The 72,089-nt window shown below is 37.5% G+C and overlaps 3 protein-coding genes across 3 annotated transcripts; 2 read left to right on the top strand and 1 right to left on the bottom strand.

Annotated features, from left to right (window-relative positions):
- Positions 1-40,939: 40,939 nt before the first annotated feature.
- LOC141595104 (uncharacterized) lies at positions 40,940-41,506 on the bottom strand. Its single transcript, XM_074415077.1, has one exon. It carries the CDS (start codon positions 41,504-41,506, stop codon positions 40,940-40,942), a length of 567 nt encoding a protein of 188 aa, XP_074271178.1.
- A 24,761-nt stretch (positions 41,507-66,267) lies between these two features.
- LOC141595103 (F-box/kelch-repeat protein At3g23880-like) lies at positions 66,268-68,033 on the top strand. The gene is made up of 2 exons (XM_074415075.1): positions 66,268-66,624; positions 67,593-68,033. The coding sequence occupies exons 1-2, from the start codon at positions 66,268-66,270 to the stop codon at positions 68,031-68,033; spliced, it is 798 nt and encodes a 265-aa protein (XP_074271176.1).
- A 2,929-nt stretch (positions 68,034-70,962) lies between these two features.
- LOC141595102 (uncharacterized) lies at positions 70,963-71,637 on the top strand. The gene has a single exon (XM_074415074.1). It carries the CDS (start codon positions 70,963-70,965, stop codon positions 71,635-71,637), a length of 675 nt encoding a protein of 224 aa, XP_074271175.1.
- Positions 71,638-72,089: the final 452 nt, after the last annotated feature.

The raw sequence follows: 72,089 nt of genomic DNA, 5'->3' as shown, positions 1-72,089 counted from the left end.
TTAATAAATTTTAAATGTCAAAATGGGAAATTCGCGGGTGTTACACTGCATCTTTGGGTTCAACTTGCGTTGACCCTGTCTGTAAGGCTTGTGGCCTTCCTCCAGCTCTATCCTGTGCATACAAATATCAGGCTGATGCCCTTAATATCATCCAAAGAGTAACCTAAAGCCTTCCTGTTTTTCTTAAGCACACACATTAAAGCAGAAAGTTGGTCATCATTAAGCTTAGCACTAACAATAGCTGGGTACTGCTCCGTATCATCTTGAAAAACATACTTAAGATTAGGAGGAAGTGGCTTACGCTCTGGTACCTTTACCTCTACAACATAGGCAGAATCAGCTTCAATGGTATAGCAAGTGTTTACCAAATTCTCGTTGGCCAGGCTTAAGAGCATCTCATCTTCTTCCTCTGTGAGCTCGTAGCTCTCCATTGAGGCTACCAAAGCATCTGGCTCCTCAGCATTCTCCGCTGTACTACCTGCACACTCATCTAAACGGGTTAGATCAGCTAAGGGATCCTTGGCTAAGGATTCCCTCCCATTACAATTAACAGCCCTGTCAACAATATCAATGGAATAACACGTATCATCATCAGCAGGTTCAGTAGCCTTACGAGCAAGACTGAACTCAATGGTGTCATCCCCTACCTCTAAGGTAATGATTCCGCATTTGACATCTATTACAGCTCCAGCTGTATGTAAAAATGGTCTACCTAAAATAATAGGTATCTGATTGTCTCTCGCAATGTCCAAAACAACGAAATCGACAGGAATAAAGAACTTACCCACTCGAACGGGTACATCCTCTAAAACTCCTAAAGGTCTCTGAGTCGATCTATTTGCCATCTGAAGGGTAATATCGGTCACCTTAAGTCTACCAATATTTAGCCTTTCGCAAATGGAATATGGCATGACACTGACACTGGCCCCTAAATCACAAAGGGCCTTTCCAATTTCGTGGTTACCTATAGTGCAGGGAATTGAAAAGCTACCCGGGTCCTTTAATTTAGGTGGTATATTAATTTGCGAAAGAACATTGAATTCTTCCACAAAAGCAACATTACCATCATCATGAAAATTTCTCTTACGATTCAAAATGTATTTCATAAATTTAGCGTAAGAGGGTACCTGGGTAATTAGATCAGTGAAAGGAATGGTTAACTCAAGATTCTTGACCATCTCCAAAAACTTACCAAACTTGCAACACTGGCCGTAGGATCAGTAACCTTCGGCTTCCGCAAGTTTAAAACCTCCGTCAAATCATCAATAAGTGTAGAATCATGCAGATTAGTTGACGGATTTGCGTCCTGCACTGGAGACCCAGTCGATCGACCATTGGCCTCGGTCGATCGACCAATCTGGCTGGGCATGAACAGTTTCTGGTCAGAAACTGCTTCGTCAAAAACTTCAGTCGGTCGACTGGTAGTGGTGGTCGATCGACCACTTGTGCTGGGCTCAATTAGTTTCTGATCAGAAACTTTTTCATCGACATCCGTCGATCGATCGATCATTGTTGTTGGTCGATCGGCCCTGTATCGCAATAAGGTTCGTTTCGCATTCAGAAATTAAATTTTGCTTTTCATCCTTTCCCGAATCTTCTCTTGGCTTATCAGGACCATCATAAGAAAGGCCACTTCGGAGATTAATGGCATTAATGGTTTCAATTGGCCTTTCACATTTGCTTGAAGAATTGGCGACTTACTTGAAGGAAATGTAGATTCATATACATGCTTAACATACTCATATATGTAAAATTAATTTGTCATAAAATTAAAGGTGGATTTTATGCATGCAAACTAAATAACAAAGAGAAAAGAAATCATATTCTTACATTGGATATTTCGATTTAATGGGCACAAGAGAGATCACCTTTCTCTCTTGTTCTTGAGCTTTCCAATAATGGATGAACATACAAAATCCCAAAGTAGAGATTCTCCAATTAGTAGCACCCAAGACAATCCCTTAATCCCACAAAAGAACATGTACTAGATGTTTATAATGTGGTTTACCTTAAATTTGATTACTAAAACTCATATACTACTACTAGTATTATTAGTAATTAATAAGAACAAATTAGATTCATAAAACTTGGTTTTATGAAGAACAAGAGAGAGGTTTTATGTTTTCTTAGAACATTAGAGAGTAATGAATTATTGAGAAAAAATCCTCTCTAATTGTCTATACAAAAACCGGTGGGTGGGAGGTCTTAGCCCCTTTAAATTTTGCTTTTTGTCTTCACAAGACAAACTAGTGTAAGACTTTGTCTATTGTCATGTCACTATCAAGTGTCATGGACAAATGAATAAGACAAATAGAAAAAGACAAACTTCTAAGCATGCTCACCCATATTTCGGTTTCTAAGTTGTAATATGGAGTCCATTTTATTTTTGTCAATTGTACAATTGTATGTCATGTGACATGTGACATGTCTTATGTCATGTTTTAATTTAAAATGCATATTTAACAAATTAAATATCATTTATAAATTAAATAAATCATATTTAACAAATTGACTAGTAATATAAAATTACTTTCTCATAAAATGGTCATTTAATTACTAGTTAGTATAATTCACAATATCTTGTAATTATAACTAACTTATCATTGTCATCTCGCATGTTTCGCAAACACCGATTAATATTAGTAATATAACTTCTTAAATTACTAAATAAAATCTTATTTAATCACATTATAATAAGATGTCATTTTTCTCTCTTATGATAATAATTTGTTCAATTTTAAGGAATTAATTAATCTGTATCGGCATACAACTAATTAACCTTTTCAATTAAGGGAGTCGTCCTTTAGGTGTGACCTCGGGATCAATCGATCACCACCGTCTCACGACAAGTAATGTCAAACTCTAGCCACCAATCATTACCGATATGTGTGGACCGATTGACTATATATATTATGTATCATCCCTTCCGTATTCTTGAAATGAGATTTAATAATGATATTTAAATCATGTGATCGCACTATTGTTGAGGACACATTTCCCAACAATCTCCCACTTGTCCTCGACAAGTGTGCGCCACCAATTCTCTTGTCCTATTACTATCTCCCACTCAATGCAAGGTGTCTTTCGGTCGTACTTGCAAGTGATCATATCGAGAGTGGTTTCCTCAACTGCGGAGAATAATCGATTGACCGGAATTTATCCACCATGGATACATTCCGAGCGTGGCCACGCATTTCCAGTTCATTACTCCTCGAGTGGCCCTGAGATATTGTTTTAACCCTGACAAGGGGGTGGACAATTCCTATCGCACTTATTCCCTTCGACTAGCCACAGCCATCATAACCCAAAATATGCCCATTTGACCCCATTTACGAAGGTCGTAGTAACACAAATCAAAGTTAATCTGAAACTGTGCCATCTTAGGCGAATAGTCTTTAGTCAAAGAATCGACTCATTAGAATACTATAGTAGCTCTCGCCACGACCAGGCTTTATAAATTTGCCAGAACTCTATAAGCGGTCACTGCCCGACAAAGTGTTACCAACAGTATGCCTATGTGATCGACTAGTCATCTCACATAACTCTATGGCACTTGAACTTGCCATCAATCGCATCACACTCTAGTCACTTCGAGACGTCACCTCATGTAAGTGACTATGGGCGAATACAATGCTAATCCGTGTTCACTTTAACGGGGTTCAATTGTCTCTACAACCCGTTTGGATGTAACAAAGTATAATAAAAGAGTTTTAAAGTAAAACTTGAACGACAAATGCGATTATCACATATGAATAGTCAATGCCTGATTACTATTTCATATTCTATAATCTAATTTGATCTTGTACGTAGTTTGTTCATTTCAACTCAATTGAAATGACATGACTCATCATGTTTAGCCTTTGAGAAGGCTTTGGTTAGTAGGTTTTATCAACTTCTTGTACCTTACTCAACCTTACTACATACTCGTTTTCCTTTGTAATGTATACATTTGCATTACAAAACTTTCTGAGTACGTGTCGAGATCTAATCAAGACATAGGCCTTCTAGCCTTAGAATAGCTCCCACTGTTTTCACAGTGTGCGGGACTCATCATTCTTACACATCTCATGATTGCAAGTGTACTCAATTTCCGTTATAAATATCTCTCATTGTTCTTTATTGCCTAGAACGATTCTAGAAAATCTACTTCTTAATTATCATAGCCACAATGGTATCTTAACCATCCTAATGTGTTTTGATTATGGTTTTGTCGGAAACCATGCGCAATCTCAATTGTCAATTGTCACTTGTGTAACACCCTTACACAAAATTGCATCATAAACACTTTGCTTTACTTCCTTAATGCTTCTGCAAGCACTTAAGGGTAATCTTTATAGCTTACTTGGTAAAGATTACTTAAATTCGATTTTTGAAAATAATTCATCATACTCAAAGCATATGAAGTGTTATACATCATTTCTTTTTGATTGATTCGGCAGCGGAAGCAAAAGAAATCAATCAAATATGTTCAATTTAATTGAACTAGTCATGAATCTTATCAACATAAGACTTCTTACTGACGCTAATATCATGTGGATTTATCTTCATAAATCCGGATATTCAAGATGTATTATAATACTCCAAAAGTCTTAAATCATTCTCAATGATCAATATCTCATCCACATATCGGACTAATTAAAAATTCCGTAACTCCCACTAAACTCCATGTATAAACACAACTTCTCGACTTATCGAGAAATGTTTTATCACATGATCAAAATGTTGACTCCAACTCATTGATGTCCTACTTAAGATTCTCTCTTAAGTTTCACATTATCTTAGGATTGCAAGAATCTATAAAACTTATGACATGTATTGAATACATTCCTTCTATTGAAGAAGTGGGTTTTAGATTCACTTGCTGTATGCATATCCTCATAATGAAACACAATCCCTAAGAAGATCCAAATAGACTTAATCATTTCAATTAGTGCAAAACCTTTTGCAACTAATCTTGCATTGAAATATCTCTTTATTAGTGCAAGACCCTTTGTCACTAATCAAGCCCTTTCGTTTCGGATTTTCATGGCTCTAAGCCTTGTAATGAGTTGTGACTTAAACACTCTTATGTAAGTCATATGTTCATTACTTTCTAGAAGTAATCAACTTGAATCAAACAATTTCTTTTGTAAGTTATAAGCTCTTTACTTTCTTAAAAGTAGCATGAATTCATCATTTTTAACAAGTGACGAATTTAACCTCCTAGGTTTTAAAGAAACAACGTCTTACACAAAATTGCTCATGTAGCCAAGAAAGACCAGTTTCTTGCGACATAACATTCTTTGTGGCATTCTTTGTGGCTCTTGAATTAATTTCTCCCACTCTGTCTTCTAGAAATAAACTTGTATTTTAGTAAGACAGCTTCATGAGCCGCAAACCCGTCGTGCTCGTGATAATTGCAAGGGAAAAATGAGCATTTGTTTCTTGTGAAAACTTACAACCATGGTACCCTTACCATTTCATATCTCATATGATTCGATTTAGTGGAAAAATAATTTAGACAAAATGATAGAATCCCCAAAACGATCAAGTAACTTAAAGTAACTTAATTGAAGTCCAAACCATATCGAATAGCGTTTGAATTCATATCCAATCACACATTATTCCATAATGTGTGTTAAGAGAGATTAATTTGTGATACAATATCACATTTCCTTTGGCTTATATCAAGGTCTTCACTTTGATAATCCCATCACGACTAAATCGTGATTCCTTGAACTCTTGAACTTCTTCAAAGATTTCTCTATTTACCTTATTAAGTGAACACACTAGTGTCAACTTAAATCGTTGGTAAAAGAAAATGATCAACCTATTTTGGATAAATGATTTACAATCTCGATCTCCTTTTTCAACCAAAAGGTACGAGATATCTTGCTTTGAATACAAGATACGCATATACCATTAACAATCTAATGGTTTCAAGAGTACTCGATAACTCTTTGCGTTCATCATTTCAAAATTTAAGGTTTAATCTTGGGTTACCAATTTGAGTCTTACATCATCTACATGATATATTATTCTAGTTTTGGTTTAGAATATAATCACCTTGATAATGGGCTAGCCATACATCAAATCGTGGTGTATAGGGTCACAAAAGTGAAAACCTCTTTTGTATCTTAACAAGTTTATATTCTTATTTAGAGTTTATGTACTTAATAGTCACAATTAAGTACAACTCCAAATCCAAAAACTAGATTGAGTACACAATTACTCTATCTCTCGACATTATTGATGCTAGTCGTCATATTCTAATCATCTTTTGTGTAAAAAACAATGATGAAAACCTCCTTTGGTTTCTAATATTGACGAAGTTGTACTAGCAAAATTTATGTTTAATCAAATAAACATTTTAAAGAAGAAGGTCCCATTAGATGTCCCACAACTAACTTGTTGATTCTTCAATAATTTGGGGTAGTTTCCTTTCTCGTGTCCAACATTTTAAGACAATGGAAACTTTATCGGTCGGGATTGATAGGTTTAGTATCGTCATTCTCAACAACTTTACCTTTAACATTACCTTGTATCAATTCCATTATAATCTTTACTTCTTGAACCTCGTCCTCATCTTAACGGTTTAAGAGAATGCTCCCAGTCAATTCAATGAGTCTTTACTTAGAGAAGCAAAATTGAACTCATGAAGATTACTCTTCATTTGTTCGTTTTAGTCTTAAAACTTTCATTGAAGTGGTTGCGCTATTTTGGTCAATTACGAATTCTGACAAAACTAATTACCAAAATTATTTATCGCTTCAAGGTACTTAATTCATTTAAGTATATGAAAAACAATCCATTGTAAGTAGATGTGTTAGTCAAGAATCAAAAACCTGTTTGATAATGAATAACTTTAATCTATACTCTTTACAAGAGATCCTTAGCAATGGTTCATGTGAGGTTTTAGAAGCAAATTCATATTTGTCTTTAGTTACGAAGTTTTAAGGAGATTTGAATAAAAAATCGAAATGATATCGTATATGAATTGTGGTAAAGAAATAGAACAATAATAACGGAATAGTGGAAAAATTAACATTTATCGTTATAATAATAATACTTGTAAATAACAAGTAAAGCATTTACATAGTGACCTCTACCCAACTATGATAAATGATTCCAAGACCCAAATTCATATCGACTTAGGCACGGTATGGCCGATGAAACCCTTATCAATATAACTCGGTGGATTAACGCTTTAATCGATTCTACTTTTAGAACTCTTGGTCGATAAAATTACTCTAATATTTATCTATAGCCCGGAACACATGCAACTACGGTCGCGAATACTTCCGTTGAGCTCAATCCAAATTTCGAATAAATGTGTCCATGATCCAAATCCACATCAACTTGGGCACGGTATGGCCGATGAAACCCTCATCAACATGAATTCGGTGGATTGACATTTATCACCCACTTCCCCTACGTAACAAGGTTTGTACCCCGGTAGGGCCGAGTGCACTCCCTCACGAAATAGGTTTTCATGGTTTCTACTATTTGGTAAGGCTATGTCTCAATTGTTTATTTTAGCGAGAGGTCATGTCAATTTATTATCTATCACGTTTTAAGTGAACTAAAGCGGTGAACTACGATAATTCTAATTGACACGGTCGATAAACTCGATAAAAAGACAATGCATGTTTAGTTATGGCGATTTAGCGATGCATGTGACATAAAATAAAATGCAAGCATAAAGATAAATAAATCCTAGTATGGCCTTTCCTAAAATAGAAAAACTATTTAACTATTACATATTCGGAAACCAACTCCATTGGTCCCTTGAACTTCGGTTGTGGCACGCATCTCGAGGTAACACCGTCTTTATGTATCGCCATTCTTGAAGAAATCCGTCTTTGGGAACTCCGGAATGAATAAAATTACATAATAAATTACATAATTTCCTATTATACATTTGTAACTAAAATAAAATAAATCTATTAGATTACAAAACGCTGATACGAGATCACAATAAAAATTACAACCGAATCGATATTCCCATACATTTCGGGAAATACCAATTAAATCTAAGGCCATACTAAGTAAAATTACATAATTCAAAAATTACATAAATTAAAATTATGACAATCATAAAGAAAAATGCAGCATTATATTATGTATGAACATGCTTCATATTATGCTAAATCGCCTTTAATTAGCCAATATCGTATATTACTTGGTTTTTACGGGTTTGCGTGATTTCAACATTTTATAATCACAAAAATACATAAACTCACATTTATGCATAAGTTAATTACCCTAACCTCTTAGGACTCAAAGTTTAGTCTTCACTAATAATTTGACCATAATTAACCCATATTTTATAAAATTGTTCATAAATGGACCAAAAATTACAAAAATAAGCTATTAAACTTCAAATAAATCACAAAATTTCAAATAAATTCAAAATTTGAAATTTAAACTCATGAACATTCTGGAAAAGTTCCATGACACTCATAATGTTCAAAAACCTTAGGTTAAAAATTTCGAAAATTTACCGGAAAAACAATGTTGCGGTTTATCGATTTTTAATAAAATAATCATAAAAACATGGGAAAAAATTTTTTTATTAACTTTTCAATTTTAGATCTGAAAAAGATAATAAAATGCAACATTACACGTTTTTCCTAAGTCATAGATTATGTTTTATTAATTTTTCACTAATAATGTCACTATTTATGCTATTTTTCTTCAAAAATTCATAAATCATGAAAAAAGACTTCTTTATAGCCAATTATTTTACACACATCTTGTAAAAATGCATGTGACAACATATTAATTTTCTATGACCAGATTCGAAATTTAACTCATATTAACCTATTTTTCACTTAAATCCGAATTTAATAATGAAAAATTCATTTTTCGAGCATAACAAGTCCAAAAATTATGAAAATTTACAGGTTATCTCAAAATAATATATTTAACAACATATCCAAAAACCAAGTGAAAATTCGAAGAATAGCTAATTTTAGACCAAAAATGACATTTTTACTCATAAAATCACATTTAAATGCCATTATTGTAAAATATGAACAATAAAAATCCGTAAAATTAACCAAAATATCCTAAAACATTTTAGGACCAGAAATATTAACATGCATGGATGAATTTCGTGATATATCATAATAACACAAAATATACAAGTTTTATATGTTATTCTTTATAACTCGGAAAAAATTTAACCGATTTGCATGCAAAAACCGTGGCTCTGATACCAATTGAAGGAAATGTAGATTCATATACATGCTTAACATACTCATATATGTAAAATTAATTTGTCATAAAATTAAAGGTGGATTTTATGCATGCAAACTAAATAACAAAGAGAAAAGAAATCATATTCTTACATTGGATATTTCGATTTAATGGGCACAAGAGAGATCACCTTTCTCTCTTGTTCTTGAGCTTTCCAATAATGGATGAACATACAAAATCCCAAAGTAGAGATTCTCCAATTAGTAGCACCCAAGACAATCCCTTAATCCCACAAAAGAACATGTACTAGATGTTTATAATGTGGTTTACCTTAAATTTGATTACTAAAACTCATATACTACTACTAGTATTATTAGTAATTAATAAGAACAAATTAGATTCATAAAACTTGGTTTTATGAAGAACAAGAGAGAGGTTTTATGTTTTCTTAGAACATTAGAGAGTAATGAATTATTGAGGAAAAATCCTCTCTAATTGTCTATACAAAAACCGGTGGGTGGGAGGTCTTAGCCCCTTTAAATTTTGCTTTTTGTCTTCACAAGACAAACTAGTGTAAGACTTTGTCTATTGTCATGTCACTATCAAGTGTCATGGACAAATGAATAAGACAAATAGAAAAAGACAAACTTCTAAGCATGCTCACCCATATTTCGGTTTCTAAGTTGTAATATGGAGTCCATTTTATTTTTGTCAATTGTACAATTGTATGTCATGTGACATGTGACATGTCTTATGTCATGTTTTAATTTAAAATGCATATTTAACAAATTAAATATCATTTATAAATTAAATAAATCATATTTAACAAATTGACTAGTAATATAAAATTACTTTCTCATAAAATGGTCATTTAATTACTAGTTAGTATAATTCACAATATCTTGTAATTATAACTAACTTATCATTCTCATCTCGCATGTTTCGCAAACACCGATTAATATTAGTAATATAACTTCTTAAATTACTAAATAAAATCTTATTTAATCACATTATAATAAGATGTCATTTTTTCTCTCTTATGATAATAATTTGTTCAATTTTAAGAAATTAATTAATCTGTATCGGCATACAACTAATTAACCTTTTCAATTAAGGGAGTCGTCCTTTAGGTGTGACCTCGGGATCAATCGATCACCACCGTCTCACCAGTAATGTCAAACTCTAGCCAGCCAATCATTACCGATATGTGTGGACCAGTTGACTATATATATTATGTATCATCCCTTCCGTATTCTTGAAATGAGATTTAATAATGATATTTAAATCATGTGATCGCACTATTGTTGAGGACACATTTCCCAACATTACTTAGCCTCTAAATTCTCCAACTGCTTCACAAAATTCTTTGTAGATTCAATCCCAGCTGCTTCTATTTTCGTGACTTGAACCAAAAGAGCTCGGACCATTTCTCTCAATTCCTCGGTCTCATCTGAGTTATGAACAGGAATTTCAACTCTTTCCTTGGAAGCTTCAGAAGTCCCGAGCTTCTCGAGACGGGCTGTAATAGAAGCTATGAGTGTTGCAACGGCACTCATTTCATCACTTTGCTTTCGCGAGTTTCCACGCGAACTTCCAAACTCGGCTCTATGGACCACCATCTCCTCAATAGTGTTCCAACCTTTATTCTGACCGGTATTATTTTGGAACCTACCATTCGCAGCTGCGTCTAGAATAACCTTGTATTCATCATATAAGGAGTTGTAGAATAGGTTGCAAAGGTACCACTGCTGGAAACCGTGGTGAGGGACAGACCGAACCAAGCTCTTGAAACGTCCCCATGCTTCACAAAATTCCTTATCAGGTCCTTGCTGGAAATTTGTAATTTTGCTTCTCAAGGCATCAGTCTTTGCAAGTGGGAAGTATTTCTTGTAGAAGGCTAACGCTAGAGATGTCCAATCTGTAACTCCAGCTGCTACCCTATCAAGGTAGCGGTACCAATCTCGCGCAGAATCCTTCAAGGAGTACAAGAACATCATCCTCTTTACTTCATCGTGGGTCACCCCAGCCGGTATAGGTATGGAACAGCAGTAGTCTGTGAAAATTTCCATATGCTTCAAAGGATCCTCGTCCGGTAGACCAGCAAACTGATTTCGCTCCACTAAATCGATATAGGAGGAACGAAATTCGAATTTACCAGTAGTGGGGGGGGGGGGCAAAACGTATCCCTTTGGAACATGCTGCTCTTGTGGCTGAAGATTGTCATATATTGTAGTCATGTTCGCAAAACTGAGAGTACTCAAGTCTTCCTCTCAAAAACCTGTCTTCTAACTGTACAAAAGCAAAACTAGAAGCAAGAGTAAGCAACGGCCTCAAGGAACCAAAGTTCATTGAGACAAGAAAAATAAACTAAAAATAAAGCAAACAGAATTACACCGTCTCCCCGGCAACGACGCCAAAATTTGATACCGTCGTTTTGTATCAAAATTAAATTTATAAATTCCGAACTAAAACTATAGCTAGTGATAGTAAGGGTCGAACCACAGAGAGACTAGATCAATTCTATTTGCTATTTTCAGTCTATAAGAGTAACGATTAAATGGGGGTTTTGAATTTGGTTGATTCTAATGACTAATCGCTAAAATAAGAAATTTCTCAAACAAGATAAAAAGAAGATTAGGAACTTCGGTTCACCATGGCTAAGGTCAGGTCAAAAGGTAGCAAAGATCCTGTAATATGGTCTCAGGAAATATGAGCAAGCCTTTCGATCAATGCTCAAAATTAACCTTACGGTCTTCTATCCCCTAGAATTTCCCAAAGCTTTCGCTCAAAGGAAATTTCAAATCTAATGATAACCTAACCTACTAATCTTTCAATCTAGCAAGACAGGTTTATCAAAAAGAAACAAGATCGATATGGAAGAAAATCATACTAATAAAATTGACCCTATTTTACGCCATGGCTCACCTCGTTCCCAATCAATAAAATTAGCTATGCATGATTAAAACTAAAACAATTGCAAACTTAAAGACATACAATGAAATTAACATGATTGAAATTGAATTTAAGACAAAAGATTAAAACTGAATTGCTGAAAATAAATTAGTGACAACAAGAATTGAATTGACAAGAAAATAAAAGAAGGAGGAAATTATTAAAGCTTACTAATCGATTGATGAACAAAGTAATTGAAATTGGAATCCGTCGTCTCCAAACTAGATCTAAACTTGAGTTCTTGAAAAATAAAAAGCATAACCTAAATTATTGCTGCGTTCTACTGATAAACGATGCCAAAAAGTTAATTAAAATTGGGCTTTTAAAAGTCTAACACGTAAAATCAATCTCAGCCTCACGGCCTGGTCGATTGACTAAGGGGCATGGTCGATCGACCAGCCAATACAGTGCAGTAGCTTCTGCTGAAATTCCACGGTCGATCGACTGAAGAGGTTGGTCGATCGACCAACTGAGCTGTGCAGTAACTTCTTTCTCTCTTCAAATCAGCCTCTTCCTTCCAATGCACGCATCCCGAGGTGAACGAGTCCGAACTCCCTTCTTCCAAGCTTCCCTGAAGTTGCCTCCGGAGGACGATTTAAGCTTGATTTAGCTCACTTCCACTCATTCCTACAATAAATCATAGAAATTGAAAAATGAACTGTTTCGGGAGAAATAGTAGCTTTAAGCTAACGAATACGCATGGAAATACGTGTCAAAACTGCAAATAAAGTGTATAGAATATGCACGTATCAATTGTCATAAATCGTTCCGTGTACCAAACATGCGGCCCAATCATCACCGGGTGGCTTGCGGGAGGTGCAGAAATGAGGTATCTACAATAATATTTATATAGTGACCTCTACCCAACTATAATAAATGATTCCGAGATCCAAATCCATACTAGCTCGATTGTGGGACAACGGTCCCTCTACAACCTTTACTAATACAACTTGGTGGGTTAACCCTCTTAACCGATTCTACAATTAGAACTCTCGGTTGATGAATTTACGTTAAGTTCATATTTAGCCCGAACCTATTGCGGCTACGGTCGCAAAATACCTTCATTGAGATCAACCAAATTTTCGAAGTGTAATAACTATTTATTACCCCACTCACCCAACGTCAAAGCAAGCACCCCGGTATAATATTTCAATACCGTATTGTACCTATATGAAATTGAGATTCATAGGCTCCTACTATTTGGTAAGGCTAAGTCTCATTCTTTTAAAAGTAAAGGTCTTGTCAATTTATTATCTATCAATTTTAAGTGAGCTAAAAATCGAATTATCGATAATTATAATTGACACGGTCGAAGACTCGATATGATATGCATGTGTTGTTACGGCGATTTGGCAATGCATGCAACATATTAAAAGAAATGCAAAGCAAATAATAATTTCCTAGTATGGCCTTTCAAAAATAGAAAATCAAATAATTACATACTCGGTAACCAACTCCTTTGGTCCCTTGAACTTCATGTGACACGCCTCCCAAGGAAAATACCGTCTTGACCGGAACTCCTTTCCGAATGGCTCCGTCTTTAGTAAACTCCGGAATTACAAAATAATAATAAAAATACTTGGCTATTCCTGTTATACATTTGTAATAAAAATTTAAATCTATTAAATTACAAAACGGTGATGCGAAATCACATTAAAATTACAATCAAATCGATATTTCCTTTCATTACGGGTAATACCAATTAAAAACTAAGACCATACTAAGATAAAATTACATAATTTAAAATTATATAAATAAAATGTAAAATTCATCAATGGAAAATACAGCATTATTATATGATCTAACATGTCAAATTTATGTGCCAAATCGCCCTACTTAACCTTATATCGTATATAATCCGGTTTTATGGAAATGCGTGATAATAACTTATTAAAATCACAAATCAATACTTAAATCAAATTTAAGTCCAAGTTAATTATCCTAACTCTTTTAGGAGTCAAAAATTAGTCTTTACTCAATTTTTGACAATAATTCAACTTGGTTTTCTATTATTGCTTATTAAACTTCTTATAATCATAAACAATTATGAAATAATTCCCTACAAATCATAAAAATTTGGAAAAATTCGAAATCACATTTTTGTAAATACTGGAATATTACTAAGATTTCAAAAACTCAATAAAATGTTCCCACAAAATATTTATAATTTATTTCATTAATAAATCTTATAAATCACAACTTTTACCTTTTAATTCCGAATTAAACATAAAAATTATGAAAAAATCAAAATCAAAATTTTGAACATTCTTAAATAATTTCCAGAACCTGTAAATGGCAAAATTTCAACAAAAAAGTTCGAATTAATTTTTATGACTAATAAAGTTGCCCTTTTATCGATTTTATCACATAAAAATCAATAAACATATCAAATCAATCAAAATTTAACATGCAAATTTAGATCTGATGTTCATATCATATATACAACATTAGGGAAAATTTTCATTTCATAAAATTTATTTTACCTATTTTATTTTGCTAAAAATAGTCATTATTTATATAATTTTAACCATTAAAATTATAAATCATGCATAATAAATCACATTTATCTAAAATTTTACATACAATCTGTAAAATATACATGTGACATCATATTCAAACTTCATGGCATGTTTCAAAGTTTAACTATTTTTAGTCATTTAAGCTCCATTTATACCATTTTTATCACATAAAAATCATAAATCATGAAATATTAATCACATTAATACGAAATTTTACATACAATACATAAAATATTCATGTGAGGTCTTCATAAAAAATCACGTCCATTAGTGAAGTTTTATCTATTTTTAGTAAATAAAAGTTCATTTTACTCATAAAAATGTAATTATTTCACTAAAAATCATTAAAATAAGTAATAATCATCCATAAATCATCAATATGACCTAAAAAATATTTTAGAACCAGAATGTATAATTTGCAAAAAATTTTGTGGCTTTTATCCTTATAAATCACAAAATATTAGTTTTAATTAAGTTACATATAACTCGGAAAAACTAAACCGATTATGCCTGCAACACCAAAGCTCTTGATGCCAATTGTTAGGTTTATATACTCATATTAGACTCATCTAATAATTTTATAAATTACTTATAATTTATATTTATATGGATCTAGTTGCATGCATAACTAAATAATGAAATAAGGAAGAAAATTGAGTTTTCTTACATTGTATATGGTTCGAATTTTTGGGCACAAGTAAGGTCTCCTACCTTAACTTGTTCTTGAGCTCAATTAATTTGGGATGATCCTCCAATATCTTCAAGTCTGAAGCATAGAGACACTCCTCTTAGTGGCACCCAAGACTTCACCCAAATGATTCTTAATAATATTAACTAGATATTATTAAAAAATAAAAACCCTTAATATTATTTGTATTACTACTCTAGTAATGTAATAATAATATTGTGTAGTTGTGTGAGAATTTTAGAGAGAAGCAAGCATAAAAATGGAACAAAAAAATGAGCAACCAAGTGCCTCTCTTAGAGGACATTATGGCCGGCACATATGAGCACAAGAGGCTCATTTTTTGCTTATTTTAATTGCATTCTTGTAGGTGTAGAGTAGGCATGTCATACTAGGTGTAATCATGATGTTTAGAGCATCTTACAAATAGCTAGAAGACAAAACTTCGGAGTGTCACATTACTCCTATAAAACCGGTTATGGGAGGGACTTTAGAGTCCATTTTGGTTTTTGAAATTCGTCCCACAAATACTTATTAGTCTTATGTTTAATTATCTTACATAATTAAATGTTAATTTGATCATACAACAATTATGTGACAAATTAATAAACAATATACACTCAACTTATTGAGTGATATTTTACCATTATAGCAATGTATAATGGGTCCCATAATGCCCAATTTAATTAATTTACAACTTCTGTAAATATAATTAACGTATAACCTCTACCACAAAAAACCTCGATTAATTTAATGAATTAACGCATAATTATTAAATTAATTAAATCTTATTTAATCACATTACAATAAGATATAAAATTTTATTAGTCAATCCTCGCATAATTGAATAATGAACTTGTGTTGACTCGAGTTGTAAACTCAACCTCAACAAACTCACACAACTAAATATATATATATATATATATATATATATATATATATATATATATATCAGGGACTTGATCAACCGTATCAAATACATTTGATCAGAAATTATTTGGGTTCCATCCTATTGGTGTGACCTTAAGGGATCAACTGGTCATCACCATTAAACGACAGTAACGTCAAACTCTAGTCAGCCAATCATTACCAATTAATGTTGACCAGTTGACTATATAAATGAACCATTCCTTATATATTCTTATTATGAGATGTAATAATGATTTTTAATCATGTGATCGCACTATTGTTGAGGACACATACTCCAACATTTAGGTCTGGTTTTTTGCCAAAGTTGTAAACTTTGCTTTTCAAGGATTCCAAAACATCTTTGGATTTGAAAAATCGTTGAGTATTGAAGTAATGGTGATCGTTTGAAAATCGCTGCGCAAGTTCGGGAAAACACGTGAAATGTGTTTGTTTATTTCAAAATTGGATTTCAATTGTTGATTTAAAAACCGTTGTAGACATACCAAGAAGCTTGCATCCGAGATACATGTAAGCCGAGGGTGCCAAAAATTACACCTTTTTTTTTAATGTTATTTATTTTCATTAATTATTATTAATTATCGCTTTTTATATTTATCGTATTAATTACGTTTAATTTACGGTAATTTTTTTATTGTTGATAATTATGAAGGAGAACATGATTGATAGTATTGAATATGCCGATGGATGGCCTCTTAGTTGTGTGGGTTAATTTCTGTTAGGAATTAGACGATTTATATTTTTATTTGAATTGTTTTCACATGATTATAGTTAATTACGCTAGATTTATTCGAATATTTAAATCTATACTCAGTTTAATGTTAATGTTTAAATCTGAAATTATAACATGCTTTTTATGTTTAATTAGCTTTATATTGTTTTGTTAATTTATGATTAATTGAATTAATTAATGAAATTATTTAATTTTAATTCGTATTTTAGCATGATTTATGAGATGTATGCGTGAACATGAGACTTACTTGCTTGAAATAGATTATGTATGTTTTTATGATTTAATTTGGTTGCATGTTAACATGTTAGTTTAATTAATTAGAACTGCATGAAATCGCATGACTTAGAATTCTTTTTGTCGATTTATTTGTCAAGCATGTATGCCGTGAGTTTATCTTGTAGGGCTCGAATTTGTAGGCTAAGATTTAGTCTATTTTATGTATGATAAGTATGATTCACATGATTAGATAACATGTTTAGATTTAATTGTTTTAATGAAGAATTAATTGAAACAGTTATCATGTTTGTTCAATTATCGTCATGCTTGTTTGCTTTGTCAATTGATGTCGTCTATGGTGTTTGTAGGCACGGTTTTCTAGGCTATTTTAGACTAAGAATTAGTCCTTTAATTTGCCTTGTTCATATACCAATCGTTTGTAAAACAATTGTTTGATTTGGATGCATGTTTGCTTCTTTTTCATTTGTATATGATTATATCATCGCATGTCACTTGTTTGAAACCCGACTTGACTTAGAGTAGGTCATGTATGCACCCGTTGGAGGCCAAGATGGTCGTGTGTTCTATTTGGCCAAGAGGCCTTGTATCCGTTGCTTAGGTGTTTTTTAATGCCTTCTTTGTTTGTTGATGGTTTTATTGCAAATGTTATTGTGATCTAACCCATGTTTATTACAACGCCGCTTGAGTAGGAAGTTTCTTTCTCTCCTCTTTGTTTGTTTGTTTGTTTGTTTATGCTAGAATAGCTAAATGAACTCACGTGTTTAAATCACTTGACAAAGTTATGTGCATTTAAACCACTAGAATTGATTGTCACATGTTAGGGTCTAATATGAATGGATGCATATCGAGAAATACTAATTCAGTTAATATTAACCATTGTTTGCCATTAGTCGAGGCCCTTGTTTACAACGGACGGAGTTGAGTGTTTGAACGAGCTTCCCGACACGTAATTTCACACGAATCCTTTTTCTCTAAAATGGTTTCTGAGCTTTCCTTAAAATTCGGTGGCGACTCTTTGTGTTTGAAAAACCCCCTTGGGTACATAAAATTCCCACATCCACATTTTGGCGACTCCGCTGGGGATTGTGTAACTTAAAAAGTTAAATGATGGCCAATAAATTGAATTAGTATTTGTTTGCTTTTTTTTTTTATCATGCATATACCCAATTGAGACTTTAGGTTCGGGCCATCTCCCCCTTGGGTCGATTTTGTTGGAGTATGTGTCCTCGACAATAATGCGATCACATGTTTAAATCTCATATCAAGAATGTTGAGGGAAAGTAATATTTTATTGTCAACTGATCAACATTAATCAGTAATGATTGACTGACTAGAGTTTGACATTACTGTCGTATGACGGTGGTGATCAGTTGATCCCTTAAGGTCATACCTCTAGGGTAACACTCTTAATTGATTAATTAATTAATTGTATGTTGATACAAGTTAATTAATTCCTTAAAATTGAACAAATGATTTTGTGAGTAAAAATACTTATCTTATTGTAATTTGATTAAATAAGATTCGTACTATGTAATTAAATCGTTTTATTACTTAAGGTTTATTTATTGTTTATGAAATAATTAAAATAACAATGAATGGTTTATTATAAATACAAGTAATTGTGATTTATAATTCTATGACCCATTTTAGGTATTTGTAATTGTGAATTACTAGTTAATTTTGTATGTGATTTATTTTGTTTATATATAATGATTTTTAATAAGTTAAAAATGCATTATTAAACAACATGTCTAGTAACATGTCTAATATGTCACACCACACAAATTGACAATTGACAAACTTAAAATGGTACCACTTAATGTTGTGTGTGCCGTGAAAGTGGAGGGGGTTGGGTAGTTTTAGGACTTAATTGTTGCTCTAATTGAGAATTAGACACAATGATTATGTTTCTAAAATAGACATAAACCTAACCCTACCCTATGTATCTTGAGAAGAACAAATATGTGCAAGTATTGGGCACCCTTCCCTTTGGACCATCCGGCCACCCTAGTAGAATAAGGAGTGTTTTTCTCTTATTTGTCATACAATTCATTCATATAAAATTATCATTATTGATAATTTGTATTCTCTCTCTAACTTGTTTTAGAAAGCTTAAGAAGTAAATCTCACAAATCTCTAATATTATCACAACATTACTAGTAGTAGTAATCTAATAATATTAGTTATATTTTAAGGGCTCATATTCTAATTTCTACTACATAAATTAGTATATGAATTAAGAGTGATTACCTTGGTACAATTCCTTGAGGAGTAGATCCTACTATTGGGTCTAAATTCATCTTTGGAGCACTCGATTTTTACCAAGACTAATTTGGTAGGAGACCAATTAGTATACCCATTTCGGCCTACATTGTAAGTTGATCGGTTTTCTCTTACTTTGCATTATATTGTTATGCATGCATAAGATCTTTTCATTTTATGGCTAAACTAGAATTATAAAGTTATTAGAAGTGTCTAATAAAGAGGTTAATGAATCTTACAATTGGTATCAGAGCAAGAGTTGTTGCATGCATAATCGGTTATTGTTTTTCCGAGTTAAAATGTTAACATATAAAACTTGAAATTTGTGATTTATGATGATAAAGACCACGAAATTTTTGCATGAATAACATTCTGGTCCTAAATTGATTTTAGGTCATTTTGATGATTTATGGTTGATGGGGCATACTCTGCACCCGCTGACCAGTCAGCATATTGAGCAAGGTCAAAGATATCCACAGCAAGTCAACGGCTTAGACAGCCTAACCGACGCCACCTGTCGGCCTGTCTCTTGTGCCTCGGCGGGGACAATGAGCCAGCCGAGGCACACATCCGCGAACTCATATCCAAGACCCCTCGGCGGCGAGTCAACAGGGCCCGCCGGCCTGCCATGGGTCCCTCGGCCGAGGGGTAGATCAGTCTTTCCACCTGCTAGCCACTTGGCCACTACGTGACAAAAGGTGAAAGTCTATAAATACTCCTCAACTCTCATTGAGGAGGAGATCCACAATTTAACCTAAGAATCACTATTCATCTGGTAATATCATCCTTATCTCTCTACAATACGTACTTTGCCAAGTAACAACAACTTACCTCTTTAAGTTACTGACTTGAGCGTCGGAGTGAGTTCGCTCGGTCCAAAGCCGAGCCCTCAGTTTGTTCATCGTTTCAGGAGACCGCAAGGAGGATTCAACCAAAGACGTCATTCTACAAGCACGGGTGGTAACATATAAATGCTCTGGAATTACACCCGGAACAATTGGCGCCGTCTGTGGGGAAAAGATACTAGAAGCTAGTCACATTCATTCCCAAACAAAAAAAAAACAACAAAAACCCGCCCAAAAAGCTAAGAAGATGTCGAAACAACAAGAGGTATTCGTGATCGCTGAAACCGATTCGCCAAGATAATACCGTCCACGATTCGGAGTTGCGCAGCCCTCCACCGGCCGGGTAATTCAACCGGAGTACGGGATGCCAATAATACGAGATACGCCACGCCCGCCAACCAGGTCACCATCATGGGACATGTGGTCGATGCGTGAAACTAAACCTACTCCCGGACCTGGTGGTAGTACGTCGGCTCACACCTTTGTCACACCGACAAGAGCGGCGGAACCCGTCCGGAGACCGGGGCCGAGAATGTGACTCCAAGAGACTTGAATGGAGCACGGAAGAAGCCGGCCCGTCAAGACGCCGGAGGAGCCCAGAGTGCCGTGGTAGACCTAAGTCCTTCCCGCACCCGAGGAGGACGGCGTCGCCGCGGCACCGACGAGGCTGCCTCGGAGGAGTGAAAGAAGTCCGACTCGTCAGAGTCGGAGAAGAAGCCCGACTTACCATAGTCGGAGGAGAAGCCCCACCCAGTACGAGGAGAGGAGCCGGACTAGGAATGCGAGGAGCCGATCGCCGCGTGTCATTCGACACGTGGTCAGACAGCCCCTCAGTGCCTATGTCCTTGACACCGCCGTGCCAACCAAACTCAAATTGCCGGCGTTCACATACAAAGGGGATAGCGACTCCACCGACCATGCCGAGGCCTTTGAGTCGTACATGTCGGTGTGGGAACAACCCGATGAAGTCTGGTGCCGAGTCTTCCCAACTACCTTGCATGGGATGGCTCAGAGTTGGTACAAAGGGCTACCCGACGGCTCGGTATACTGTTACGCCGACCTAAGGGACGCCTTCCTAGCCCAGTACTCTTGCAATAAGAGGAGGGCCGTGGAGACATCGGACCTCCTAACTATTAGGCAGGAGGGGGGCGAGTCTCTACGAAGCTATGTGAAGAGGTTCGATGCCAAGGTTCAGCAGATTCGTGAGATTAATCCCGAGCTGGCGGCCTTCGCGCAGATGAAAGGCCTCCCCAGGGGAGACTTAAAAAACGAACTCATCAAGTACGGAGGCCTGGGCCTAGACGCCACCAGGAAGATGGCCGACCAAGCCATCAAGGTAGAGGACTATCACAAGACCTGGGTAGGCCACAGCGAGGCTGGGCACTCAGAGAAGAAAAGCCACCGGGAGGACAACACGGATGAAAGACGCCGTGACAATAATAGGTCACGATCTGACAAGATCGCCGGGAAGCGAGAACTCGGCGGGACGGGGAGTTCGGGGCTGTACTACCAAAAGAGGTACAAAGATCACACCCCCCTGGTCGTATCGGCCGCCGAGGTCTTCGCCCTGAGCAAGAACGAGGGCCAGAAATGGGAAAGGCCCCCCAAGCAGAAAGGAGACGGTGACACGAGCCAGTACTGTGAGTACCACGGCCACACCGGTCACCTTACTCACAACTGCCGGCATCTGAAGAATGCCATTGAAGAGCTGATCCGGAAGGGGAGCCTCGGCAAGTATGTTGCCAAAGGCCAAAAGACTGATGCCGGCGGGTCGAACAGGAAATCCGTCTTTGAACGGATAGGAGTTATCCATGTTGTCATCGGGGGCAACGAGAACGGTGGGTCCGCTCATGGGCACAAACGGCATCTGAATGAACTATATCAAGCCATCAACTTTGTGCCCAACACAGCAACCCCCGCTTCCAACATCCCCGATATAACTATTGGAAAGAAGGACTACGAGGGAGTCATCGCCCCTCACAGCGACCCACTCATAGTCCACTTGGACATATCCAACCACCTGGTCAAGAGGTGCCTGATTGACACAGGCGCCTACACGAACATCATGTTCAGGGAATGCTTCCTCAACCTCGGTCTGAAAGTCAAGGACCTAAGCCCCTGCACCAGTCCACTGTACAGCTTCTCCGGGGCCGGCCTAGTACCCCAGGGGTCAATCTGGGATCACGGTGATGTTCGGCGAAGGGAATGCGGCTAATAATGTCCTAGCTGAGTTCGTGGTCATTGACGGCTCGTCCGCCTACAACGTTCTTATTGGCCGAGTCACTCTGAGCGAGGCCGACGCAGTGATGTCCATCCGGGCCCTGACACTGATGTATGTCTCGGACCGGGGGGAAGCGCATAAGCTCGTCTCCAAGGACGAGAAGGACGAGGTGGTCAACGTCCAGATATCTGCCAGACGATGCAACATGCAATCCCTCAAAGCGGCAAAGAAGTCAGAGAAGGGGAAAAGCCCATCCTTACAACAGGAGGGCGACTTCATGGATGCAACTGACGGCTAACTAGGAAGGTGTGCCTTTAATAAGCCGTTAGAACACTGACGATCTCATAAAGTACTTTGTAAAGTGGCGGAGGTGCCCAAGACAACTGTGGGTACCCCGACACATGTTTATATCTAATGAGGAATCGTCCAAGTTCTCCATCAAAGTGTTCATTTCCCAAATAGTCACTATCGAAATGTGCACCGCTCACACTTTGTCACGCCCGACAAGAGCGGCGATCATCATCAAGAAGCAAAGCGTCGTCGCAGTCACCCCAAGTAGTAGACGCTACGGCAGTCACCCCAAGAGGTAGACGTCGCAGTAGTCACTCCAAGTGGTAGACGCCACGCGATCATCATCAAGAAGCGTGCGCGTCGTTAGATCACCCCAAGTAGTAGACACTACGGCGGTCACCCCAAGAGGTAGACGTCGCAAGAAATCACTCCAAGTGGTAGACGCCACGGCGATCATCATCAAGAAGCAGGCGCCGTCGCAGTCACCCCAAGTAGTAGACGCTACGGCAGTCACCCCAAGAGGTAGACGTCGCAGCAGTCACTCCAAGTGGTAGACGCCACGGTAGTCATCATCGAGAAGCAGACATCGTCGCAGTCACCCCAAGTAGTAGACGCTACGGCAGTCGCCCCAAGAGGTAGACGCCGCAGCAGTCACTCCAAGTGGTAGACGCCACGGCAGCCATCATCAAGAAGCAGGCGCCGTCGCAGTCACCCCAAGAGGTAGACGCCACGGCAGTCACTACCAGCACAGCTGATACTCGCAAAAGCGATCAACATGCCTTAGGAACGTTAAACAGTTGAGATACGCACTCTAGACTGCCTCGGCCAGACCGAGGCGGAAACAAAAGAGGCGCTCAATTCAATAACGTAAGAAGACAACTCAGACGAAGACGAGAAAAGACCTCGGCCAAGCCAGAGGCAAAGTGAAAACGTTAAGTACAGTTGAGATGCTCAACTATTAGCGCAAGAAGACAACTCAGAAAAAATGAGGTAAAGACCTCGCCAAGCCGGAGGAGGCAAAAGAAACGAACTCTTATTAAAAATGATCAAGTTACAAAGTGAGGAAAATACAGACGACGGCCGTCCACATAAGGATAAGCCAAAACACAACCTACCAAAGTTGTACAAAATACAAGGGAAAGAAAGGCAAAAGGTTACAGACATATCATTTAAGCGCCAAAAGATGGCAGAGAGGAAAGGCTTAATAGTTGGCCCCCGAACAGCTAAAGCTATCCGAGACGCCGGGTGAGCCTGGTGACGACCGCCCGTCTCCCTATGCCTGTTGCTGCTTACCATCAGCAGCGTTAACAACATCGTCCTTAATGGGCGACCCAGAAGCTGTCTCAGCCGTCTCAGCTTTCTCAGCAGCCTCAGCCTCAGCCTTCTTGGCAGCCTCAGCCTCAGCCTTCTTGGCAGCCTCAGCCTCAGCGGCCTCAGCTGCCTTCATCCTCTCGGCTTCCTCTTTGGCCGCCCTAGCCTCCTCAGCGAGGGCTGCCTTCTCCGCGGTTGCCTCTTCCTCCTTCTTCACCCTTACCTCCTCCTTGGCCTTTTCCTTTGCGGCTTCCTCCTTAGCTTCGAGCTTGTCATCAAACAGCTCGTCAAATCTGTCCCACGGAAAGGAGCCATCAAGAGGGAAGAGCTCCTCAATCACTTCCCTGGCAGCTTCTTCGGCCAGTCCGTCCCGGTACTGGGCGCACATGTTAGGGAGAAGAACGGTTTGGAGTCTCTCAATGTCCTCCTCCCTTTGGGCAATGATAGCATCCTTTTTCCGGACCACCTTCCCTTGGGCCTGGAACAAGCCCCTAAATTCGTTCCTCTGCGTAAGGTAAAGGTCGGCGTGCTTCTGAATGAGGTCACGCATCTCCGCAGCCTTAGCGGCTTGCCGCCGCGGCCTCGGCCTTGGCTCTCTCGGCGAGGACTTCCTTTTCAGCGTCCTCCCGAGTTTTCTCAAGACGGATCGCCTCTTGACCTCGGCCTTGGCCCTCTTAGTCTCCTTGTTCGCCGCGTCGAGTTCCAGCCTTAGCCGCTCGAGCTGTGGGGCGGCTTCGACCATGGTCTTCTCTTGCTCCATAATGTGGGAGCCGGCTAGCCGAGTCCATTTCGCCGACCTCTTGCCTATTCTCACCCCCTCCGCCATAAGCTCGGTGGGGGAAACCTTCAAGTAGGGGATCGACGGTGACATTTCTATCACCCGCCTTCTCGTGCCTCTCCAATTGCCGCACAAAGTGAGAACGGCGGCCGCCGACGGCCGATCTACAAAAAGTCAATTAAAACATCGTGTCGTATACATGGACGTATCGGAGAGCTGTTATCAGGAACGCCTAATTAAGCTAAGTCCGAGCCCCAGGATATATCTGTACCATGCTTGGCCTTCTTGCTCGGAGGACGCATCTCTCTCGCCAGCAGCGATTGCGGCGAAGTATGCTCAGCAGAGGGGTGGGCTCTTTCCTTTTACGGACAAGGGGAGATCCCTCCGCATCGGAGTCCCCCCATCGGTAATGTCAACGATCTCCACCGTCTCCTTCGGGTCGAAGGGATGGAAGGTGGAATGGATGTCGACGCGTCGCCGCCGAAGACTTTGTTTTCCGCGTTCGGCGCGGCATGTTACTAGCAACCCTCGCACAGGCCGCCTCCACATTCAAGCCTTTTTCACTTTGGTCCATGAGATCATTCGGCGACATTCTGCGGTCACGGGCTGAAGCCTTAGGATGCAAATTAGCAACGGTCTTGTCCTTGTGCAGCCCCATCCTCTTAAGAATATCCTCGGACAGGTCCGCGCCAAAATGATCTGCAAAAGAAGCAAGGCAAGAGTTAAGAAAGGAATGAACCAAAATTCAAAACAGACAGAAACATTGAGAGCAGTGATGGGCCTCACACCAACCCCACTCACCCTGTGCTAGGGCCGGTATGAGGCCGACATGGCAGAGCAGCTCATCCTGAAGAATGATCTGCGTTGGGGAATCCATCTTTTCGGCACTCCACTCTTGTCCGCCTCAAAAGCCTCATCGCGACTTCTCATCCTCGTAAGAGGGACCTTGTTGGCGTCCATCTTAAGCTTTTTCCGGGTGACCCATCTGTCATGCTCCGCCTTAGTCTCGCACCGCAAATTAACCTGGTGCTGGAAAGACCGGGGCAGCGGATAGTCATCCGGCTCCTCAATGTACACCCACCGATCTTTCCAGTCTTTGCAAGAAGACAGCTTATCAATGGAGACGTAACCCGGCTCCATTTGCACGCTGTACCATCCGACGCGACCAGAAAATGACGGCCGAAGGTGGTGAAGCCGACGGAATAAATTAACTGTTGGGACCTCCCCCTTAAAGAGACAGAGCCAGACAAAGCCGACTATGGTCCTAATAGCCAACGGGTGCAGCTGGGCCACAGCGACGTTCATGGCCCTAATGATGGCCATAACGTAATCATTCAGCGGAAACCGGAGCCCGTACTCCAGGTGCCGGATATATACGCCGGTGCAACCCGGTGGAGGGCAAAGATGGCTCGACCCCCTCGGGGATAACAATTTTGTATCCCCTGCCAAAGTAGAAATGGCCCTCGAAAAATGTCTCGCCGGAACAACGGGCGAACTTATGGGTCCAAGTACGGTCAGGGCCGACCTTACAGGGTTCGCCATGATACATGACGTACTGCCTCCCCTCATTAGGATGAGCCCTTTCAGCATCATCATCGAAATCGTCTCCGTCATCATCAACATCATCATCATCATCCTCCCATTCCTCCAAAATTTGAGGATCAACTTCAGGAGAAGGAGACCTAGGGCCCCCAGACCTTAGCGGGATGGCGTCTAGCATCTCCTCCTCATCAAGACGCGACGGGGAACCCCCCGGCGTCGGTTTACTAGTTCCGGCATCAGCAGAAGACATGTTTACAGCAAAACTCACAAGTTAAAAAGAGAAAAATTTGTTTGTTTACCTTGAAGAAAAATGCCACGCCGGAGTAATGATTCTGAAAGCTAGAGAGAAGTTTCGTCAAAGAGGGCTAGAAAGAAGAAAATTTTTGAGAAAATGAAATTGGTGGCCAATTTCAGGGATTAACTGCCCTATTTATAGGGGAAAGCCCATAAAGAAGGACCAATCAGGGCGCAGCCCATGAAACGCCGAGCCAATCAATCAAAGAAAGACGCGTGTCAGACATGCAACCACGGAATGTCAATCGTTGCAACAGTTGAACGTCAATCAATGCAACAGTGACCAAGCGTCTTCAACACGCCCCTTCATATCTCTCTGCCTGTTCATCTTCCTCAACAAATTCCTAAGTATCTGTTTATCCGCCGGCCACATGATCAACCAAGCCAGAAAGCACCGGCCAGGGGGCAATCAGAAACAACCGGCACTCTCCACCCTGGTCTCAGCCAGCGTCATTGCCTCTTTCCACATCGGATGTCCATTACACATCCATGTGGACGGGGGATATGGTACGGCCTAAGCAGAGCCATGTCGAGGAAGAAGAAGCCGGGGCAGAAATTTGTACTTACGCAGAATATACGCTCAACATACATCGGAGCCCATACCACGGCATAGACTACGCTGGGGGCAAATTGATGGGGCATATTCGCACCCGTGACCTCGATCGGCATATTGAGCAAGGTCAAAGCTATCCACAAGCAAGTCAACGGCTTAGACGGCCCTAACCGACGCCAATTGGTCGGCTGTCTCTTGTGCCTCGGCGGGGACAATGAGCCGGTACCGAGGCACACATCCGCGAACTCATATCCAAGACCCCTCGGCGGCGAGTCAACAGGGCCCGCCGGCCTGCCATGGGTCCCTCGGCCGAGGGGTAGATCAGTTTTTCCACCTGCTAGCCACTTGGCCACTTGGCCACTACGTGACAAAAGGTGAAAGTCTATAAATACTCCTCAACTCTCATTGAGGAGGATATCCACAATTTAACCTAAGAATCACTATTCATCTGGTAATATCTTCCTTATCTCTCTACAATACGTACTTTGCCAAGTAACAACAACTTACCTCTCTAAGTTACTGACTTGAGCGTCGGAGTGAGTTCGCTCGGTCCAAAGCCGAGCCCTCAGTTTGTTCATCGTTTCAGGAGACCGCAAGGAGGATTCAACCAAAGACGTCATTCTACAAGCACGGGTGGTAACATATAACTGCTCTGGAATTGCACCCGGAACAATGGTATAAATATTGCTCTTTAATTTATTTTTAGTATTTTTATTACATTTTATTTAGTAAAATGACTTTTAAAATGCTAAAATAAGTTAGACTATGATTCTGACCATGAAATTTTAACACGACCTCACATGCATATTTTACTTAGTGTATGTAAAGTTTCGCATAAAAGTGTTCTATATTGCATGTTTTATGATTTTTACATGATAAAAATTGATTAAATAGAGGTATTTTGGTTAAATATAGTTAGACTTCGTTTCTGCCCATGAAATTTTAGTATGTTGTCACAGGCAATATTTACACACCGTATGTAGATTTTGAAATAAAATGGTTTTATTTTGCATGATTTATGATTTTTAGATGTAAATATCATTTAAATAGTGACTATTTTAGCAAAAATAGCTAAAATAAATTTTATGGCATTAAAATTTTTCCCTAAGTTGTATATATGATATGAAAATCAAATCTAAAGTTGAACGTCAACTTTCGTTTGATTTGGATGTTTGTTGATTTTTATATTGTAAAATTAATAAATAGCAACTTTAAATAGTCATAATTATAAATTCGATTTTTGGACCTAAAAAATTGTCTTTTCCAAGTTCTAGAAACTTATTTAGAATATTCAAAATTTTAATTTTGATTTATTAAATAATTTTATGTTTAATTTGGAATTAATGGGATAAAGTTATGTATTATATGATTTCCTTGTGAAATAAATTTAAAATATTTTAAGGGCAAATTTTATTAAATTTATGGAAGGCTAGCAATTTTCTAGAATATACAAAATTATGATTTTGAAATTTTCGAATTTTTATGACTTATTGGGAATTATTTCTTTATTATTATGAATAATAGTGTTTAAAGAGCAATAATAAAATATCAAGTTGAATTATTGTCAAATATTTAGTGAAGACTAAATTTTTGAGTCCTAAGAAGGTTGGGGTAATTAACTTGGACATAGATTTGATTTATGTAATATTGTGTGATTTTAATAAGTTAATTGTCACAATTATCCATAAAACCGGACCGAATATACGATATTAGCTTAAATAGAGCGATTTGGCACATCGCAAGGCATGTTTTATACATATATTAATGCTGAAACTTTATTATGAATGTCATGTTTTATTTTATATAATTTTTTAATTATGTAATTTGTACTTAGTATGGCCTTATTTTTTAATTGATATTTCCTTATCGATGTAACATCCAGGACTTTTAGGAACGTTGTTGACCGATATTGTCGATCAAACAGACCTTAGGGATGAATGGGTGAGGGACCAGACTTGTAATAGGAGACGTATAGGTTAGTTACTCGACCTAGCTGAGACCACTCGGCCGAGTATTAGCAGTACTCGACCGAGTGGAGCCTACTCGGCCGAGTATTCCTATACTCGACCGAGTATGGCCGCTGTCGACACGTTATTATAAATGCGAGTTCGCGATATTCATTTCTATTTTCTCATTTCCTCGACAGTTTCTCTTTCTCTAACCCTAGACCATCTCCCTCCTCTATCACTCCATAGCTTCCTAACTTAATGAAATTAGCCTAAACCTCTACCATGGGGATATCGGGATTCGCGAAGCAAGGACGAGGTGGGCGGTGGTTGTCTATGTCGTCACCAATGTGTAAGGTTAAGTAAGTTTCTGCCTTGTGTCCTTTTGAATGATTTTCTGTGTATGGTCGTGTACTAGGATACGGTTATCATTGTTAGGATGCTTATCGGAGTCGTGCGTAGAAATAAATGGAAATCCCCATGCTTTGCGATGAGGTAGGGTCTCCCTACTCAGTCTACTGTTAATTGATTTGAGATTATGATTGTATTGTGATTTGTGATTATCTTCTGATCATCGGAGTATGGCTGTTGGGGTGATGATGTCGTTGTGGTGTGACAGTTGTGATGTTGTAGGTGTGATTGTGGTGGAGTCACTTGCGGGAGTGGCTTCACACCCTAGTTCGCCCTCCGTGGAACCCGTCACGGGAGGGGATGTGCACATTAAGGGACAGGGAATGTTAGTCGCTCGATGATGAGCTGGACTAGGTGGGGATGGACTGCGGTCACCCACTGGCGGCGAGGGTTACCTGTTGCGATGGGTAATCTGGCAGGGCTACACTCTTCGCGGTGTAGTCGATTATGGTACGATGTGGTGAGGTTGAGATAGGGGATGATCAGTTGTTTACTTTATTGTCTCGTCTTATATTTGGTTAGTCAGTACTGACCCTGTGTTGTTTTGTGGTATCTGCGGTGATCCATTCGGGGATGGTGGCGAGTTGGTTTTAGCGGTATTGTTGATTACCGCTAACTGCTGGGATTGGAGGGATCGAGTCATCACGCCACTGGTCTAAAGATGTAGAATCACAAGTGTTGTAATTGAACCTTATTTTTTTAGAGACTTTGAATAGAAAGACATTGTGATAGATATTCTAATATTATATTATTGTTCTTGTATTGTCTAATTTGATCTACTTCCTCGGGAAACCGAGATGGTGACACCGTCATACACTAGAATGGTCCTTGGTAAGGCGTTCTTATGTGCGGGGGTGTTACAAAGTGGTATCAGAGCCGACGATTTTGGAACCTGAACTAACAAAATTAATGAACATAGAGTGTCAATTAAAATGAACCTGGTGTATGTACGTTGGGAGCCCCAGCTGATGCTAGATTTTGGGTGAGTAGGCGCCCTCATTTCAAAATCATGGCCCCATCAGACTTAAGCCAGACACGGGAAAAAGGGTAGCTAGTGTGGGTCGTTGATTGCTTGGTGATGTATGTTGTGTGCATCTAATATGTGTGTATCTATTAGTAGAGTGGTATGTGTTGGATATATGTGTGGAAAAGTGGAAGTGAATGTGGAACTATTGCAATGTGCGAGCATTGACAAATTAATCAGATGGCTTTACGATGAATGTGTTGTGTACTGAATTGCTACGTCGCAAATGTGATTTTGGTGTGTTTCTGGTGTTGAGCGGAATTAAAGATGATGTGACATAAGAATTTAACCTTGCAAGTACTGTAGTTAGTTGCGAGTATGCTATAAGGATAGAATTAGATAATTTGTGGTAAAGGGAGGGATAAAGGTAGGAATGATGGTTGTTCTAATGATAGGGTTATGTGATATGTGTTTATGTGGTAGAAACAAACGTTAATAGTGACGAGCCGGATGTCCGGAACTCCGAACGATATTGTTTAATTTTGCAGGAATAATGAAAAGTTGCTACTCCCTTTTCGTTTTCAGAAAACTCGACCGAGTAGATCATACTCGGCCGAGTACCAAGTCCCAACACCGAGTGTCCGTAATGTGGAAGTAATAGTCGCTTCTGTTCTTCAAAACTCGATCGAGTAAGAAAGGTACTTGACCGAGCAATGTACACTCGGCCGAGTATCCTAAACACTCGACCGAGTAGTGAACACTCGGCCGAGTATCCTAAACACTCGACCGAGTAGTGAACACTCGACCGAGTAGTGAACACTCGGCCGAGTATTCCCAACACTCGACCGAGCATTGCTGTAGCAGGCCATTTGCGGGTTATACAAACACCCTAATTTCGTGCTTTTCTTTCTTATTTCCGCCTCCCATCTTCATCTTTCCTTCTCTCTAAAACTCCATACTCATCCTTTCTCAAGCTCTTGGGTAAAATCTTGGTGTCACACTTGTTCTTATTTGCCCTAAATCAGTTTAAGGTAAGATTTAAACTCAAATTCCTTAATTGTTTTCAAAGACATTGTGTATTAGCATGCTATATTTCAATTTCTTGTTAAAAACAATCGAAATTCTGTCTTAAACTTATTGAGTTTCGAATTCGACTACCTATAGACCTTGTGTACATTGTGGTTGATCATTTTATGAGGTAAAATCCAAATTCTGAATTCTAGGGTTAGCAAAAACGAAATTTCCCTTATTGTTGATGAGTATCCTTTGATTTGAAGAATTTGAAAACTTGGAACCATATGAATTGTAAAGTAGTTGGTGATTTTCTGATAGTTATCTTAGAAACCTCATTCTAAAATCGTGATACAAGTAAAACAGACCATCTTTTGTGCTAAGAACTTTCAAGTGTCAATCCTTTGTTAAAAATGATTTTCTTGCAGTATGGTGAAAACTAGAGGTTTACCCAACAAGAGACCTCGCGCGAATGTCCAACTCGAGGCTGGGCAATGTAGCAGTGGACCGGTTGTACCGCCGGTGGAGGCACATCCATCGGTAATTTTTGCTAATTTCGATCATCGTAAGGCTTTCGTGGCTCTTATGCGCCGTCCTTTTCGCCCCACCCGTTGTGTCAACCCTAGTATCCTTGAGACTTTGGGAATTAAGGAGGACATAGTTCACATTTTCAAGATTTTGGGCATGGAGGGGTTGTATCACTTGAGAAAGAAATCCTACCCCCACTTGACCTTAGAGTTTTGAGCTCTTTTGTTTATGATAGGAAGGGCAAGACCGTCTCTTTTCGTCTCATGAATGAGGATCATGAGCTTACCCTTGATGAGTTGGCTGACCATTTGGGTTTAGAGGCCGAGGAGGACGACTATCTTAGTGACGTGGCCAAGAACAGTAGCGCACCTCAGCACCTTCCGTATTTGGTCGCGCGGACCGCCCTAGCGTCGGTGCCATGTTGATTAATGACATTCAAAGACGTGTCCCTTCGTATGTTTCTAAGGATGATGACTGTTTTCTTTGTACTCGAGAGAGGACGTGAGTAAGCTCAATTCTCACGAAGTCATGCTCCTTATGTCTTACCTTAACCTCCACCGCCGGAAACCGTTTTACTACAGTGCTCCTGGTATAGTGTGCTCTAGTCTGGAGCGCATGGCACAGTCTGAGACCCGATTCATTGCTTGCGGGGCCATAGTGACCCGCCTAGCTCAGCGTTTGACCAACTTTGAGGCCCCACCTCCTGAGGGGAATGAGTATGTTGAGGTTGTACCCACCATGGACGCCCAGTACTGGCGTCAGAACCGATGGTTGAGGAAGATGGATGATGGGTCGTATGCTTGGAGAGTGAGAGGAACTATGTGGATGGTGCTTCCGGACCCAGCTCATCTCCCTGTTGTTGATCATTTGGCCGAGTGGGAGCCTTGTGGCATTCCTAGACCTGAGCCCCAGTCTTACCTGATTGACCCACGGATTCTCCTGGACTTACCTGAGCCTGTCACCGTATATGAGGGACAGCAGCAGGCACCTCCCCCACCTAGGGAGCGTCGTAGAGTTAGGCAGCCTAGGGTAGACCCGGTTGTGTCTGAGCCCTCTTACTCTGCCCCCGACTCCTACTCTTACCATCCTTATCAGTACTCGACATACCCTACGGTGCATGACCCTAGGATGCAGCCTCATGAGCTGGCTGAGCGGATCTCTTCTACTTTGGTGCTCCGCAACCTACACGAGATGACCCTTAATCAGGGCATCGGGACTGAGTTGGCACAGCCTGTCTGGTGGAGAGGATCGGGAGTGGATACGGGAGTGTTCCACAGCTATGGGGTGGACCCGAGTTTCTGGAGACCTCCAGAGGAGACTGAGTTTAACTACCTCGCGGGACCGTGGGGAGCCAACTCCGGCAGTCAGCTAGGAGGGGACTACTCAGCAGCAGCAGGCTTCCCAGGAGCAAGGAGTTCAGGTGCAGGTACCTCGGGCGCAGGTGGAGATGATGGCATGGAGGAGGGTCCTCGTTAGTGGTCGTATGTCGTTAGATTACTTACTTTGAGTTCTTCGATGTCAGATTTATTTGGTTGTGGTGGATTTACTTTGTTGGTTGGAGTATTATTTCTTCTTTGGATGTTATTACCGGTATTTCGTATCTTTTATTGGATGATTGTATTTGGCCATAAGGCCGTTACTTGGTTATCGTATGGCGAAGTGTTGAATGTCCCTTAATGTAGGAATTAGTTATATTTTAAACTATTGTAAAGAATTGATGCAGGTTGTTAGTGACAGCTAGGTGATATCGGCAAAACGCTCTCTGGCGGTTATACTCGACCGAGTATAGGTTACTACTCGACCGAGTAGAGCTTACTCGGCCGAGTATTCCCATACTCGATCGAGTATAACTTACTCGACCGAGTAGCCTTTCATACTCGGCCGATTGTTGCGAGTTCAGAAGTATTACGGAAATTCGTTAGAATTTCATAGTTACGTGATAATTGTATGACAAAGCTTGTTAGCTCCTTGTTTTACTATGTTACACTAGATGACGTCCCACAGATGAATCATTATGATATTATGGATTTGTGATTGTTGGTATCGGCTATAAATCTATGAATGTTTTGTTGCGTAACACAGGATAGTTATTTAGGGGTGGAATACCCTAGACATTTAAGTATCTGAAGATAACACTTTACTCATATCACGTGGTCACTGTAATAAGTTTTATACGTATGTATATGTTTGGTTACAATGATAAATGTTTCAATGAAGTTACGTATAGACCTGTTCTTTTTCAATTATTTTATATGCTAATTGTCGCTATAAGAATATATATGTTGGTTGCTGAGATATTTGGCCTTTATAAGTCACAAGAGTGTAATGTCGTAGAACAAGTTGGGCTACAAGAATTTATGAGTAATGTCGCCGTCATGTAGTACGTTTTAGCGTGGGGTTTAGGGAAGTGATTAGTGGTGAACTTCGGGGACGAAGTTCCTTTTTAGAGGGGAAGAGTAATGTCGCGAAACCAAGTATAAATATGTATTTTATTTATGTGTAAGTATTTAATTTTATGAAATATTGGGAATCATATGTATGTTAGGTGTGTCCACATTAGGAATTACTGGACTACAATTATGTTTTCTTTAGGTATACGTGTTCGGAATGTAGTGATTGTGTACTTATGTATTTTATAATGGTGTATCGCTTTGCATTTGTATATTTAATATAAGCGTACGGAACGTGGTAGTTTACATTTGTGTATGGTTTTCTTACCTTATGTAAGGTGTTGCAATTGCATACTTGTGTAAGTATATGGTTGAATACTGTTTTGAGAATGGGTTTGCATACGTGTTTTAGGGTCAATAGTGGTGGTGCCATGTTTGGCAAAATAAGGCATAGGAATTTCACTAATCTCCGTATTTATATGTGTAAGTTAGCGAGTAGCATTGTTTGGAAAGGTAGCTGTGATAAGTGATTGTTGTTGAGTAAGATGGCTGATGGTAATGTATGGATAGTGTGAACTTGTGTACCTTTGTGAAGGTGGTTAAGGTCATGGTACGTAATCTTGCGGGGGGTATTGTACAGGCTGAACTTCGGGGACGAAGTTCTTTTAAGGGGGGAATATTGTAACATCCAGGACTTTTAGGAACGTTGTTGACCGATATTGTCGATCAAACAGACCTTAGGGATGAATGGGTGAGGGACCAGACTTGTAATAGGAGACGTATAGGTTAGTTACTCGACCTAGCTGAGACCACTCGGCCGAGTATTAGCAGCACTCGACCGAGTGGAGCCTACTCGGCCGAGTATTCCTATACTCGACCGAGTATGGCCGCTGTCGACACGTTATTATAAATGCGAGTTCGCGAGATTCATTTCTATTTTTTCATTTCCTCGACAGTTTCTCTTTCTCTAACCCTAGACCATCTCCCTCCTCTATCACTCCATAGCTTCCTACCTTAATGAAATTAGCCTAAACCTCTACCATGGGGATATCGGGATTCGCGGAGCAAGGACGAGGTGGGCGGTGGTTGTCTATGTCGTCACCAATGTGTAAGGTTAAGTAAGTTTCTGCCTTGTGTCCTTTTGAATGATTTTCTGTGTATGGTCGTGTAATAGGATACGGTTATCATTGTTAGGATGCTTACTGGAGTCGTGCGTAGCTGTAAATGGAAATCCCCCATGCTTTGCGATGAGGTAGGGTCTCCCTACTCAGTCTACTGTTAATTGATTTGAGATTATGATTGTATTGTGATTTGTGATTATCTTCTGATCATCGGAGTATGGCCGTTGGGGTGATGATGTCGTTGTGGTGTGACAGTTGTGATGCTGTAGGTGTGATGGTGGTGGAGTCACTTGCGGGAGTGGCTTCACACCCTAGTTCGCCCTCCGTGGAACCCGTCACGGGAGGGGATGTGCACATTAAGGGACAGGGAATGTTAGTCGCTCGATGATGAGCTGGACTAGGTGGGGATGGACTGCGGTCACCCACTGGCGGCGAGGGTTACCTGTTGCGATGGGTAATCTGGCAGGGCTACACTCTTCGCGGTGTAGTCGGTTATGGTACGATGTGGTGAGGTTGAGATAGGGGATGATCAGCTGTTTACTTTATTGTCTCGTCTTATATTTGGTTAGTCAGTACTGACCCCGTGTTGTTTTGTGGTATCTGCGGTGATCCATTCGGGGATGGTGAGCAGTTGGTTTAGCATGTATTGTTGATTACTGCTGCTGGGATTGGAGGGATCGAGTCATCACGCCACTGGTCTAAAGATGTAGAATCACAAGTGTTGTAATTGAACCTTATTTTTTTAGAGACTTTGAATACAAAGACATTGTGATAGATATTCTAATATTATATTATTGTTCTTGTATTGTCTAATTTGATCTACATCCTCGGGAAACCGAGATGGTGACACCGTCATACACTAGAATGGTCCTTGGTAAGGCGTTCTTGTGTGCGGGGGTGTTATAATCGATTCGGTTGTAATTAATGTAATCTCGTATCACTTTTATTTTATTTTGTTTTTCTTTTTATAATGTATAAAGTAGAAAAGCTATGTAATTTATTTATTCCGGAGTTCCTTGAAGACGGTGCCATTCGAGAAGGCGTTCCGACAAAGACGGTGTTGCCTTGGAGTGCGTGCCAAATGAAGTTCAAGGGACCAAAGGAGTTGGTTTCCGAATTTGTATATAGTCTATTAGATTTACTTTTTTTTAGGAAGGCCATAATAGGATTTTATCGTTTTGCTTTGCATTTGTTTTATATGTTTGCATGCATAGCCAAATCGTCACAACTACACATGCATATTATTTTATCGAGTCATCGACCATGTCAATTATGATTATCGTAGTTCACCGCTTTAGTTCACTTAAAACGAGATAGATAATAAATTGAAAAGACCTCTTAGTAAATAATAATTGAGAATTAGCCTTACCAAATAGTAGAACCATGACTCCCAATTTCATAAGGAAGTAGGCTCGGCTCACCGGGGTGCTAAACTTGTTACGTTGGGTAAGCGGGTAGTAAATTGTTATTACATCGAAATTTGGATTGAGCTCAACGGAAGTATTCGCGACCGTAGTCACATGTGTTCCGGGCTTAAGATAAATATTAAAGTAATTTTATCGACCGAGAGTTCTAGAAGTAGAATCGATTAAAGAGTTAATCCACCGAGTTATATTGATAAGGGATGAATCGGCTCACCGTGCCCGAATTGATATGAATTTGGATCTCGGGATCATTTATAATAGTTGGGTAGAGTTCACTATATAAATGCTTAAAACTTGTTTAAAATGTTTACAAGTATTATTAAAACGATAAATGTTTATTAATTCCTTCACTTCCTATTTTGTAGTCGAAATTGTTTTCTCAATTGCAATGGCAACTCCAAATTCATCCGCAACCACTAGCTGAAACACTCTCACCATTGCTTCTTGGCTCCGATCCTTCATGCATCGATGTAAATTAGAAAAGAATGGGTCCAACTTCGCCGATTAGGACGCTAAACTCCGATTGGCCGCGGAGGGTGACGACAAGCTTCGTTACCTCAGCGAAGCCTCTCCCGCCGCACCTGCCGCTAGGTCTACCCCCGCCGCTAGGCAAGCCTATGAGACTTACCAAAAGGACTCGGCCGCGATCAAAAATGTGTTGATCTTCCCTATGGAGGCCGAACTCCAAAGGAGTGCTATAAAGATTAGCACCACCTATGATATCTACACGAAGCTTGTGACCATGTTTTCACAAGCTCCGAAGATCATTCAATATTAAGTGGCATCCGCATTCTTCGATCTCAATATCAAGGAGGGCCAAAAAGTTACCCCTCATGTGCTCAACTTGATGGAGCATGTTGAGACTCTAAAATTGCAAAAGGTAGAGATTCCCGAAGAACTCATCATTGACCGAATTCTTCATTCCTTAAACAAAGTTAACGCATATGTACAATTCAGGGTGAATTTTAATATACAAAACTTGAAAGTTTCCCTCGATGAATTGCACAAAATGCGTGTGCAAGCCGAGAGGGACATGGGGCTAAATGCTAGCACCACCAAAGATGTGCTCAACATTAATCAAAAGAGCAAAGGGAAATTCAAGAAAGGTGGCAACAAGAGTAAGAAGCCAACTCCCAACAAGGGCAAAGGGAAGGCTTTTGAAGCTAGCTTCTCTAAGTCCAAAAAGGGTGCCTCCTCCGAGGACAAATGCCACTATAGTTATAGTGTTGGGCATTGGAAGAGGAATTGTCCTAAATATCTTGGCGATATCAAAGCTGGAAAGATTGTTCCAGTAGGTAAATCATTATCCCTATCTTTTATGTTTCGATCTCAACTTTGGTATTTTGATACAAGTTGTGATGATTACCCTTTTTATTGTAATTAGGGCATCCAAAAAAGGACAAGGGCAAAGAAAAGCAAGCTTAGAAGATCTTAAGGGATGCTATATGTAGCCGCCCATAATGCTAGATCTATGGAGGCTTGGCCTCATTTTGCTTTGTCTTTATTATCGTATTTTGAAATTTTAGAACTCTTTTGATTTCCTCGTTCGACTTGGAAATTTGTTTGTTTCCTTTAAACAATGGTTATATTTTGGATATTGGTGACTTGGTTTGTAACCCAAGTCACTCACCTTATCGTATCGTTTGTTCTAAAATTTGTCATCATACACTACTTGCATCGAAAAACATTAAGATTTTATCAACTCAAATTGATCATTAGACAAATATAATGATCGAATCATTATATGTCCATAAGCTATGAATTCGATTCTCCTTATGTCATGTGACTAAAGTCACAACTTACTTATGAAAGATCAATTATAAAGTTATGTTGAGTTATTGAACTCACACTAGGGAACGTTACCAACCTTATTTGATACACCTATCAAATTGAATCATCTAGTCTATATTATCTTTTCAATATGTCTCAAATTTAATCACTATAAGTTAAAATGTGATATCTTTTCTCCTTCACCATCATTATTTGTGGCTCAAAAGCTATCTTTGCAGAAAAAGTGTATTTTTTCTAAATATAGAGTGGGCGAGAATTTAACCACAAACCTTGACTAGATGGGATCTACGTGAAGAGACCAAAAGAAGATGTTCTTAAGGGAACTACGTGAAGAGACCAAAAGAAGATGTTCTTAAGGGAACTACGTGAGGAGACCAAAAGAAGATGTTCTTAAGGAAACTACGTGAGGACAACAAAAGAAGCGTTCTTAAGGAAACTTGAGACTTATGAAAAGACTAAAGAATATGTTCTTTGGAAAATTAGATTTTAATCTATGAAAGGGATATAACTAGAGATTTTAAAATTCGACATTTTACTTAAGAGCCTTATGAAACCAAAATGGTATCTATGCAAGTAAATGGATTTATTTGGGATTGTTGAGACCACTCCAAAGTAAATAGAAATTTATGATTAAGAGTTGCATAGAGAGGCATGTCGATGTCTACGAAAGCTAAGTTAATTGTTAACTATGCTAAAGATGCAAATCATTGCTATACCTCATTATGAAAATAAGTAAGGTATTAAAACCACTTTCCAAATGGGTATTTTGAAAGGGATATGTGAAGACATATATGGTTTTAACTAATACTTAAAAGAGCAATGATCATTCCAATTCATGTAATGTTTCGAATGAGTTGTCAAAAACAAAACATGAGTACACATGGAATTAAGTGGGAATCAGTAACAGTCATGCTTAGACATGAAATTCAGTGGGAGCAATCATCCTTCAAGAATTGCATAGCTCATTGGGAATGACGTGCAAATACTGTCTTTCATAAAGAAGGATTTCGGTTTTCAATTCTGGATGAAATTAGACATTATGCAAATTTATTATAACATGGGATGTTGTATTGGCACTTAGATGGGTATCTTATGTTGATAATGATCCTTCATCTTAAAGATATCAACTAGTTAAGTAGGTATTTCAAATTGATGAAAAATTGAATTATCAAAGAATTATGATTATTCATATGAACCTAAGAACTATTGTCTACATGATATTAATTACTAATGTTTCCGCCATTAGAATAATCATGTATGCCATAATGCACATGTCCTAGATGAATCGCATGCTTGGAGCATGAAGAGTCGATAACATGCTAACCCATATGAGAGTCATTGGTAAGCCTTAAGGAACCGTCATGAATTCTCAAGGAGAACTAATGGTCTGTCCTAGAGTTTGGAAGAATAATAAGTTGTGTGTTAAGTGGTTACACAAACTCAAGTTTCCAAACTCATTTGGATTTGTGAAAATCCTAGGCTAGTTTTACGGACCTAAGGAGAAAATGACTAGAAAGGGTATTTTATTATCATCCATTGCAAGATTCTACGAAATGAACCTAAGTACGTTGTGATTAGGTGGTGTACTTTAAAAACTACAAGTAGTGTTGTCCACCAAAATCCACATCACAAGTTATATGATAATAGCGAGAGCTTCTTTCAAGTTAAAGAGCCTGAGTCTAGAACGAAGTCTAGACATGTACTTAGTAAAGTTCATGCTATAAGAGATTAACATGAAATTGAAGAAAATCGCAATTCATAAAGTTTGAACATTTTTTTTTTCCGGTAAAATGTAAGTATATTACTAGAAAAAACCGTAGCCATACATCAAGTAGTCCAGTGGTCAACGACCCAACCCGGAACTAATTAATCCAAAACACTAAACAGCCCAACTCAGCCCAAAAAAACAAAAAAGAACCCACTAAATCTCAGACTATCTTTGGACAACAATCACCAGGAGATCATCTTCACTTTCCTCATTTTACCACCAACCTCTCAAAAAACGATCGTCTTCCTCAATCAATCAAGCACAATTTCGCAATCCTGCCAACCATTCCTTGTCTCTATCTCCCAGATTCTCAGTGAGACTCAAGGTACGATCTGTTACCTCTTTAATGATTTGGGTAACCAATTTCGTCGGATTAATCAAAATTAATTCATGCTTACATAGATTTCGTTGCTTCCAGATGCCATAGATACACACATTAAGGATGGCGTTGATGATATCTTTCCGCATCCCAGAGCCCTTCAGACCTCTCCTCCATTCTAGGAAATCATCCGCTGAAAAGCACTCTCCAATCAATCCGCCCACAAGGTTAAGGAGCCTGGAGCTGTACTCATATGCAAAGAAGAGATGTGAAGCCGTCTCAGATCCAGTTCCACAAATCTCACAGGTATCATTGTCACTGATCCCGAATTTGAGAAGCTTATCCTTAGTGTTTAGAGCATTATGCATATAAATCAAGGATAGGAAACTGTGTTTAGGCAGAGTGTATTTATTCCATACGAGCTGATGCCACTGAACTCTCTCCCCTTTATTTCTGATGAATTCATACCCTTTTGCGATAGAGTATTCCCTTCCCTGATCCATTGCCCATACGTGATGCTGATAAGTTTGAACATTTGGAAACATGGTATGTCCACGAGCTAAACTTTTATTGCATTTGACAAGTGTATAAATACACTTCTGATTATAAGACATAGAGTAGTAATATGGTATTGACTACTCGTATGTGATAATCACATTTATTGTTTGAGTTATCGTTAACTCATCTTGTACCTTGTTATATCCAAATGGGTTGTTGAGACAATATTGAACCTCATTAAAGTGAATGGGATTAACATAGGATTCGCCCTTAGTTACTTATATGAGGTGACATCTCGAAGTACCTAGAGTGTGACGCGGTTGATGGCGAGTTCAAGTGACATAAAGTCATGAGAGATGACTAGTCGATCACATAGGCAGACTGTTAGGGACACTCTGTCGGGCTTATAGAGTTCTGGAAATTTTTATAGCCTGGTCGTGGCAAGAACTACTATAGTATTCTTATGAGTCAATTCTTTGACTAAAGTTGAATGTCAACTTTCGTTTGATTTGGATGTTTATTGATTTTTTTATTGTAAAATTAATAAATAGAAACTTTAAATAGTCATAATTATAAATTCGATTTTTGGACCTAAAAATTTGTCTTTTCCAAGTTCTAAAAACTTATTTAGAATATTCAAAATTTTAATTTTGATTTATTAAATAATTTTATGTTTAATTTGGAATTAATGGGATAAAGTTATGTATTATATGATTTCCTTGTGAAATAAATTTAAAATATTCTAAGGGCAAATTTTATTAAAGTTTTGGAAGGTTGGGAATTTTCTAGAATATACAAAATTATGATTTTGAAATTTTCGAATTTTTATGACTTATTGGGAATTATTTCTTTATTATTATGAATAATAGTGTTTAAAGAGCAATAATAAAATATCAAGTTGAATTATTGTCAAATATTTAGTGCAGACTAAATTTTTGAGTCCTAAGAAGGTTGGGGTAATTAACTTGGACATAGATTTGATTTATGTAATATTGTGTGATTTTAATAAGTTAATTGTCACAATTATCCATAAAACCGGACCGAATATACGATATTAGCTTAAATAGAGCGATTTGGCACATCACATGGCATGTTTTATACATATATTAATGCTGAAATTTTAGTATGAATGTCATGTTTTATTTTATATAATTTTTGAATTATGTAATTTGTACTTAGTATGGCCTTATTTTTTAATTGATATTTCCCGAAATGAATGGGGATATCGATTCGGTTGTAATTAATGTAATCTCGTATCACTTTTATTTTATTTTGTTTTTCTTTTTATAATGTATAAAGTAGAAAAGCTATGTAATTTATTAATTCCGGAGTTCCTTGAAGACGGTGCCATTCGAGAAGGCGTTTCGACAAAGACGGTGTTGCCTTGGAGTGCGTGCCAAATGAAGTTCAAGGGACCAAAGGAGTGGGTTTCCGAATTTGTATATAGTCTATTAGATTTACTTTTTTTTAGGAAGGCCATAATAGGATTTTATCGTTTTGCTTTGCATTTGTTTTATATGTTTGCATGCATAGCCAAATCGCCATAACTACACATGCATATTATTTTATCGAGTCATCGACCATGTCAATTATGATTATCGTAGTTCACCGCTTTAGTTCACTTAAAACGAGATAGATAATAAATTGAAAAGACCTCTTAGTAAATAAGAATTGAGAATTAGCCTTACCAAATAGTAGAACCATGACTCCCAATTTCATAAGGAAGTAGGCTCGGCTCACCGGGGTGCTAAACTTGTTACGTTTGGTAAGCGGGTAGTAAATTGTTATTACATCGAAATTTGGATTGAGTTCAACGGAAGTATTCGCGACCGTAGCCACATGTGTTCCGGGCTTAAGATAAATATTAAAGTAATTTTATCGACCGAGAGTTCTAGAAGTAGAATCGATTAAAGAGTTAATCCACCGAGTTATATTGATAAGGGATGAATCGGCTCACCGTGCCCGAATTGATATGAATTTGGATCTCAGGATCATTTATAATAGTTGGGTAGAGGTCACTATATAAATGCTTAAAACTTGTTTAAAATGTTTACAAGTATTATTAAAACGATAAATGTTTATTAATTCCTTCACTTCCTATATTGTAGTCGAAATTGTTTTCTCAATTGCAATGGCAACTCCAAATTCATCCGCAACCACTAGCTCAATCACTCTCACCATTGCTTCTTGGCTCCGATCCTTCGTGGATCGATGTAAATTAGAAAAGAATGGGTCCAACATCGCCGATTGGGACGCTCAACTCCGATTGGCCGCGGAGGGTGACGACAAACTTCGTTACCTCAGCGAGGCCTCTCCCGCCGCACCTACCGCTAGGTCTACCCCCGCCGCTAGGCAAGCCTATGGGACTTACCAAAAGGACTCGGCCGCGATCAAAAATGTGTTGATCTTCTATATGGAGGCCGAACTCCAAAGGAGTGCTATAAAGATTAGCACCACCTATGAGATCTACACGAAGCTTGTGACCATGTTTTCACACGCTCCGAGGATCATTCAATATTAAGCGGCATCCGCCTTCTTCGATCTCAATATCAAGGCGGGCAAAAACGTTAGCCCTCATGTGCTCATGTTGATGGAGCATGTTGAGACTCTAAAATTGCAAAAGGTAGAGATTCCCGAAGAACTCATCATTGACCGAATTCTTCATTCCTTAAACAAAGTTAACGCATATGTACAATTCAGGGTGAATTTTAATATACATAACTTGAAAGTTTCCCTCGATGAATTGCACAAAATGCTTGTGAAAGCCGAGAGGGACATGGGGCTAAATGCTAGCACCACCAAATATGTGCTCAACATTAATCAAAAGACCAAAGGGAAATTCAAGAAAGGTGGCAACAAGAGTAAGAAGCCAACTCCCAACAAGGGCAAAGGGAAGGCTTTTGAAGCTAGCTTCTCTAAGTCCAAAAAGGGTGCCTCCTCCGAGGACAAATGCCACTATATTTATAGTGTTGGCCATTGGAAGAGGAATTGTCCTAAATATCTTGGCGATATCAAAGCTGGAAAGATTGTTCCAGTAGGTAAATCACTATCCCTATCTTTTATGTTTCGATCTCAACTTTGGTATTTTGATACAAGTTGTGATGATTACCCTTTTTATTGTAATTAGGGCATCCAAGCAAGGACAAGGGCAAAGATAAGCAAGCTTAGAATATCTTAAGGGATGCTATATGTAGCCGCCCATAATGCTAGATCTATGGAGGCTTGGCCTCATTTTGCTTTGTCTTTATTATCGTATTTTGAAATTTTAGAACTCTTTTGATTTCCTCGTTCGACTTAGAAATTTGTTTGTTTCCTTTAAACAATGGTTATTTTTTTGATATTGGTGACTTGGTTTGTAACCCAAGTCACTCACCTTATCGTATCGTTTATTCTAAAATTTGTCATCATACACTACTTGCATCGAGAAACATTAAGATTTTATCAACTCAAATTGATCATTAGACAAATATAATGATCGAATCATTATATGTCCATAAGCTATGAATTCGATTCTCCTTATGTCATGTGACTAAAGTCACAACTTACTTATGAAAGATCAATTATGAAGTTATGTTGAGTTATTGAACTCACACTAGGGAACGTTACCAACCTTATTTGATACACCTATCAAATTGAATCATCTAGTCTATATTATCTTTTCAATATGTCTCAAATTTAATCACTATAAGTTAAAATGTGATATCTTTTCCTCCTTCACCATCATTATTTGTGGCTCAAAAGCTATATTTGCAGAAAAAGTGTATTTTTCCTAAAGATAGAGTGGGAGAGAATTTAGCCACAAACCTTGACTAGATGGGATCTACGTGAAGAGACCAAAAGAAGATGTTCTTAAGGGAACTACGTGAAGAGACCAAAAGAAGATGTTCTTAAGGGAACTACGTGAGGAGACCAAAAGAAGATGTTCTTAAGGAAACTACGTGAGGACAACAAAAGAAGCCTTCTTAAGGAAACTTGAGACTTATGAAAAGACTAAAGAATATGTTCTTTGGAAAATTAGATTTTAATCTATGAAAGGGATTTAACTAGAGATTTTAAAATTCAACATTTTACTTAAGAGCCTTATGAAACCAAAATGGTATCTATGCAAGTAAATGGATTTATTTGGGATTGTTGAGACCAATCCAAAGTAAATAGAAATTTATGATTAAGAGTTGCATAGAGAGGCATGTCGATGTCTACGAAAGCTAAGTTAATTGTTAACTATGCTAAACATTCAAATCATTGCTATACCTCATTATGAAAATAAGTAAGGTATTAAAACCACTTTCCAAATGGGTATTTTGAAAGGGATATGTGAAGACATATATGGTTTTAACTAATACTTAAAAGAGCAATGATCATTCCAATTCATGTAATGTTTCGAATGAGTTGTCAAAAACAAAACATGAGTACACAAGGAATTAAGTGGGAATCAGTAACAGTCATGCTTAGACATGAAATTCAGTGGGAGCAATCATCCTTCAAGAATTGCATAGCTCATTGGGAATGACGTGCAAATACTGTCTTTCATAAAGAAGGATTTAGGTTTTCAATTCTGGATGAAATTAGACATTATGCAAATCAATTATAACATGGGATGTTGGATTGGCACTTAGATGGGTATCTTATATTGATAATGATCCTTCATCTTAAAGATATCAACCAGTTAAGTAGGTTTTTCATATTGATGAAAAATTGAATTATCATAGAATTATGATTATTCATATGAACCTAAGAACTGTTGTCTACATGATATTAATTACTAATGTTTCCGCCATTAGAATAATCACGTATGCCATAATGCACATGTCCTAGATGAATCGCATGCTTGGAGCATGAAGAGTCGATAACATGCTAACCCATATGAGAGTCATTGGTAAGCCTTAAGGAACCGTCATGAATTCTCAAGGAGAACTAATGGTCTGTCCTAGAGTTTGGAAGAATAATAAGTTGTGTGTTAAGTGGTTACACAAACTCAAGTTTCCAAACTCATTTGGATTTGTGAAAATCCTAGGCTAGTTTTATGGACCTAAGGAGAAAATGACTAGAAAGGGTATTTTATTGTCATCCATTGCAAGATTCTACAAAATGAACCTAAGTACGTTGTGATTAAGTGGTGTACTTTAAAAACTACAAGTAGTGTTGTCCACCAAAACCCACATCACAAGTTATATGATAATAGCGAGAGCTTCTTTCAAGTTAAAGAGCCTGAGTCTAGAACGAAGTCTAGACATGTACTTAGTAATGTTCATGCTATAAGAGATTAACATGAAATTGAAGAAAGTCGCAATTCATAAAGTTTGAACATTTTTTTTCGGTAAAATGTAAGTATATTACTGAAAAAAACCGTAGCCATACATCAAGTAGTCCAGTGGTCAACGACCCAACCCGGAACTAATTATTCCAAAACACTAAACAGCCCAACTCAGCCAAAAAAACAAAAAATAACCCACTAAATCTCAGACTATCTTTGGACAACAATCACCAGGAGGTCATCTTCACTTTCCTCATTTTACCACCAACCTCTCAAAAAACGATCGTCTTCCTCAATCAATCAAGCACGATTTCGCAATCCTGCCAACCATTCCTTGTCTCTATCTCCCAGATTCTCAGTGAGACTCAAGGTACGATCTGTTACCTCCTTAATGATTTGGGTAACCAATTTCGTAGGATTAATCAAAATTAATTCATGCTTACATAGATTTCGTTGCTTCCAGATGCCATAGATACACGCATTAAGGATGGCGTTGATGATATCTTTCCGCATCCCAGAGCCCTTCAGACCTCTCCTCCATTCTAGGAAATCATCCGCTGAAAAGCACTATCCAATCAATCCGCCCACAAGGTTAAGGACCCTGGAGTTGTACTCACATGCAAAGAAGAGATGTGAAGCCATCTCAGATCCAGTTCCACAAATCTCACAGGTATCATTGTCACTGATCCCGAATTTGAGAAGCGTTTCCTTAGTGTTTAGAGCATTATGCATAAAAATCCAGGATATGAAACTGTGTTTAGGCAGAGTGTATTTATTCCATACAAGCTGATGCCACTGAACTCTCTCCCCTTTATTTCTGATGAATTCATACCCTTTTGCGATAGAGTATTCCCTTCCCTAATCCATTGCCCATACGTGATGCTGATAAGTTTGAACATTTGGAAACATGGTATGTCCACGAGCTAAACTTTTATTGCATTTGACAAGTGTATAAATACACTTCTGATTATAAGACATAGAGTAGTAATATGGTATTGACTACTCGTATGTGATAATCACATTTATTGTTTGAGTTATCGTTAACTCATCTTTTACCTTGTTATATCCAAATGGGTTGTTGAGACAATATTGAACCTCATTAAAGTGAACGAGATTAACATAGGATTCGCCCCTAGTTACTTATATGAGGTGACATCTCGAAGTAACTAGAGTGTGACGCGGTTGATGGCGAGTTCAAGTGCCATAAAGTCATGAGAGATGACTAGTCGATCACATAGGCAGACTTTTAGGGACACTCTGTCGGGCTTATAGAGTTTTGGAAATTTTTATAGCCTGGTCGTGGCAAGAGCTACTATAGTATTCTTATGAGTCAATTCTTTGACTAAAGAATGTTCGCCTAATAAAGCACAAGTTTCAGAATGACTTTGATTTATGTTCTACGACCTTCGTAATTGGGGTCATATGGGTATATTTTGGGTCATGATGAGTTGTGGCTATTCCAAGGGAAGAGTGCGATAGGAATTGTCCATCCCTGTCAGGGTTATCTTATATCTCAAGGCCACTCGAGGAGTAATGAACTGGAAATGCGTGGCCACGCTCGGAAGGTATCTACGGTAGATAATTCCGGTCAGACAGTTATTCTCCAGATTGAGGAAACCACTCATGATATGATCAAATGCAAGTACGACCTGCAAGACACCTTGCATTGAGTGGGAGATAGTAATAGGACAAGAGAATTAGTGACGCACACTTGTCGCGGACAAGTGGGAGATTGTTGGAGTATGTGTCCTCGACAATAATGCGATCACATGTTTAAATCTCATATTAAGAATGCTGAAGGAAAGTAATATTTTATTATCAACTGATCCACATTAATCAGTAATGATTGGCTTACTAGAGTTTGACATTACTGTCGTATGACGGTGGTGATCAGTTGATGCCTTAAAGTCATACCTCTAGGGTAACACTCTTAATTGATTAATTAATTAATTGTATGTTGATACAAGTTAATTAGTTCCTTAAAATTGAACAATTGATTTTGTGAGTAAAAATAAGTATCTTATTGTAATTTGATTAAATAAGATTCGTACTAAGTAATTAAATCGTTTTATTACTTAAGGTTTATTTATTGTTTATGAAACAATTAAAATAAGAATGAATGGTTTATTATAAATACAAGTAGTTGTGATTTATAATTCTATGACCCATTTTAGGTATTTGTAATTGTGAATTACTAGTCAATTTTGTATGTGATTTATTTTGTTTATATATAATGATTTTTAATAAGTTAAAAATGCATTATTAAACAACATGTCTAGTAACATGTCTAATATGTCACACCACACAAATTGACAATTGACAAACTTAAAATGGTACCCCTTAATGTTGTGTGTGCCGTGAAAGTGGAGGGGGTTGAGTAGTTTTAGGACTTAATTGTTGCTCTAATTGAGAATTAGACACAATGATTATGTTTCTAAAATAGACCTAAACCTAGCCTTACCCTATGTATCTTGAGAAAAACAAATATGTGCAAGTATTGGGCACCCTTCCCCTTGGACCATCCGGCCACCCTAGTAGAATAAGGAGAGTTTTTCGCTTCTTATTTGACATACAATTCATTCATATAAAATTATCATTATTGATAATTTGTATTCTCTCTCTAACTTGTTTTATAAGGATTAAGAAGTAAATCTCACAAATCTCTAATATTATCACAACATTACTAGTAGTAGTAATCTAATAATATTAGTTATATTTTAAGGGCTCATATTCTAATTTCTAGTACATAAATTAGTATATGAATTAAGAGTGATTACCTTGGTACAATTCCTTGAGGAGTAGATCCTACTATTGGGTCTAAATTCATCCTTGGGGCACTCGATTTTTACGAAGACTAATTTGGTAGGAGACCAATTAGTATACCCATTTCGGCCTACATTGTAAGTAGATCGGTTTTCTCTTACTTTGCATTATATTGTTATGCAGCATAAGATCTTATTAGTTTATGGCTAAACTAGGATTATAAAGTTATTAGAAGTGTCTAATAAAGAGATTAATGAATCTTACAGATTTCAAGGTAAAGAGATGACGTCCACTATGCCCGGTTTAAGTACAAAGGTGGTCCTTACTGAATCTTCAAGTACTTGTTCTACCATATGTTGGATCTAGTGTCCTCCACAATTAGTTTGATAACGTTTATAAATCTCTTATAGGTTCACAGGGTATACTTTGTATTTTATCAGTTGATTACCGTTTACTAATAACGGTTGGCTTGCTAGAAGTTTGACGTTATTATCATATTGATGGCGGTGATCAACTGGTCCCTAAAAGTCACACCTATAGGATGTGTTTGAGTGATGTGATTATATGAAAATATAATCACATTGATGCCTTATATGACTAAAAGGTTAGTCCATATTTTTGACTAAAAGGTTAGTCAATGTGATGATGAGTCGATTATTTAATACAATTAAATAATATCAGCTGAGACGAATTAATTGTTAATTCGTAAATTGAATATAAACTGTTATATTTAATTAATGTATATAATGTTAGCTTAAACGAATTAAGATGTTAATTCGTAATTAAACGTAACCAGTTATATTTAATTACAAATTATAAATATGCGATATTTATAGTTAACGTATATATTATACGAAATTGTCATATTAAATGATGTCAGACCGGTATTAATAAATCGAGTACAAACTGCTGTGTGTGGACTTATTAATACCTGACGACATAAACGACAATTGATAATTATACACATTTTATACAATATGAGAACTACCAAAATAAGAAGATTATCTCCTTATTTTGGTTGGTGGTTTTTTTTCGGTCAAAGTGAGAAAAAAAGGAAGAAAAATATCTTCCTTATTTTGCTCTTGCTTTGGACAGTTAAAGAGGTAAATGGGAATCATTTTTCCTTACCTCTTTTTGACCTAATTCTCACATCACAAAAAAACCCTAAAATCATTAGAAATTAGGGATCTCATTCCAGCAAAAAGAGAGGCATTTCTCAAAGCATTTTGGGTGCAACAATTAGGAGAATATCGATCTCGCTATTTGTTCTTAGGCCTAATTGCTAGGACCGAAGGTTGATTCTAATCTCCATTCTTTTGTTTATCCAATTTCGTTTATGACTCGTAATTTCATAATTATAATTTCGTTATAATCCGAATTTCTTGACGAAGTATACCGATATTTCCTACACCATAAGTTACAGGCTTATGGGGGGCTTTACTTCCAAGCTGAAGTAGGATCATTGGCATAGACCCAATTTAGAAGACCGACCGAGACTTAGTTGAGTCTAGCATTCATGCATTCATGCTCGTATGCGAATGGCTACTTGCTATGTGAATCCCGTGTCAAGTCTCTTATTTTTTTTTTGAAAATCACTTTTTTTTTAAAAAAAAAAAAGACCGTTTTGTTTTTTCGAAATTTGAGTCATGTTCAACTCATTTTTTCGAAAAATAGTCCATGTTTTCAAACCCGAACTTTTGAACTTACCTCTTTTGAAAAAAGAATGTTTTAAGTCGGAATGCTGCCAAATTAGTGAAAGTCCATAACCCCAAATTAGACCTCTCTAATTAGGTTATCAAAATTTCTTTATTTTAGAAATCTTTGGATCTATGCATTATGCATGTAATATATAAGCATATTAAAATAAAAGATGAGGAAAAACAAATTCTCCTTACATTGAGAAATGGTAGTATTTGGGCACAACAAGATCTCCTATCTTGTTGTTCTTGAGCTTAAAATAAAAGGGAAGATCCTCCATCTTCAAGTGTCCAGAATAGAACACCTCCTTTCTTAAGCACCCAAGAACTTAGCCCAAAATCTTACTAATATTAACTAGATATTTTGTAAGATTGCCCTTGAAAAATATACAAATCTATTACTAACACTCTTAGTAATTTTGTTTTGAATTATTAACTCTTAATAATATTCTTTTGATTTTTAAAGAGATGAACTCTTTTATTTTTCTCCACATGCAAAAGATAAAGTGAAGTGAAAAATAAACAATAAAAGTGGAGAAAGAGGAGTGTGGGATGGTTGGAAGAGGGAGGGTGGAATGTCATTTTTTTTTATTTTAATTACACTCAATCCTCATGTGAATGGGTTAGAACAAATATAATTATGGGGAAGTAAAATGTGTAAGAGAAATGATGGTGTATAAAGCAACACACACACTAACACATGCCCTTACACGGTCCAAAATGACCTATTTACGGGTCCATTTTGGTTCTTATATTTGTCGCACAAATACATGTAAATTTTATTTAAACATCGATTTATGTTTAAATGCTTCCCAATTAAATTCGTCTAAAACACTCCGTAAATATATGTGTACAGCTACACATATATTTTACGTACCAATACTAATCACATTAGTAAATTTGTACAAATTTAATAATTAACCGTTTAATCATTAATTCCCGTCTCAAATAATTTATTATTCAATTATCGCATAATTAAATAATAATTTCCGTGCCTCGAGTTCACAACTCGATATCTCTCTAAATCAATTAATCGGCTAACTACTTAATCAACTTATCAAGGGACTAATTAAACTCTATCTCATACAATTAATTAGTTTTCGTGTTGGGGATCGTTCCTTTAGGTGTGGCCGAAAGGGATCAGCTGAACACCGCCGTCTCACGACAGTAACGTCAAACCCTAGTTGGCCAACCGTTACCGATATATGTTGATCAGCTGACTAGTATTGCCAATGAATATCCCATGCATATTCCTTAATGAGATTTCATGAGATCACGCACTATTGTGGAGGACAACTACTCCAACAATCTCCCACTTGTCCGAGACAAGTTGTGCGATGATTATAACACACAATTGTGGATAACACCTTATCCCAACAATATACTGCTTGTACTATACAAGGGTGTGTTACCGATTCTCTTGTCCATTTTAATAACAATCTCCCACTCAATGCAAGGTGTCTTTCAGGTCGCACTTGCACATGAACATATCGTGAGTGGTTTTCTCGATTGGGAGTGTGACTGCAAGACCGGAAAAATATACCATAGATTACTTCCGAGCGAGGCCACGCATTTTCCAGTCACAACTCCTCGAGTGGCCTAGAGATGTATAAACCCAACGTGGGTGGACAATTCCTGTCTGCCCTATCTATCCTCTTGCACAATACAGATCACCATGACCTAGTAGATGCCCTTTGGTCTCCTTTCACGGCACGACCTAGGACAAAAACCAAAGTCACTCGGAAACTGCACTGGGTCAGATAATAGTATTCAGTTTAAAGAATCGACTCATAGGAATATCATAGAAGTCCCTGCCACGACCAGGCGTCTGTTATAGATCTAAGGGACTCTATAAATGTCACTGCCCGACAAAGTGTCCAACAGTCTGCCTATGTAAACGATTAGTCATCCCTATGACCTTATGGTGCTGAACCTACCATCAATCGACTTACAATCTAGTCACTCCGAGACGTCACCTCATTAAGTGACTAGGGGCCTATACAATGTTCATCCTATTCACTTGAATTGGGATTCAACATTGTCTCCACAACCAATTCGGATAAACAAGGTATTAAATGTTTTCAGTCAAACTGAATACTTGAGTTCTTAAAGAGACTCAAATAATGAATGCGATCATCACTTATGTAAATATCAATACTCTATCCAATATTTACATAACGATCTTCAGCAATTAAGGTATACACCTCAATCACATTGAGATGACATAACAATCATGTCAACCTTATGCCAACGGCTTTGGCTAGAGGATTAGCAACAGTTGCATCACTCTAGTTTCCATTGCTATTTTCCTTTTGTTCTATGTAATATTTTCATCACATAGAGCCTTTCTGAGTACATGTATGTCTAAACAAGTTTTTAGACTCTGGTTATAAAGCCAGTCAAACACTCCCACTGTTTTCATAGTCTCTCGGGAGACGATATTTGGCTAACAGAACTACTCTAGTTCAATTAAACTCCGGATATCAACTGTCTCTTTTACAACATCGGGTGTTGTAATGTACTTAGCTTTCTTTCATTATTTGTACGTATAACACTTATACATACACATCCTTCATTTGACATCTTTTATACATATATGTATAACGCCTTATACATATTATTCTTTATGCACATAACACTTTTACGTGATAACCATTCCTTAACTAGGCCCATAACATCTTATAAGCATAGGAATGTTATCGTGTAACCCTTTTACACGAAATTCATAAATTCCTCCAAACTACAAGAGTAAATCCTCAGTGCTTCTCAAGTACTCAAGGATGTTCTTGATAATCATCTAGTGACACTCACTAGGAAATGATTTGGTAATGACTTCTCATATTCTCAATATGATAAGTCCCGACGAGAGAAGCTTTTAGCATATTTAATAGATCCTACAACGGAAGCTAAAGAGATCATATTGTGTTCAACAACTTGAACGAGTCAAGAATCTTATCACATAAGTCTCTCGACTAAAATGCTAATATCCATGGAGATCTATCTCATTAGATCCGGATACTTAAGATGCACCATGCTACTCTCAAGTATTCACCCGAGAATATTTCTACTCACTAATATGTCAAAACACATATTTAGACTAAGAAACTCACCTTAGCTCCCACTAAACTCCATGTATCATCATGGTACCTCGACAACTCGAGTAATACCATTCTGATTAATGACATGATTGAACCCAAGGTTCCAATTCCTTGACGTATATAAGATCACAAAAGGGATCTTTCAAGCATGCTAGGCTTCTTAGTATTGACAAGATCAACAAAACTTCTCCCTTTATGAGTTACATTCAAGGAGAAGGTTTCGTTATCCTTTTGCCGAATCTCATCCTTATGAGAGGCTATATTGTTAAGAACATACGAATTGATAAAGGCATTTGGGTTGTCACAAACTCTCTGTAACCAACTCAAAATTGAAACATCTTATGTAACCTTTATGACAAGATCAAGGTAACCTAATTTGGTGCAAAGTTTTTGCCCCAAATCAAGTCTCGAAAACATCTCATGTTTCCTTCTTTATCACATCTTGTGCAAGAAGACCAATTCGCATTGCATGGTATCATGCCATCACATAGAGATCATACTATAGAAAAGCTTTTGATGAGGGTTGAAGATTCGTCACTTTCGAAAAGTAACGCAATATTATCGCAAAATTAAGTCCTTATAACCACTGAGCCTCAATAAACAACGTCTTCTTGCATTGTACTCAGTTTGTGGGTCTTGGACTTCCGTAAGTTCAAAATTTCTCCCATTCTGTCTTTCTGAAAATGAAAATGTTTCTAGAAAGACAGCATTACGACCCACAAACTCTTTGTTCTCGTTTTGGAGGAGTAAAACCAAGTGGTTCAATTTTCGATAACCCTCACAAATACATAAATTGGCTCTGAACATAAACATTTATGGTCCCAAATGTATAAAAATGACAAGTTAGGGACTCTCCTTATCCATATCTCATATGGAGTCATTTAGGCTATTATAGTCGGATTTTAAACTTTTAGTGAGAAAATAGCTTACAAAATTGCGAAAAACCTCAAACTATATCTCACAAAGTTCGGTTTATCTTCTTGACTACACCATACTCTATGGTGTCCCTAGGAGAAGGTATATGTGAACTGGTTCACAATCGTCTTAGTGATCATCAAGGTCATTACTTGATATTACCCATTTGACCTTCAAAGTCATTACTTTGAAATTTCCAATCAACATTTTGATCTTGTCGTGCTTTTGGTTTACTACTTCATTTTGAAAATATTCCACGTTTCAAAAATCACTTTTATGTCTTATTAAATAGATACGAAGTTTTCATATCTACTTAACATTACGGTAAAAGTAACGAAGTATATAATCTACTGTTGGCCTTACACATACGTATGTATATTATGGTCAATCACCTCACTATTTGTGTTTCTTTTTTCCAAAAGAAAACATAATACATGCACACACACACCATAAGATTCTCAATCAAATGGTTGTTCGATGTGCTTATTGTTTATATTAAACGAATTTACTTGAGGTTTGATCAATTGGGTTCACCGGATTAGAGACTTTAAAATCTATAAGATAGTATAATATTTAGTTTTCGTGAAGAATGTAAAATACCTCTAACTTGTGTGGTCTAAACCAACCACCAAGTTATCATAGGAGTAGGTACAACCTTTTGTTTTAAATCACAAGACTAATGCCTTCTATGTATAAACATAGATGATTACATTCTTTTTTAAAACCAAATTTAGGTACGTTTGTCCCTATCGAAATCGTTGCTACTCTAGCATCATTTCGATACAAAAATGTCCTATGCTAGACGTCTTACGTTTTATTAATTCATGTAAACTTCTTTACAAAGAAATGATCCATACTTGGTATCTCATACCAAGATAGTGGAACTAGCCTATCCTTTGGGTAGATGTCTCCTTCAACTTTGTCCTATCGCATACATCTAGGCTGGGTTGCTTCTTCTTAACTCTCACTCACTTTCACATTCCTCTTTGCTTCAACAAGCAAAAATGAATCTCATGAAGACCTCTCTTCATGTCATTCGTGATATTTTATACACTTAGTAAGAGTAAACTACTATAAAGTGAGTGCAACATGTGGCAAAATCTGAACTTCTTGCGAAATTGGACTACCTAATCGTTCAATTGTCATCATATGCCTAAACTCTTTAGCGCATAAACAATCGATTTGGCCTTTCTCGAAGTGAGCCATTTGACGGTATCATATTGGAGAATTCTTTGTGTTTTTGAAAACTCTTTTCGCAAACTTTTGAATTACTCTTGACTAATTAAAACTAATATGTTATCATCATGACGGATGTGTCACTTTCTAAATCAGGACACTCTTGATAAAATGTGACTCTCATTTAAACTCGTAATAAGAGTTTGCAACATGAAACCCCTTTTTAATATGTATGGACGCTAGTTGCAAAATAATCGCAAAAATCGTTATAAGCTATGTAGGTGATTTGGTAAATCATATTTCCAATCATTGCTACCGAATTCTTTCAAAGAAGCCACTTTCTATGAAAGAACGAAACGAATATAATAATAAATAGAGGATGAAATGCGCGATGTCATAGAAAATACATTTATGAATATGAACGAAAAAGAGGAAAAATTAACATTCAATGTTATAAAAACTTGATAAACATTTTTAACAAGTCCATTTATATAATGACCTCTCACTAAATTATATAAATGATTCCAAGATCTGTCTTTTGACAAAAATAGGCATCGCTTGGGCGAAACAATCCATAATTATCTAAATTCGGTAAGTCAACATTTGACTAATTCTACCATTAGAACTCTTGGTCGGCAAATTTCAACAAATCCCTCTACTAGCCCCGGAATACAAGACCGTCTTATACCCCTTTGAGTCCAACCAATTTTGGCGCGTGATAACCCTTATCACTCTACTTACCCGAGGTAAAAAGAGAACACCCCGCTTGGGCGAGCGTGGCTCTAATGAACAAGGGATTCATAGGTGTTAATAATTGGTAAGGCTAATCTCAATTTTAAAATAAAAGAATGTGAGAGATCTTGTCAATTAGTTATCATTCTCCTTTAAGTGAACTAACTAGGTGAATTTTCGATAACTTTAAATCGACAATAGAAAAATAAAAGCATGAAACCAAATAAAATGCATGTGTGGCGATTTCGGCATGATGAACTAGCATAAAATAAATAAAACATGCAAAAACGGATAAATCCTAGTATGGCCACCTAGCTAATCAAATTAACTAGAATATTACATATTCGGAAAACAACTCCTTGGTCCCTAGCATCTTTATTGGAACATCTTCCAAGCATGCACCGTCTTGTGGGATTTGGAACCTCTTCCAAAATAGACTCGGTCTTGATGTAAATTCTGTCTTTTGGAAACGCCGGTAAAAATAACTATTACAATCAAATTACCTAGCTATTCTTATTATACATTAATTAATTAAATAAATGAAAACTATTAATTAATTACAAACCGACGATACGAGATCATATTTAAATTACAAACAAATCGTCATTCCCTTACATTTTGGGTAATAACGATTAAAATAAATTAGGTCATACTAGGTACAAAAATTTGCATAAATAATTAAATAAATGACGTTCATTCGATCATTCAACAATAAAAATAAATAAAATGCTGTAACTTTCATGCCTAAATCGCCCCTTTAGCATAATCTCTTAAAAAGCTCGGTTTTGCGGAATTTATCGATTTTTACCCGTTAAAAATCAATAATTAATACTTAAATCTCATTTAAGCTCAAACTAATTGTCTAAATTGATTTAGAACTCAAAATTAGTCACACTAATTTTTTAATAAGAATTAGTTTGAATTGATATTATACATGTGCTATTTAAATCGGTTTTTATCACGACCTTGATAAACAATTCAAAAATAATTTTAACCATTACAAAATTTTGACACAAAAAATTTCTACATTCTGGAACTCTTCCAGGGACCTAACAAGGTCAAAAAATAAGTCCAAAAATTTCGAATTAGTTTTATGAACAAAAACATCCATATTTATCGGTTTTTATCGAATAAAATCAAATAAACATCAAAAAGTGTGAAAACGTTTTCTAAGTTTCACTTTTATCATATAAAACATATTTTGGAATATACCAAAAATTTTCATACCCAGAAAATTCCGTTTATCATTTTTGAATAAAATAATCGATTTTTAACCATTAAAAATCATTAAACATGCAAATCTTCATAACTTTTTACGAAATTTTACAGAACATTTGTAAATATTGCATGTAATATTATATAAAAATTCAAGGTCAGAATCCATGTTTAACTATTTTAGTTAACCTCTTAACCAAAATACGGTATTTTCGACTCGGTTTTATATAAAAATGATAATAAATAGCAAAATAATTCCACAACTCACCAAATTTGACCAAAAATCATTCGAGATCAGAAGGTATGCATGCAAAAATTTTCATGCAAAAATATTCATTTTAGCACCATTTTTTATTTTAAAATTATCTCATAATTAGATTAAAATGCTTAAAATTAACATGCATAATACAAGCCAAAGCTCTGATACCACTTGAAAGTCCATAACCCCAAATTAGACCTCTCTAATTAGGTTATCAAAATTTCTTTATTTTAGAAATCTTTGGATCTATGCATTATGCATGTAATATATAAGCCTATTAAAATAAAAGATGAGGAAAAACAAATTATCCTTACATTGAGAAATGGTAGTATTTGGGCACAACAAGATCTCTTATCTTGTTGTTCTTGAGCTTAAAATAAATGGCAAGATCCTCCATCTTCAAGTGTCCAAGATAGAACACCTCCTTTCTTAAGCACCCAAGAACTTAGCCCAAAATCTTACTAATATTAACTAGATATTATGTAAGATTGCCCTTGAAAAATATACAAATCTATTACTAACACTCTTAGTAATATTTTTTTGAATTATTAACTCTTAATAATATTCTTTTGATTTTTAGAGAGATCAACTCTTTTATTTTTCTCCACATGCAAGAGATAAAGTGAAGTGAAAAATTAAAAATGAAAGTGGAAAAAGAGGAGTGTGGGACGGTTGGAAGATGGAGGGTGGAGTGTCAAACTCGAGACACTGTTTCCAACCATAATGTAAGCCATAACCCATTGGCCTTAGCACCAGAAAATGAACCTTCAGAATGACGGTCCACTATTCAAGCCTTTTGTTGCCAAGCTCCACATCCCTGAAAATCACAGCCTCCTGCACCAACCCCAGACACGGGATTTGACGGTACCTTTAAAGGCTAGGACGAGATACAGTATGATGTCTTAGGTGAAACCTTTGAGTGTTACAGACAAATCAAAATGACTATTTTATGCAACTGTTCGAACTACGTCGGATTTGATTTCGCTCCACGCGAATACGTAGGCAGTCCTTTAGAATAAGGGATTCAATCCACCCATCATCTAAGTCATCATCTTCTCGGTTTCTTTTGGGTCTTAGACAAGTCCAAATGAAGCCACCTTTATTTGAGTTAGTCTTAGTACTCGGTTTAGGCTAGGAGAAGAATGTAGATTCACGATGAGTAGTTGTCATGTCTCGTAATGAGTTCTATCCAATGATGTTTGCAAAGATGCTTGGTCACCCGTGTAGAGTGTTGGGTCCATTTGAGTAGATTGATGAGGATTGTGTCGAAGACCGAAAGACGAAAGCCCGCTGAAAAGAAAGAAGGCGGAGGCAAAATTGAATAAGCCCGCTAAAAAGAAAGAAGGCGGAGGAAAAAATGATATGAAAACCCGCTGAAAAGAAAGAAGGCGGAGGTGAAAGATGAACGATGGGGTAGATGACGGTTCCCGATAACATTGATGAGTGATGATGTAGATGTTGATTCCATTCGGAGCGATAAATAATGATGTAGAATCTGTTCTCGAGGGAAGAACCAACGATGTTGTAGTAATGATGGTGTAGAATCTGTTCTTGAGGGAACAATCAATGATGGTGTAGTTTTAGTTTGGGCTGTAGTAGCAGAACGCTCATTGCCAGCTGTAGAGGTTCAAATTTGGGTCAGTGTCTTTTTAGGCCAATGCCAGTAGTCGAGAAGTTAACCATTCAGAAGCGATGTTGAAGAGTTCTACCCCATTGAGTCGATGTTCGAATTAAAACTCGTACACACTTAAGGATTTTTTATTTTGAGATCGATAGCGGGCTATGCCCTCTCTATTTGTGTTTATGGGTCAAATGTTCGAGTCAGGTCATGTCTATCCATCCAATCCAAAATGTGAAATTTCAAAAACTTTTTTTCAAAATTGTTTTTGAAATCTTAGACTTCGATGAGGGTCCATTTCAAATGTATGCGGGTTAGTTAACCCATTTCAAAGATATGCAAGGATCGGGTGTGCAACCCACTTCTTTTCAAATGTTTAAGTTTTCGGGTCGAAGGCCCATTCAATCAAAGTTTTTGGGTCGAAGGCCCATTCAATCAAATTTTTCGGGTCGAAGGCCCATTCAATCAAAGTGTTCGGGCTGAAGGCCCATTCAAGCAAAGTTTTTGGGTCGAAAACCCACTCAATCAAAGTTTTTGGGCTGAAGGCCCATTCAATCAAAGTGTTCGGGCTGAAGGCCCATTCAATCAAAGTTTTCGGGGCTGAAAGCCCATTCAATCAAAGTTTTCGGGCTGAAGGCCCATTCAATCAAAGTTTTCAAGTGTCACGGGAATTTACATGTTATTAATTTGTTATGATATATGCATGTATGCTCCAACATGAGGCTCTAAAGTCGGAGACTTTATAACCCATTGCAACTGGAGGCTCTGAAGCCGTTAGCTTCAGAGACCATTTTTTAACAAGAGAGTTCTCCGCCAAGTAAAATGATCCACAACGGATAGCAAAAGATATAGATGAATCGCCCGACAGCGGAGCACACATGGAAATGTACCCCGACAGAGATGCAGTCGATCAATATTCAATTTGGTAACGTTCCTCGGGTTTGAGCATCGATAGTATGGAGATGTATCTCCAATGTATAACGGCAACCTCCTTTTGGAAAGCTTCGTTTTGGGCCGGGAAGTGCAGAATGTCAAGACCATGGTTACCGAACTACGATGCGAATTTGATTCCGTCAAAAACAGATACGTCGGCCGCCTTAAACGAGGCCCAACCCACCTTTGATTCGAAATGAAAAGAGTTTCGTAGAAGTTGAGACGTCCAGAACCGTGTTTTAGGTATGATCTCTACTTATGGCCGGCGAGCTTATGTACACAATTCTAATGGACTATAAACGATCCGCGGAATCCTGAGGTCGAGAGAGACTTGGGCTATACTTTGACTTTTGCCTTGTCCAAGTCTCAGTCAAAGTGGGGCTCTGTAGATACCCGTATCTGTTGATATTGGAATTTATAGAGAACCCGCCAGCCACTCGATGACGATAGGACACATGTATTCTCAAATGACGTGCTCGTGATACGGATACGTCACATGGATGCCAAGCAAGTTTACGTCGACGGTTTCTGTTAATTTAAATTGTTATTTAAATTGGCATTTTGATTTGTTTTGAAATAAATGGTTATTTGTTTCTTTACATTTGTGTTTTGGAAATTTATGAAATAAAAGTTTTTATTTCATTTATTTAAGATTTGATTGTTTTTGAAATAAATGTAATTTATTTCATTCGATTTGAATGTAATTCGAGTCGGGAGTTTTTATTTACGATTTATCGTTATAAATTGTTTTTAAAAAACTTTTAATTGATTTTGTTTTAAAAATCAAGTTTGCTTATTTTGATTTTTTGGTTTAAAAAGATCAAATATGATTTTTGTGACGGATTTTATTTAATTCGAAGTTCGAGTTTTTTAAAGCGGTTTTTAAACATGTTTTTGAAGCGTTTTAAGACACGATTTTGGGCCGAGTTTTGGAATGAATTTCAAGGCAACCTTTGAACCAATCCCTTCCCCCATGGTCCAATGTTCGAACCCCACCATAGCCCAGCCAAAACCCTTCTTTTCTCCTCTCCAAAACACGTCCCAAGCAGCCCCTCAGCCTAACTCGCGTGCTATGTTTTTCGAGCCCAAACCCGCACCAATTCCTCCCTTATTTGACCCAAGTCCTCAACCCTTACCTAGCCCAAATATCTAACCTTAACGATGGTCCATAATCCATCCAAACCAACCCCAAAACCGTGCTCAACGAGGTACAACCAACCAAACCCGAGCCTTCCCCATGCTCTATTTTTGCGTGAGCTTTGGAGCTCTTTCTTGAGCTCCAAGCTCTTTCCTTTCCTTGCCCATCAAGTAAGAGATTCCCTATATCTCTATACTTACCATTTTCAGCCAAAAAGATCGGAAAAAGATAGAGAAATTGTGCATAAGATAGGTTACCAAAACCAAGTTTTTGCAACTTTCTTAATCTTCAACTCGTCTTTGAACCCTAATACCTAGCTATATAAGCTGCGTTTGCCTCATTCAAAAGGGGGGCACAAAATTGATATATCATAGATCACAAAGAACATAAGCCATAGCCTCAAGCATTGATAAAAACTCAAGGAAGATCTTCATCTTCTTCCTTGAGCACGAACCCAGAAATTAGAGCACATCACATGTACGCATCGAAAATTGCCTCGAAACCACCACAAATCTCCATTACAATTCACCAAATTTTGCATACACAATCTAGGTAGTGCCCTTGATTGATACCTGGACTCTTACAACAGCATAGGTAACGTTTTGAGCATTAATTTGCTCGATTCTTGACCCTTGTTCGCGTTTCTGTCAACCCTTATTCATCGTTGTTTTTAATCATTTTAAAAGTAATTTAGGTATGGTTTTTTGCCAAAGTTGTAAACTTTGCTCTTCATGGATTTCAAAACATCTTTCGATTTGAAAAATAGTTGAGTATTGAAGTTGTGGTGATCGTTTGAAAATTGCTGCGCAAGTTCGGGAAAACACGTGAAACGTGTTTGTTTATTTCAAAATTGGATTTCGATTGTTGATTTAAAAAACGTCGTAGGCGTACCAAGAAGCTTGCATCCGAGTTACATGTAAGCCGAGGGTGCCAAAAGTTACTCTTTTTTTTTTAATGTTATTTATTTTCATTAATTATTATTAATTATCGCTTTTTTATATTTATCGTATTAATTATGTTTAATTTACGGTAATTATTTTATTGTTAATAATTATGAAGTAGAACGGGATTATTAGTATAGAATATGCCGATGGATGTCCTCTTAGTTGTGTGGATTAATTTTTGTTAGGAATTAGACGATTTATATTGTTATATGAATTGTTTTCACATGATTATAGTTAATTACGCTAGATTTATTCGAATATTTAAATCTATGCTCAGTTTAATGTTAATGTTTAAATCTAAAATTATAACATGCTTTTTATGTTTAATTTGTATGTTTATAATTAAAGTTTGCAGCTTTATATTATTTTGTTAATTTATCATTAATTGAATTAAATAATGAAAATTGTTTAATTTTAATTCGTATTTTAGCATGATTTATGAGATGTATGCATGAACATGAGGCTTACTTGCTTGAATTAGATTATGCATGTTTGTATGATTTAATTTGGTTGTTTGTTCACATGTTAGTTTAATTAATTAGGTTTAATTAATTAGAACTGCATGAAATCGCATGAACTAGAATTGTTTGTGTCGATTTATTTGTCAAGCATGTATGTCGTGAGTTTATCATATATGGCTTGAATTTCTAGGCTAAGATTTAATCTATTTTATGTATGATAAGTATAATTCACATGATTAGATAAACATGTTTAGATTTAATTATTTTAATTAAGAATTAAATGAACACGTTAGCATGTTTGTTCAATTATCGTCAGACTTGTTTGCTTTGTCAATTGATGTCGTGTATGATGTCCTTAGGCACGGTTTTATAGGCTGTTTTAGACTAAGAATTAGTCCTTTAACTTGCCTTGTACATATGCCAATCGTTTGTGAAACAATTGTTTGATTTGGATGCATGTTTGCTTCTTTTTCATTTGCATATGATTATGTCATCGCATGTCACTTGTTTGAAACCCGACTTGACTTAGAGTAGGTCATGTATGCACCCTTTGGAGGCCAAGATGGTCGCGTGTTCTATTTGGCCAAGAGGCCTTGTTTTCGTTGCTTAGGTGTTTGTTTATAATGCCTTCTTTGTTTGTTTACGGTTTTATTGCAAATGTTATTGTGATCTAACCCATGTTTGTTACAGCGCCGCTTGAGTAAGAAGTTTCTTTCTCTCCTCTTTATTTGTTTGTTTGTTTATGCTAGAATAGCTAAATGAACTCACATGTTTAAATCACTTGACGAAGTTACGTGTATTTAAACCACAAGAATTGATTGTCACATGTTAGGGTTTAATATGAATGGATGCATATCGACAAATAATAGTTCAGTTAATATTGGCCATTGTTTGACATTAGTAGAGGCCGTTGTTTACAACTGGCGGAGTTGGGTGTTTGGACGAGGTTCCCAACACATAATTTCACACGAATCCTTTTTCTCTAAAACGGTTTCTGAGTTTTCCTTAAAATTAAGTGGCGACTCTTTGTGTTTGAAAAACCCCCGTGGATACATAAAATTCCCACATCCACATTTTGGCCTACATAATAGACTTTATTTGCATATTTTACACCTAAAGGGAGATCTAGGGAATAAAGAAAGAGAAACTTAGCTTTTATTATCATCTCAAGGTAAGACCGTCTCGTAATATAAACTCATGTTTTATAACTTGTATTATTTATGTTTTAGACCACCGTATGACTTAATCGTGACTATGACCTTGACGTGACCTTGTCCGCGACCGCCGTCTGACTGATCAGACCTTCTGTTGACCACCGTTGACCGTTGACCGGTGAAGGAGAAACTTAGTTCTAAGTACTTTGTTAATTAACCTTAGTATCCAAAAAATTATTCCTAATTTCTGGAAAAATAGGAACATACATCGGATGTATTACCTCAGTGCTCATTAGTTTATAAGTTACATTTTAATTTTTTTTCCACCAAAACTCAAATTTAACTAAGCTTATATATGTAATGTTTTTGAGTTATATTGTAATTTTTTGAGCTTAATGTCTAACTAGTGTAGTTCCCGTACTATAGCACGGTATTTTTAAGATGAAATTTATAAAGAGGAACTTTTAATAAAATTATTTGCATAAATTAAAGCTACTTTTAATTTAATGTTATAATATACTAAATATAATAATAGTAAGTAGATAGAAAAGAAAGTTTACTATTAATAATAACACTATAATGTTAAATCGATAAGGGGAACTAATTTATGAAATTAAGTTAGATGTAAAATCTAGTTAAAAAACCTATAGCCTTATTAAGAAAACTGGTAAAAATAATATACTACGCGTCTAAAAAGACAATTTACAAATTATTAAAACTAACATTTTCACTTTCTATTCCTATAAGAAAATACATAAAAATTGTTATACATTATTTAAAAAATACTCCATACTCCATATACTCCATATTACTAAAATAAAGTTCGAGAGTGCAATTGATATGTTGTAAAATTGCATAATATATTAGGGGGTAATTGATTGTGATTGCATATTTTCGGGATAATATTGTAAAGATTGCATAATTTGAGAGGTTGTTTCCATGTATAGGATTGCATTTATTCGAAAAATCAAAGCATACATTTGTTTCCATGTATAGTTTTCAATTGATTCAAATCATACGTTAGACTTGACGCAAAAGCAAATTTGATTTATTAAAAGTCGACGGCCCAACTTAGATTGGCCCATCAAAGATTAGTGTAAGTTAGGCGGGAAAACTACTTGAGAATTTTATTGTCTTAGTAGTAGGGGAGATTGAATGAACCCGAAAACTTTATGGTAAAACTCAGACACTTTAAAACAAAACTCGAAAACTTTTTATTATAATGTTCAAAAACTAAGCAATTGGTGTAATACATCGGATATAATCCACCTAGTGTAATTTCTGTTGCTCTACATCTTATTTGTCGTCTTTGCCATCTTCATCATTTTTGATCTCGTTTATTTTGGGATTTTGCTGTATCCATAAACCCTAGAATTTTCAAGATTAATTTCCATCATCATTCGAAGATCATGTCAGCTATGAAGAAGCCTAAATTGACTAGTGGGAATACTAATGACCAACATAAACTCGTCCCTGAACATCTAATTCTTGACAACATTTTGCCAAGACTTCCTGTAAAATCCCTGCTTCGGTTCAAACCTGTATGCAAATCCTGGTTTGCTTCAATTTCCACCCCTGCATTTCAGAAATCCCATTTACGATTCTCGTCTTCCGCCCTTAAATTTCTTTTGTTTCATGGTCAAGATCATATCGATGATGAACGCAAGATATTCTTGCTATCTTATGATGAATCGAAGACAATTGGAAGTGATTTGGTACAACTAGACTGTAATTGTCTTAGTGAAGAATCTGATTACTTTTTCACAGTAGGTTCTCAGAATGGGGTCTTGTGTTGGTATCTTGAGGAGTTGGATTCCTTTACTGTTTGGAACCCTGCTACCCATCAATATAAGACAATCCCGCACTATAGCGTGTTGGGAAATTTACGCCAAATTACCCACACGCAACGGAAGCACAATCGACAATATAAAACCAAAAGTAGAAACTGTAAACAACAATAAGACGAGACAGAAATATAAAATACCGGGGCAAAACCCTCCAAATCCGGAGGTAAAACCCACGACCAATCGAGCAATCCACTATAATAATAGTACTAAGTCTGATCCGCCGTCCCGAATAATACACCAATTCGGAACCACAATGATTTAGGAAAAACCAAATCTAAACCCTAGAACAATTGACAAATTCCACCAACTGACTAGTAAGACGGTCTAGATTAAACCACCTAAATAATGTGTAAATCCGTATACAAGACCGTATACAAAGAACTATACTGACCTCGATTAACTGAACCCGAGATAAGAATCTCGACCACAAAATCACCTTGCTCCTGCCACCCAACCACACACTAACCCAAGACAAGAACCGTCTTGTATCAAACCGTGTGTGAGAAGACCCAAGAAATCAGACCAGTTTCTTGTGAGAAGTTGTGGTACCAATTTGAGCTCACGCTCAAATATGTCTGCAAGTGTATTGCCTTATTGTGTGTGTGCTGTGCTTGTTTGCTTGTATGCTACCCGGGAGTTTAACCAAGGGATCAAAACCCTTATACCAACAATGTGAACAATCTTGCCAAGCAAGATTAACACGTGGGATAAGCCCACAAACAACCAGTTTAGTCTATTATTAGACCAAAGCACATATGGTCCAATACCACATGAAACCTACGGCTAAAACAAGAAATGAAAAACCCATTTTCTAAGCCATATCAAATTGGGTGGACCATTGGGTCATAACCCAACATAGCGAAACCATCAAAGATGTTACTTTTCAGTCGTCCCTTCAAGCTTCTGGATTCGGTTATGTTTCATCTACCGATGATTATAAGATTTTTGCTATGGATTTGAGCTCGCCCATTGATGGATTTGCTTACCTTTTCTTGTTCTCACTGAATACTGGGACATGGAGAAGGCTCAATTACTTAGATGGGACGTATTACGGGCGTTCCTTGTCTGGTGGCTGTGCTGTGTATATGGGTGATACCTTGTACTGGCCTTTCAGAAATCAAAACTCCAGGGCCGTGGTTGGTATCGTTTGTTTTAACTTAGTACATGAACAAATGAACAAGGTTCAGAATTTTCCGTGGCTCTGTAACTACAACATCTTTAAAATGAAAGGGTGTTTGTCATTGTGCTGCAGCAAGGGCAGGAATCTTGATTCCGATATCTGGATGTTGAAGCAACAAGGCGGTTGTTCTCTATTGATTGCAAAATGACACCTGTTCTTGATTTCACCGAGAATGGCAAGTATTTGGTGCAGCATTTAGGACAACTCAAATTAATTGATCCTAATGAGCATGATAATGATCATTTGACAACTGCGGTTGATTGTGATGATAAGATTTTGGGAACAGGAAGTAAATATGTTGAGAGTCTCATCTCCTTTTAGATCCAAAATACAGGATTGTGTCCTAGTCTGATAATGGTAAGCAGTTTTTTTTTTTTTTTTTTTTTTTTTTTTTTTCAGCTGGAAAAAAAGAGTTTTAAATTGCGGCGGTATGGCTAACTAAACCATACATTGTAAATGTAAATTTGGCTGGGTCTTACATTGTAACTCCAATTTGCTAGTTACAGTACATGGTAAATGTAAATGTAAATTGTCAAAGTATCGCCCCAAGACCCGCAAAATATTAGGCAGGATGCCTACACAATATCGGTGACACTTTGATGCTGTCAATTACTCTTTACCAGTTACACGACAAGTGCGCTAACGTTTTGTCTTATGATTGATTTTGATATTGATTTGTTTACCGTTTATATTCTTTGTGAGGAGTATTTTAAGGTAAACAAATGAGCAGGATGAAGGAGTATTTGCGCACATTTGTTGAAGCCAGGAGCTGATGTTGGAAACTTTGCTAACATGATTCGGCAATGTTAGAACCTGGGCTACCTGGCCCAACAATAAGGGATTAGGAGTTGTTTTTGGCAAATAGGAAGGGTCCTGCTATATATCGTCGACAATTAACTAATTATCGTGACATTTAATGGAAATTTCCAAGTTTGCCCTCCATAACATAACTCCATTTCCGTCTCACTAAAATGCAATTTCCGTCTCACTAAAACACAAGTCAATTTCCGTCTCACTAACGTCTCACTAAAATCTTTCAAACAAAAAAAAAGACGGTTTTTCAAAAAAAAAAAAAAAAAAAGCGGGATTTGTAATTAACAACATGAACGAGAACTTAGCGATTATCGATTACCGCACCAAAAATTAATCTAAGTCAGAAAATGATTTTTTTTTCAAAAAAAAAAAAAAAAAAATTTCCGGTCGAAAAACATTTTCGTCCAGACCAAGGTCCGGACAAAGAAAATTTTCGTCCAGACCATGGTCCAGACAAAAATATTTTTCGTCCAGACGAAAAATATTTTAAATCGATTTCCAGTCCAGGACGAAAAATATTTTAAATCAGGAAAAAAAAAAATTTAAATCGGACCGGGTCTGGACGAAAAATTTCTTCATCCAGACCCTTTTTCAACAATTTTTTTTTTTAAAAAAAAAATTATTAATTTCCGTCTTAAATTAGTTTTGGGTGCGTGGATCGATAATCGCTAATTAAAATAAGTTTCAATAAATTAAAAAATTAAAATAAAACAAACTATCCCCGAACGTGGTTTATTAGTAATTATTAATTATTTTTTTACGAAAACAAAACAAGACGGAAAAAATATGAGGGGGAGTGTGAGGGAGGGGTAGTTTTGGAAGTTCATTAAAATTGTCGACGATAATTAGTAAATTGTCGACGATTTTAGCAGACAGGAATATGAATTGAATGACTTTGGAGTTGAGTATCTATTTGGCCCGCAATTTATGTTCGATCAAATATCTTGAGACGATATTAAGCTGCTTTTGGGCAACTGGTGAGTTTGGAGAAAACGACTGTTGTTTTTAGTAGAGGGGTTACTAGTGGTCAAAGGGGTGCTGTGGCGGCTAGATTAGGCGTGGAGGAGGTTGCGGAACACGCTCGTTACCTCGGACTCCCGACGGTAGTGGGTCGGTCAAAGAAGGTGCTTACTGATATTATTAGAGACAAACTTAGCAAAAGATTACAAGGTTGGCGCGGAAAAGTTTTGTCTAGGGCTGGTAAGGAGGTTCTTATAAAGGCTGTGGCCAATTCACTCCCTACCTATGTGATGAGTGTGTTTAAAATTCTGGCAATTTTTTGTGATGAGCTAAGAGCTATTGTAGCACGCTTCTGGTGGGGTCACGACGAGAGTAAGCGAGGTATTCATTGGGTGTCATGGCGAAGGATGGCGCGGCCTAAGGGTGTAGGGGGAATGGGATTCCGAGATTTCAGACAGTTCAATCTTGTTCTTCTAGGTAAGCAGACGTGGCGCTTATTAACTAACCCGACTAGCTTGTGGACCCGGCTAATAAAAGCGAAATACTTCCCCAACGATGACTTTATGACAGCCGGACTAGGCCATAATCCTAGCTATACTTGGCGAGGTATTTTGGAAGCGAGGGAGGTGTTGGAGCGCGGGATGAGGAGACGTATAGGGGATGGTATTACGACAAGGGTGTGGGGTCACTCGTGGCTTCCTAATACGAGTTCGGGCCGAATTATTTCACCTTGCCCACACGGCTTGGAGAATTTGACGGCCGACGAGCTGATGATGCCGAATGTAGCTGAGTAGGACGGGGATAAATTGAATCAACTTTTCCTTCCTTTCGAAGTGCAGCGAGTTCAAGATATCCGAATAAGTCCAAATAAACCTCCTGACATTTGGTATTGGGGGCTTGAAAAGGATAGGTTGTATACGGTCCGGAGCGCGTATAAGATGCTGGTTGGGGAGTTGGGAGATATGGCCGGTGGATCGGACTGGGATAGAGGGAAATGGCTATGGAATCGGCTCTGGAAACTTTCGGTTTGACTCCGTGTGAAGCTCTTTTTCTGGCAACTGTGTAGTCAAGCACTCGCAACAAGAGCTAACATTGCTGCCCGAGTTGGAGGTGAGTACTCTCTCTGTTCTTTTTGTCATTCAAATGTTGAGTCGAGTCTTCATTTATTTCGGGATTGTGGGGTGGCAAAATGGGTATGGGATGGCTTGGGTTTGGGGGAGGTGACCGACGGGATGGGTGGGGATGTGAAGGAATGGGTGGAGGGGTGTTGGAGGAATATGTGTATGGAGGAGGGAGCGATGTTAATGGTAGGATGTTGGGCTATCTGGGAACACCGCAACAAGGTAATTTTTGATAATGCGGAGGTGGCTCCGGAGGATGTGGTGAGACGAGCGAAGGACGTTGCTCTGGAAGGTGTAGGGGATGTGGGCGTGAGGTTAGAGGGGATGCGACGCAAAAAGGGGGGTACTCGGAGTGAGGATGAAATGGGATGGAGACCGGCGCGTGTGGGTTTTATCAAAATAAATGTAGATGCGGGAGTGAAAGAGGGTGAAGGAGTGGGCACGAGCATTGTATGTCGGGATAGTAGTGGCGAAGTGTTGTGGGGTGTGTCGGTAGGACGGAACCAGAGCTGGGAGGTTCAATTTGCGGAAGCTACCGCGATCCTGGATGGCCTTGAAGAAGCAGCTGCACGTGGAATCCGTAAGGTGGAAATCGAAAGTGACTGCTTGCCGGTTATAGAGGCTATTCGTGACAAACAGCTGGGACGATGCATGTTTCATCAACTGTTAGATGATATTATTACCTTTAGTTTAAATTTTGAGTATGTTATTTGGTCTTATGTAAGTCGAGTCAATAAGTGTGTCGCACATGGTTTAGCTCATTGTGTTCCACGAGTCATAGGAAAGGTTGTATGGGAGGATGGTCTTCCACCTTCTGTTAACGCTGCTGTTATTTTTGATCGTTTATTAATTGAGTAATGCCTTTAGGCATTTTTCTTCAAAAAAAAAAAATATAATTATTCGACCAAAATCATTATTTGTGGCATGTATCCGTGATTGGATATATGGCTGAACTTCTCAACTGCGGAATAGGAGTTGTTTTTGGTATATGATGTTTTTAGAAAACAAGGGGTATCACATAAATTTGAAAAACTTAGTGTGCCTCGTAGAAAAACTCTAAAAATCAGTTTTTTTTTTTTTTGCCCTTTTCTCAAACGTCCCTTTACTACTACCCTCACCAATTCGAGACTTGTTAATTTATAGGATGCATGAATTAAAACATCAAGTATCAAATAAGTCTATGAGAAGCACTTAGTATTAAATTGGTACAATTTCATTTTATATAAGGATTTAGGTAAATACGGTGCAATTCATTCATTAATGAACACATTTTCATTCTTAAAATGAGCACTATTTGAGTATTCATTAGC

This window comes from Silene latifolia, chromosome 8, assembly GCF_048544455.1.
Source record: "Silene latifolia isolate original U9 population chromosome 8, ASM4854445v1, whole genome shotgun sequence".
NCBI lineage: Eukaryota > Viridiplantae > Streptophyta > Magnoliopsida > Caryophyllales > Caryophyllaceae > Silene > Silene latifolia.
The sequence above is the reverse complement of the archived record's forward strand: the minus strand, read 5'-3'. Positions and strand labels throughout refer to the sequence as shown.

What these genes read in the sequence shown, in the direction of transcription:
- LOC141595102 (XM_074415074.1), top strand. Translation starts at nt 70,963, where the DNA reads ATGGTAGGATGTTGGGCTATCTGGGAACACCGCAACAAGGTAATTTTT.
- LOC141595103 (XM_074415075.1), top strand. Translation starts at nt 66,268, where the DNA reads ATGTCAGCTATGAAGAAGCCTAAATTGACTAGTGGGAATACTAATGAC. An exon ending in AATCTGATTACTTTTTCACA is followed by an intron (nt 66,625 to 67,592) that starts GTAGGTTCTCAG and finishes GTTACTTTTCAG; the next exon opens with TCGTCCCTTCAAGCTTCTGG.
- LOC141595104 (XM_074415077.1), bottom strand. Translation starts at nt 41,506, where the DNA reads ATGGATCAGGGAAGGGAATACTCTATCGCAAAAGGGTATGAATTCATC.